Below are 72,089 nucleotides of genomic sequence, written 5' to 3' on the forward strand. Positions count from 1 at the left end.
TAAATATTGCTGTAATTCATAAACAGTCAATGTAATCCTTTTAAATGCTTTGAATTAGTCTGCACTTTTTTGGTGGATGCACTACAAAATAAGTCTTTATACAACAAATTATGGACACAACTGTAATGGTGGAAGTTATATTTAGACTCTAAGAGTTTCTAATAATTAATTCTAATAAAAATTTGCCTGAACATGATAAAGGAACAAACCTAGATACATTTTCTGTATACATTAAAATATTTGTAAAAAAATAGCTGTCTGCTAAATGTGTGGAGCAAAAACTGCAGTCTATTAGCACCAACATTGTAATTTAACTTGACAATGAGTGAAATTAAATAAATAACAGCTGCTGTGCTTTAGTACAGCAGTAGACTAAATATGTATTAATTACCTTTTACACTTTTTGCTGCTCCAGTCTAACCTCAGTTGATCAGAAGCAAAAATTCCTTGGACTGTTTAATGACTTTATATCTTTATTTGTGCCACCGTCACACAGTGTTTTAGCATTTCCTGTTACTCTGTTGTCACTAACACTGTTTGACAGAAGCTCTGTAATCTGCACAAAGGCTATTAAATGACAAATCCACTTGTCATATCACTATTTTTTATACAGCTTTAAACCAGTTAGCTCTTATTGTGTCCTGGTCTTGTATGTCATATCATGACTGGCTACATTTGGTCCAAATCTCGACAAAAGACATAGCAAAGAAGAAAACACAGAGATCATGTGGGCTTGTTAAAATTAATTTAAATGTAATCAGAGCCGACATAAATCCCTTAATTTCACTTCATATTTAATTTTAGAATTCATTTATTCAACAAATTCATTTTTTTTTTTTTTAAATCAACTGCTTAATATGAGGGTGACAAATTTAAATTTATGCAATACAAATACAATCTCTGCTGGCACTAATCTCTTTCCATATTATTTATCTTGGGGAACTTGATTGAGCATGCATGCTCTGTTCCAGCAGCTCCCAGATTCACACACATACATACACATATACACACACACACATGGCTGGGGGCTCCCCAGTATAACCACAGAGTCATACTAGTGAACACCAAGCAGCTCCACTGGAGCAGTGTGGGGTTGAGGCAATGTCAACACTAGCAATTTAAATACTCATTAATTTTCCTCACATCTACTCTGCAGTCGCAGTGTTTTTGTTACTATGCTACGATGGTCACCCTTTATTTTCAGATTGTCACGTGATATCTTATTCAAGCAACACCTCTCCATTATTAAATCCTAATGTAAGACCTGATAGAATAACACGCCAAAGAAAATTAAGTAGCCTTTACAGATTTAAGAAAAAGAAAAAAACAGCTTTGCTCAGTGTCATGTAAAGTTGTAAATGAAATGTTTTTCTTATGCAGACTGAGTTCTTTATTCTCAAGCTTAAAGGTAAAACAGTAGCCTAGTGTGGTGTGCAACATTTTTATGTTTACCGCTTGAAGTTAGATTTAAAGGCTTTCTGTTAAGTCTTGCTATCAGCCCTGTATTGTATTAATACAGAAAGGTGAAATAAATCGAATTCTTATATACTGTTCATATTTCATGCCTTAACAGAATAGCCCAGGGTCAGTTTTGACTTGGGCCAAGAATTCCCTCATTATAAGTTTCTATAAGGAATTGTATACTACAGATCTTTTCAGAATGTATAAATAACCATCGTTAATACATGGATTATCATTTTTAATTAACGTTTCAGAGACAGGGGGGAGTATATTTATGAAGGTTTTACAACACTCATTTTTGGAGAAAAAACATCAACGTGCTGTTTTACCTGAGACATGGAAACATAACAGCAATAATGACTTCAATGTTTTGAAATTGAAAATGGCAAAAAACAAAAACCTTTTGGAACTGCTGGGACCATTAAAATTTGTTATCTCCTCCAGATCCCCCTGTTCTCTGTTTTAAGCTTACTTAGATAGAATAAATTGATTCTGATTTGGCTTTAGGGTACTTTGTTACATTGCAATGTGCTGAGATTTAAATCGTACTTTTCTAGTCTTCCTTACAACTCAAAGCTTTTTTAAAGGTTCAGTGTGTAAAACTTCACTACTAGCTGTCAGTAGATCGCAGATTGCAGTCAGCTGAGCTCTGTTTTCTTACCCTTTCCAATTCAAGTCCATAACCCTATCTAGGCTGCTGTAGGACAAACAACCCCAGCTGCCGTTCATCTGTAGTGAGTATAAGCTGTCAGTCTGCCGTTTACCTCAGCTGTCAATATGTGTCCATGAGTGTGAGGCTATAAACCTTTGTGAAACGAGTCTGATACGTGTTAAAGGGTCAGTGAAGCTCACTTCTTTCTGATGACGGTCATATTGAGTTGAGTTGTTGAAGATATCCTGAACTTTTCTGTAAGCGCTGCAGTTTTTGCAACTGTTAGTTGCTGTTAATCTGCATTAACAGAGCAAAGCAGCTATCTGAACGCTACCCCAACAGAGGTCGATTATCTTGTTAATAATTTCACCTCCTCACTACGTACGACTCTGGATACTGTAGCTCCTGTGAAAACTAAGGCCTCAAATCAGAAGTACCTGACTCCGTGGTATAATTCTGAAACACGTACCCTAAAGCAGATGACTCGTAATCTGGAGAGGAAATGGCGTGTCACAAATCTAGAGGATCATCATTTAGCCTGGAGAAATAGTTTGCTGCTTTATAAGAAAGCCCTCCGCAAAGCCAGAACATCTTACTATTCATCACTGATTGAAGAAAATAAGAACAACCCTAGGTTTCTCTTCAGCACTGTAGCCAGGCTGACAAAAAGTCAGAGCTCTTTTGAGCCAACCATCCCTTTAACGTTAACTAGTAATGACTTCATGAACTTCTTCACAAATAAAATTTTTATCATTAGAGAAAAAATTACCAATAATCATCCCACAGATGTAATATTATCTACAGCTACTCTTAGTACCATTGATATTAAGTTAGACTCTTTTTCTCCAATTGATCTTTCTGAGTTAACTTCAATAATTACTTCCTCCAAACCATCAACGTGTCTTTTAGACCCCATTCCTACAAAACTGCTCAAAGAAGTCCTGCCATTAATTAATTCTTCGATCTTAAATATGATCAACCTATCTCTAATAATCGGCTATGTACCACAGGCCTTCAAGCTGGCTGTAGTTAAACCTTTACTCAAAAAGCCATCTCTAGACCCAGCAGTCTTAGCTAATTATAGGCCAATCTCCAACCTTCCTTTCATATCAAAAATCCTTGAAAGAGTAGTTGTCAAACAGCTAACAGATCATCTGCAGAGGAATGGTTTATTTGAAGAGTTTCAGTCAGGTTTCAGAGCTCAGCACAGCACAGAAACAGCTTTAGTGAAGGTTACAAATGATCTTCTTATGGCCTCTGACAGTGGACTCATCTCTGTGCTTGTCCTGCTAGACCTCAGTGCAGCGTTCGATACTGTTGATCATAATATCCTATTAGAGCGATTAGAACATGCTGTAGGTATTACAAGTACTGCGCTGCAGTGGTTTGTATCATATCTATCTAATAGACTCCAATTCGTGCATGTAAATGGAGAGTCCTCTTCACACACTGAGGTTAATTATGGAGTTCCACAGGGTTCAGTGCTAGGACCAATTCTGTTTACATTATACATGCTTCCCTTAGGCAGTATCATTAGAAGACATAGCATACATTTTCACTGCTATGCAGATGACACCCAGCTCTATCTGTCCATGAAGCCAGATAACACACACCAATTAGTTAAACTGCAGGAATGTCTTAAAGACATAAAGACCTGGATGGCCGCTAACTTTCTGCTTCTTAATTCAGATAAAACTGAGGTTATTGTACTCGGCCCTGAAAATCTTAGAAATATGGTATCTAATCAGATTCTTACTCTGGATGGCATTACCTTGGCCTCCAGTAACGCGGTGAGGAACCTTGGAGTCATTTTTGACCAGGACATGTCCTTCAACGCACATATTAAACAAATATGTAAGACTGCTTTCTTCCATTTGCGCAACATCTCTAAAATTAGAAATATCCTGTCTCAGAGTGACGCTGAAAAACTAGTTCATGCATTTATTACTTCCAGGCTGGACTACTGTAATTCATTATTATCAGGATGTCCAAAAAACTCACTGAAAAGCCTTCAGCTAATCCAAAATGCTGCAGCAAGAGTACTGACAGGGACTAGAAAGAGAGAGCATATTTCTCCTGTTTTGGCTTCCCTTCATTGGCTTCCTGTTAAATCCAGAATTGAATTCAAAATCCTGCTCCTCACATACAAGGTCTTAAATAATCAGGCCCCATCTTATCTTAATGACCTTGTAGTACCATATCACCCTATTAGAGCGCTCCGCTCTCGCTCTGCAGGCCTACTTGTTGTTCCTAGAGTATTTAAAAGTAGAATGGGAGGGAGAGCCTTCAGTTTTCAGGCCCCTCTTCTGTGGAACCAGCTTCCAGTTTGGATTCGGGAGACAGACACTATCTCTACTTTTAAGATTAGGCTTAAAACTTTCCTTTTTTCTAAAGCATATAGTTAGGGCTGGACCAGGTGACCCTGAATCCTCCCTTTGTTATGCTGCAATAGATGTAGGCTGCCGGGGGATTCCCATGATGCATTGAGTTTTTCCTTTCCAGTCACCTTTCTCACTCACTATGTATTAATAGACCTCTCTGCATTGAATCATATCTGTTATTAACCTCTGTCTCTCTTCCACAGCATGTCTTTATCCTGTCTTCCTTCTCTCACCCCAACCGGTCGCAGCAGATGGCCGCCCCTCCCTGAGCCTGGTTCTGCCGGAGGTTTCTTCCTGTTAAAAGGGAGTTTTTCCTTCCCACTGTCGCCAAAGTGCTTGCTCATAGGGGGTCATATGATTGTTGGGTTTTTCTCTGTATCTATGAAGCGCCTTGAGGCGACTTTTGTTGTGATTTGGCGCTATATAAATAAAATTGAATTGAATTGAATTGAATTAGTGAAACTTCCTTTGAAGTGGCTCTGACATTGTTGGACTCAAACGGTTCATCAGTGGGATTTTTAGGACCCTTCAGCCTAACATTAGCTGACGTAGCATTAGCTTATAACCAGCTATTGTTGTTTAGCAGGCTTGTTGTTAGCTGCAATGGGAGAATTGCATCTAATCTGCTGACAATAAATAATTACAACAATAAATAACTGCGACAATGTCAGAAATAAGCGAGCATGCTTATGCACATTTTTGTGTGTTAGAGCCCTAACTACCGTTGACCAGACATTTATACAGTGGTCCCTCGTTTATCGCGGGAGTTATGTTCTAAGAATAACCCGCGGTAGGTGAAATCTGCGAAGTAGCCATCTTTCTTTTTTACAATTATTATAGATGTTTTAACCCTTGTGTGGTGTTCGTATTTTTGTTACTCAGCCAGTGTTCATGGGTCTGGTGGACCCGCTAGAGTTTTGGCTTTCCAAATTAACACTATCAAACAATTTTATGTTAAATTACTCAACAGATGTTTACTTCATCCCAATTACAAGACATATGAACAGCAAACATGGTTAATTTTTTCCCTTTACCTTTGTTAGATCACATTTATGAATTAATGTGCTTCTCGTTTTTCTTTTATATAAAATGTTATAAATAAATCAGTTATAATCAAGTGGAGTGAGTGGAAAGACACAACACATTTACACGTGAAAAAATAATTAATTGTTTAATTTTTCTTTTGAAAAAAACTGAACACGGGTCTCACAGACCCGAACACCATACAAGGGTTAAGGCTGTAAAAGTTCAAACCTTGGTAGAAAAATAAGTCCAGTATTATAGAACGAAACCAAAGATCAAACCCTTTTTTCAGGTCCAGAACATGAGAATAGAGCAGCTGCGAGAGAATTCAGAATCAGAATCAGAATACTTTATTGATCCCTGGGGGAAATTATTTTTTGTTACAGTGCTCCATTTTAAACCAACATTAAGACAAGACAGACAATACGCTAACTAAGAATAGTACAATATATACATATATATACATACATACATACATAAGTCACTTATAAATAAATATTTGGAAAAGAAACATGTGTAGCTGTAGCAGCAAACAGTGTGTTAAGTGGATGCGTTGTACAGGGAGATGGCCACAGGCAGGAATGATTTCCTGTGTCGTTCAGTGGTGCTTTTGGGTAATCTCAGTCTCTCACTGAACGAGCTCCTGTGGCTGACCAACATGTCATGGAGTGGGTGGGAGGTGTTATCCAACATTGTCTTTATCTTGGACAGCATCCGCCTCTCCGACACCACCTTGAGGGAGTCCAGCTCCATCCCCACAACATTGCTGGCCTTACGGATCAGTTTATTAAGTCTGTTGGCATCTGCGACCCTCAGCTTGCTCCCCCAGCATGCAACAGCATAGAGGATCGCACTGGCCACAACAGACTCATAGAAAATCCTCAGCATTTTCTGGCAGATGTTGAAGGACCTCAGTCGCCTCAATAAATAGAGACGACTCTGGCCCTTCCTGTAAAGTGCTGTGGTGTTTTTAGCCCAGTCCAGTTTATTGTCAATGTGTACTCCAAGGTATTTATAGTCCTCCACAATGTCAACACTGACCCCCTGAATTGAAACAGGGGTCAAGTGTTTCCTGGTCTTCCTGAAGTCCACGATCAGTTCCTTGGTCTTTGCCACGTTGAGCTGCAGATGATTCTGCTCACACCACGTGACAAAGGAGTCGACCACAGCCCGGTACTCTGTCTCATCATCCCTGCTGATGCATCCAACCACCGCAGAGTCATCAGAAAACTTCTGAAGATGGCAGGTCTCTGTGCAGTGGCTGAAGTCTGTGGTGTAGAGGGTGAAGAGGAAGGGGGAGAGGACAGTCCCCTGTGGTGCCCCTGTGTTGCTAATCACCTTGTCAGACACACACTGTGGGAGACGTACATATTGTGGTCTTCCTGTCAGGTAATCAACAATCCAGGACACCAGAGAAGCATCCACCTGCATCGCTGCTAACTTATCACCCAGGAGGGTCGGCCTGATGGTGTTGAAAGCACTGGAAAAGTCAAAAAACATGACCCTCACAGTGCTCGCCGGCTGGTCCAGATGGGTGTAGACACGATTGAGCAGGTAGATGATGGCGTCCTCTGTTCCGAGACGAGGCTGATAAGCGAACTGAAGGGGATCCAGATGTGGTCTTACTATGGGTCGCAGCTGGTCCAGGATGAGCTTTTCCAGGGTCTTCATGATGTGGGAGGTCAGTGCCACGGGCCTGTAATCCTGGGGGCCACTGGGACGAGGCGTCTTTGGTACAGGGACGAGGCATGATGTCTTCCACATCACCGGGACCCTCTGCAGACTCAGACTCAGCATAAACAGTTTATGAAAGACTCCACACAGCTGGGGGGCACAGGTCTTGAGGACAAGGGGACTCACTCCGTCTGGTCCAGCAGACTTGCCTGAGTGAAGTCTCCTCATTTGCATCTCAACCTGGTATTGAGTGAAGGTGATGGGTGGGGGAGGGGTGTCAGGAATCTCACAGGAGGCAACATGTGAAGAGAGAGGCTGGCACAGTGGTGTGGCTCTGGATTCCAGGCTGACTGCAGGTGAGGTTGTGGGGGTGGGAGCAGACACTGTGGTGTCGAATCTATTGAAAAACAGATTCAACTCATTGGCTCTATTCTCACCTCCCTCAGTTCCCCTGCTGTTGGTTGGCCTGAATCCAGTGATGGTCTTCATGCCCCTCCACACCTCTCTCATGCTGTTCTGCTGGAGTTTCCACTCCAGCTTCCTCCTGTAATTGTCCTTAGCCTCTCTGATCTTGTCCTTTAGTAACACCTGGATCTTCCTCACCTCCTCTTTGTTGCCCCCTCTGAAAGCCCTCTTCTTGTTGTTGAGGAGGGCTTTGATGTCCTTAGTCACCCACGGCTTGTTATTTGGGTAACAATGAACAGTCTGAGCTGGAACAATGGAGTCGGTGCAGAAAGTTATGTAGCCTGTGATACACTCAGTAAGCCCATTGATGTCCTCGGCGTGAGGCTCACAGAGTGTTTCCCAGTCGGTCACCTCGAAACAGCCCTGTAGTTCCGCTATTGCCTCCTCTGACCACCTCCTGACAGTCCTGGTGGTCACAGGTTCCCTCCTCACAATTGGCACATAGCGGGGGGTGAGGTGAATCAGGTTATGATCTGACCTACCAAGTGGGGGGAGGGAGGAGGAGCTGTATGCATCCTTGACGTTAGCATACAGTAAGTCTAAAGTTTTCTCTCCCCTGGTGGGACAGTCCACATATTGTTTGAATTCAACATTAATGAGTCAATGGTACAGAAGTGGAGGAAGCAAGAAGAATGAGTTGAGTAAAGTTTGACTTATCTGACTGTTTTGATTTGCTTTTAATATGCCTTGTAATGCGGTGCGCCTTATGGTCCAAAAAATACGGTAACTTCTACCTTCCTTTAGCATATCCAGAAGTCCAACTTTTTGTGTGATGATTAGCATCTTCCTCTGCCTTTTGGGTGCTACCGCAGGTGCCTTTGACGGTGTAAAACGTTTCGTCGACATTGTTGTGTTTGTTGGGGAGAAAACTTACAAACATACAGTACAGCACTTCAGAGTCACACTGCTAGCGATCAAGGATTTATGTAAATTTGACAAGCTGAACACATTCTGTACTGTACAGGAGACATTTCATGGAGGAGATTGATTGAAATTGGCTACAGCCAATCAGGATGCAGAACACAAAAAAGCATGCAAAATTGCACACACAAAAAAAAAATCAGCGAAACAGCGAGGCTGCGAAAGGTGAACCGTGTTATAGCGAGGCACCACTGTACACCACTTTTCTATTTGGCTCTATTAAAACTCAAGCACTTTGTCTACTTCATATCCACAGCCAGGATAGAATCACTAATTACCAGAAGGTGGCCAGAAGACCAGAAAGTGCCTGTCTCTGGGGGAACCTGGGCAATTGTAATGGGAACACAGTTCTCGCAACAAAGACATGATCCTGCCTTAACTGTGTCACCACTGTCCTGTACAAGATACAAACGGACATGGCATGCACAGTTTAAAAGTTTTGACTCACACTGGTTTATCAAAAAAGCCATTTGAATTAATATGCCTCAAACCAGTAGCTCCTCTATAACAGTACAATTTAAAAAAAATGTTTTCATTTTCTGTATTTTGGGTCACTTTTTCAGGCTAAGAGAATGACAAAAAATATATATATTACAATGATTTCATTGTACCTATTGCTAGATAGGTAGAAAGAAGTAGTATAATTTCCAAAAGATTGGATTCCATTTGTCCTTTTAACTGCACTGCAAAAGAAAACAGTTTGTTTTTCTAAAGTATACACTGAATAAAGTATTAAAGCAATAATGTGTTTAATATACCAGGAAGAAAATGCCTGACCTTTTCATCATCAAACATTATATTAAAGCACGAAAAGTAAATAGTCTAAAATTACTGTGAAATCAAGCCCATTTTCTTCATCTTTTCTTGAATCTGCATGCTTCAAACAGATGTGCAACTTCAAGCTTGTCAGTGTGTCTTCTGAGCAAAGCCAACCCTGCATCTGTGCGATGTTTCCTGCATCACAGATCTTGTTGACAGCAGTTGTAACGAGGATGTTCTCTTCTCACGTCACAGTGCTGATGTCAGACGAATGTGCTGAAAGCGACTAACCTTTAAAAGGTCATAAACCTCACACTGAAGGTGAAGATGCTTTTATTCTGGCTTCAGTTTTTTAGGGTTGGTTAGCTAAAAAAGAGCTAAATGAGTTCATGATAACGGCTCTACATTTGAAACAAATACAGTTTCTGGATCTTATCCAAGTACCACACATAAACCCACTGCATGTGTCATTTTTCTATAGATTTCTTACTGGGAAAAGAATGACTGAGAGCCACATTAAATATAGTGGATCATAGTAGTTTCGATTACAGCACTAGTGTGAAATGTGCAGGACGTCGCTGTGCAAACAAAGAAGACAAAGAAGTAGAATACAGAAAAAAACCCCACTACATAATAAATATGTTGTATAACTGTGGAGCGCAGCTTTCAGCAGCACACTAATGAGCCCATTGGGGGAGAAGAAGTGTGGAAGAGAAATGGTTTAGTGCTGACGTTTATTCGACAGCAGCCTCGCTGAGATGATTATTCCATTCATTACAGAGATGAGGAACAGAACCTTGTTATCAGTGTCGCCACACTGATCGCACTTATTTGTTTTTATAATGAACTTTTGACTACAATCATGCGGAATTGTGTCCAAAAGGTGCACGTGTGAAATCGGAGCGCATTAGAGTTGGTCAAAAATTGTACGGTGAAATTAGAGTATATTCATCTTCACTAGGCGTGCTGCTTAGGTCAGTGACATTAAGGTAAAGGGGATTTTCAAAATCTAGTAGTGGTAAACACAGCTTAGACTTCAAGCCAAAATGAAATCGCTATACCAGAGATGAACAGGTTAAACTAAGAAAGTAAGATTGCAAAGTTTGTAAAAAATGTGCTGTGGACTGACATATGTCTTAGCTTATCACACTAAACAGCTTTCCCTCAACTCTCCAAGGGGAAGGACAAATAAATATGAGATATATCTGACAATGGCTAACCATAAGAGACTTGAACGTGTGTGTTTTTTTCTGTGTTTATACCACTAAAACCATCTTGACTTTATTTGAATTCTAGTGGATATCCCCCAGATTTCCAGAGATACAAATACACTAGGATGACTTCCAGGAGGATGTGAATAAAATTATGCTCAATACGTCTAACAGATTTCAGCCTGATTTAATGCCGCAGCCATAAAAACACAGTTTCTTGGGTCTGGATGCTTAACTCAGTGTCAGCATTTTATACTGTTGCTTTGTTTAAACGCTGTAACAAGCAGATACAGAATATGTGAAATACTGTTGTACACAGGGTGAATGATTTTTTTAGTCTTTGGAATATTTTTATTTTTATTTAAAAAGGGATTTATTTATTTTTTTACTGTGAATAATGATTTTCACAGCTTAAAAATACATAAAGAAATATACCAGTAGCATCTCACTCGACTGCCCTCAGTTCATTTTGTTCTTTCCAGGGTTTGATATAAGATATCATCATGTGTTCTCTAATACCTCTCTCCTACTGCTGGTTTGTATTACATTGTCAGGGTTAGTGACCTGCACTGTTTGAAAAGCATTCTTTGCACCTGTCCAACTGATACAGACTGAAAGAGAAAAGCAAAGCAAACTTTGAATAAAATGCTCCAAACGTCCTTGAACTGAATGTGGACTGCCATGGTTAAGGGTTCTTTTAATGCCAGTGTTTGACGACCGTAAAAAAGCTCTGGATGAAAGCATCAGCTAAACGAAACAGCATTTGGTCATAGTCACACAGTTGGAAAGTCATCTTTTTGGACTTTTGGCATTTTGTGGCTCAAGTGTCACTGCTGCATATAATGAAGTTGGACCACTTGCAGAACCATGAAGACGAAGGCTTTTCCTGTCACCCTCAAAGTACAGCTGGAGGCAAAGAAGTCCACTTTTTTAATAAGACACTCCTCTCTCCTCCTCCCGATGTGCACAGACCGTTTCGTTTGTAATGAAGCCCATGCCTCTCACACCTTAATGGATTGGGGACTCGTGAACCGTGACCAGCACAAGGAGTTAAAGGTCGCAGGTAGCCTAGCTCTCACAAAGTCATCCTGTAATAAAAAAAGGATCACAGGTTAGGTCTCAGGAGGAGGCACGCTATTCAGAGTCCCCTTGAGAAACACTCCATACTAGTTAAATCATTCAAAGTCATTCTGGTTAATGGCCTCAGCCAAACACCTCCGACTCGAGACATTCAGTGTTTAATTAAAAACAAATCTGCCTCTCGTTTTTGATTATTACTAGACTTTCTAAAATCTTCAAATAAAAGATGCTATTAGTGACATCAGGTATGCAACGGGTTTTCCTATGGGCCACATAATTTGCTGTTTAAAGAGTTTATAGTGCTGTTTATCCCTAACCTTTCTCTTCCGTTTGCAGACAATCATGATCCTTGATCTTCAGTCCAATAACGCTTTGCAGATGTTTATGCAGTAAGTATCTAGAACAGCATGCGTGCACATCAAAGGAAGATCCACACTTCTATGTTTCTGAACAGGTAGAAGATCATAAATCTTACCAACAAGATCACTGACGGAGAAAAACGCTTTCTAATATCTGGAGCAAGATAGCACACACGGATGGAAGATTTTAAAAGTATTTCAGAATAACCGTTGTAACAATTTATTTATGGCGTGACATATATACACACATTCAGTCTCCAGTGCTGGAAACAAAGTGTCAAAAATGTCCACTTGTCCAGTTTTTTTGACTATTTTTTGGACTATATATACATAGTTGACCTTGCTTTTGATAGCCATCAACAAGCTTCTGGCAAAATTACCATGACATTCATAGCCATGTTGAGTGTATGTAAACTTCCAACCACAACCTCATGTTGAGGTTAATCCTAAAATTTTGTTCGTTGTTATTCATTTCGTGGCTGAATTTGTTTTTCTTTGTTTTGTGCTTTTGTTTGTTCCTTATGTCCAAACAATCTATCCACCCCTCTAACATTTCCAATAAAGGCTGCAGTCCTGATGTTTGTCAGGTGCCTTTAACGTTTTCAGCTTCGGCTCATAGATTTTTTCTCAAACTCTCTAAGTACACATCTTTACAGGGGTAACTAGCTAAAGTGAGCAGACAGCAAGCAATCTGTATGCTGTCATCTTTTGCATTTGCACCGGTCAATAGGCCTGTATGTGCATTTAAAAGCAATACTGCCACTAAGCAGATGGCTATACAGCTCTGCAGTATTCAGCTGTATACATGCTCAGGTGCAATGATGATGCATAATTTATTTTTCTGCATCATCTGTTTGTACACCCATAGGTGACAGCAAGTATGTCCTCATTAGTAAAATATACTCCCCCAACCTTACCGCGTCTGCCCACCCCACCTGATCTCCACCACCACACACCCACACACCTCAGACATCCACAGACACCCTTGAGAAGATGAGGTGGTCAGTTTCCTGTTTCATTTGCCTCTGGTCATGCAAGGCTGCACCAGTGTCTCTACCTGTCTCGCTGCACTAAATCAAAGATGAAGCTGAGCGCCCAGCCGTGGCGGTGACTCCATTTATGATCTTCTATAGGATCTCGGTCATTGAAAGGAACAAAATGTATGGCCACTAAGACTTACAGATCCTTGCAGAGGTCAAAGGATTTGGCTTCCTTTGTGAATCACATTCACAACTGCCAGTCGCTTCTTTCCATCTCACTGAATTGTATCATTGAAAACCTCATTAAGCAGCAACACTAGAGAGCTTAGTGTTTATTCTGCTCCACCTCCTCTAGGTTTGTTATCAAGCTGTGACAGTTTCCATTTGCAGGTGTTAGATACTGTTTCGGCTTCCTCTCTTCTCTACCTCTCTTCTCTGTTTCTCATTGCAAACATGACAGAGAGTGTCACCAGCCGCTGATTTGCAATTTCGTGCAACCATAGCAAACGGCTGATGTTAAAAAGAGCGAGTTAGCTTGATGGCTCGAACTGCATTGCAGCAAAATCAATTTCAAGAAGTGCCCTAAATCACCAAAAAGACAGTTGTGTGGGAGAGTTTTACCATTTGCATGAAAGCCATTCCAGATTCCTAAAATAACATCAGAAAGATTTTAATGCAAATCTGAGGCACTGTCAGGTTACTCCGTGTTCATGTACACCCCGATGGGCAGAGCGTGACACTACCGGTTTTCATGGTTAAAAACGAAATTCTCTGTGCAGCTCAGTAAGAACCAGGAGAACCACACACAGTGCAATTATTCAAATCAACAAGTTACTAAAGGACACTACGTTTATGGATTTGGACAAGAAAAAAAAGCTGGTTCAGCCAACGTGCAGACCCCCAAAAAGCTTTTTATAAGAGAAAATTTTGTCAGGCTAGAACATTTTGCTGTTACCAAATGTTAAGAACCAATTGATATTTTGAGTAGTCCTACTTACTATTCAATGAATGCCATTTATTTCATTTGTTAAGTGCAAAAAAAAAGGCAAACATTACACTGAGAGTTGTTGGTTTGTCACTAGGTACAGCAAAACTCTTAATTCATAGGATGGCACCATAAACAGGTTGGACAGTTTACTGGGTTAGAAAATGTGCCTAAAATCTGAATTCTGTCTAAAGACCACCAAAAAGACTTCTTCTGGTCTTTCTGAGTCGATGACACAACAGCTTTCTCTCTTGACGGCTGAGTTTATGGGCTCACTCACTCATGTTGGGCCATATTGATTACAAAAATTAAGTGTGTTTTGGAAATCTTAGCCATGTTTCAAAATGAAGGATCATCTGTGGAATGAAGCTGATTTGCTGATCACAAGTCATTAGCCATCAGCCACAGTCAGACCTGCCCTTCTTTGCCACATCTGTTTATTTTTGCAACCAAGATGGTGACGATGTAAATGCTGAAGATGAAACTTCTGAAACCATTTATACTGTGCACGAAGTGCCTCATGAACTGAATGAAAGAGAATTAAGTATATGTGTACAAGTTATACTTTAAGGATTTTCCGGCAATAGCACTGAAGACTTGTAAGAAATAAGTACAATATAAGAAATAATCTTTAAAGCTTAACCAAAAGCAGCTGAAAATGTCTGACTATCCTCTCAGCTCTGCCCTCACACAGCCCAGACCAAGAGAAAAAAAAAGTTGTTCACAGAGTGAATTTGGTGTCCAGCAGGGCGTCATTTCACTCCTGAAAAAAAAAAAAAATCTATAAACTTGTGTTGCAGTAAAGTGCTCCAGTTGGAAGTATGTTACAAGGATTTGATTATGTTGGCCGGTTCAGAGGCACACAACCACACACATCCTCACACACTTAGACACACCTGTGGTGAGAGGGGAGGCCCAGTGCTCACTACTCACCCTCATTGTTTGGGGTCATAAATATTCATTTAGCATCTATCAGCCTTTAGGGATTAATCCCAGTAAGGTGGATAAAATTCAGAACACAAAGCTACACGACCAGCATGTTAAGTCCATTATATACTGTAAAGTACCAGGTATTGCCCACAGGAGACTAATGGCTTTTTATCAAGGATCCCTGGAGGGCTGCAGACCCGCACCTCCAGCAGCACAGCTTCCATTAACGCAAGGCAGGTTTAGTTCAAGAGCACATTTTCCAAAAATGCACCTGCTTTAAAAGTAAAATGAGTGACATTAGTGACACAAACAACCCACACGTTTGCTCTTTTATTTTCATAGAGAGCTACCTTTAAGACTGTGATTCTGGTTGAAACAGAAGCATTCTCTCTGTTGTGGCTCTAATTGACATAGTTGACACGGTTGCTGTTTTTTTATGTCTTGACGATAACGCCGTTAAATGTCACAGCAAAAAGGAACTAAAGAAAATGTGTCGGACTATTAGGATCCAAAACTGGCAGCGTTGAAAAGGGAAATTATGTCCAACAGCATCCGGGCTCTAGTTTACAACATGCCGCCTTAATACAAGGTCATTCAAATTGACGTCCTTGTTAAAGCACAAGTACAAACAGACTCCACATTAAACAGCTGCTTTCAAGTGAGCCCCATTTACATTTCAATCTAGTTCATTAAGCGCATACACTGTAATCTGCAGCGTGCTTTAACAGAACAGATCGGTATTAACTGTACTGCCAGCGCTTCAGAATAAAAGGTTTAGTGTTTATATTCTTCTGCCCAAGCAAAACTCACAACACAACACTGCTGCAGTCGGGCCACGGCTAAGGTAAGGCACCTTGATCAGTAAAGTCAAGAAAAACGTATTTTTCCAGCAATAGAAGAAAAGGACTCTGTGTAGTTTACAGCAGTTGAAATGACATTTGAAAAAAGTCGCTCTGCCGTCAGCATAGTTTTATTTTAGTCCGACTTAAAGCAGCGTATGCTCAGTAATGAACAACCTACACTTTTGTGCACACGAGCTCTTTACTGGCTGTAAAATAACATTTTACACTTCAATTTTATTCTCATATCAATTCCACCCCGGCTGGTGGAACTGTCTGCAGAGGCATCTCATACTTAACGCAGTTAATATCTCAGGCTGGAAAACACATTTACAATTTTGTTTGTCTTCAGCACTTGGCTAATATAGTTGATTTAGATTTTTAGATTTGTCATCGCATGCAGCTTTGGCTTTGTACTTCCCCCTCTATCTGCCTGCTTTTTTATTGTTTTATCTATGGTATTGCTTTAGAGGGGCTTTTTTAAGTGTTGGTTGCCTCTTAAGTATTGTTGTGTAAGTGTGTTATGATGTTGATTATGGATTGCTGTTGCTATCTGTGGTAAAGTATTATCTTTTTGCTCTATGCGTTTTCATATTATTATCTCTGTTGTAGCACAGTTTTGTTCGCTTGATATTATATTTTTTGTCACAGCATTTTATTTTCTGAAATATTGGTACTGATTGGTCATTTTTGTATAAATTCATTAATAAATGCTTTTATTTTTATTGTATTTTACTTTCTGCAGCGGTATTGTCTGTTTTCTGAGATTCACAGTGTTTTTAAAATCCCAAATCAAAAATTGCCAGAGAAAAGAAAACCTGTCACCTCAGCACACATCAGACAACACGCTACATCTACATCATTACAAGGAAAATTTAAAAGGGTATGTCAAACCTATGGTGGCACACTGTCATCATCAAAACAGCATTCCACTTTCCTTACAAGCGCTACGCTTCCCTCGCCACCATAACTAAGAGGGTCCTCTGTTTTGTTCTCGGTGGTGTGAGCCCAGCACCAGCAGTGTCCAATCTATCCACCACTTTCCCTCCTACCTCTGACGGCACCTTTCCGCCTTGATTGTGCTGGCTGCAGTGTCGTAATTATGTCCCATAGTTTTGTTTAACACCCCCCTGCCCCCTATCTCTCCAAAAAAAACAAAAAACAAACAGAGGTAGGAAGACTTTGGGAAACGTTATTTATTCAACTAAGCAGAATTTCCTCTGCTTTATTTCATTGAGGTTTGTGGTAAAGGAGTTTATGATCAACTCAATGACTGCAAAGTTCCCAAAATCCTGTGGCTGCAAAACAAGCTCAAATCAGCACTCCTCCACCACCGTGTTTGACAGTTGGTATGTGGATTTGTGTGTGAAATGTTTGTACGTGTGATTTATGCACTGTTAGTAAAGCCCCTTTTCCATTAGTACCTACTCTGATGGACTCAGCATGGATCGCCACGACTAGGCTTGGATCGACTGGTTTTCCATTACATTCCAGTCCTAATGTCCGTGGTTGTTGTCATGGCAACCCTGCAGAGCATCCTGTGACGAAATGTGACATGAATGTGAGGGGATATACCTGCTGCTCAGTCTTTGGCTTTTCATCAGCGTCAGGGAGCACGGTGTTGTTTTTTGTAGCCATTTGCCTCGCTGGTTTGATTCTCACGACTCATCGAGTGATGCTGACCAACCAATCGGAGGCCCGCAGTGTGACGACATCACATTTTAGTACATGCTCGGATTGCTTGGAAACCTAGCTGAGCAGGTACTAAAAAAAACAGCTGTTACCACATACTTTGACCTAATGGAAAAGCCCGAAAATCATGGCGAACAGTGCTGAGGAGGTACTAATTGAAAAGATGCTAAAATGACAATTTGCAGTTTTACAAATTTAAGCTGTGGTGCCATGTTATTTTTAGAGACTAGAGTCTTTCTCCTGAACATCTTTCAAACAAGCCTTTTTCTACCTTTGATATTTATCATGCTAACTGAGGCCTGTAGAATCTGACTTGTAACATTTGCTTATTTTTTCCAGTTTCTCTGAGCAATGCACAGCCTGACCTTGGGGTAAATTTGCTAGGATGTCCACTCTTGGTAAGACTGGCATCTGTGTTGAATGTTTTTCACTTGTGAATAATCTTTCTCCCTGTAGAATAACGGACTTCGAATTGTTTGAAAATGACTTTTTGACCTTTCCCAGACTGATGGGCAGCAACAATCGCCGATGTCTTTCCTCCTTGGCGTTGTGTTAACGCACATCTGAAGGCTCCAGACCTGCAAACAGCCAAAACATCTGCTTTTATAGAGGTGATGATCAGTTAATCAAGTACATTTGATTAGCAGCTGGCAGGGACTTACCTTCTTCTTTCTGATGGAAACACTAAGGGTGTACTTGGTTTTTCACATACTGCTTCTGCATTTTTACTTAGTTTTTGTTAAATAATGACACGTGTAATGGTTGTATATTACTGTTAATCTGAGGTTTTATTTACCTTATTTTAAGACCTGCGCAGGTTCAAATTCTGATACATCTTAGAACTGACAAAGAGTAAGTGTTCTTTTTTTACCACAAATGCAGGTCTTAGTATGCAAGACTAGTGTTGCATGAGTAAAAGCCAGAGCAAAACTTTAAATATAGCTTTAAAAATAGCTCATTCCTCATTTTAAAAAGAAGCTAATTTATTTGACTCGTCCTTTTGTTCAGAACCACATGAATTGGTGTAATATTAGAAAATGTCTTCAAAAACTACCATCAGCTAAAATCACATTCTTTTCGTTCATGTGTGGATGATAACAGCTTACATTACAGTATTTTTACTGAAGTTCCTTTTTTCTAACCACTTACTTGAATCAAACACGGCACAATGAGCCATGAAGTCCACCAATTAACACCTGAAAAGAAAAATTATGCATTTTTCAGATCACTTTGTCACTCAAGGTCCTCTCTTAAAAAGCTACATTGCTGTGAAAATGTATTTTTCCCCTTCCTGATTTCTTAGCATTTTGCATATTTGTTACATCTAAATGATTCAAATCATCAAGCAAATTTGTAATATTAGACAATGATAACAGGAGAAAATATAAAATATAGTTTTTAAATTAAATTTGTTTGATGATGTAAATAATTTAAGTGTGAAAAATACATAAAAACTAAGAAACCAAGAAGGGGGGAAATACTTTTTCACAGTTTAATAAGAAAAGATCATTTAGAAGAATTAGAACATGATTTATTGAGATAGCGAAGAACCCATCATGACAGAATGGAGTCCCAGTGGTGATAGGATTTAGGATAGGACCCCCCTGGAGTGTAGATGGGTGGAGGATTTTGGGGGATGGAGCTCCAAATGAGGTGTCTGTGAGATCAAGGTGGGGAGGAGGTGGATTGCAAGGGAGAATGACTGAGAGCAAAGATTTGAACTACACAAAGTCAAGGCTGATTGACCCAAAGAAGGTTGGCAAGAAGTTGATTGAACTAGAGTAAGGGCAACAGTACAGTCGGTGACCACAACCGCCTGCGAATTGAAAATTTGAAAAATGAAACCCTCTCTTAAAATGCTTAAAAGTGCTTGTTTTAATAGTTCAAACATCAAAAATACCTTAAACTATCATCCTGAAACACCATTTCAAAGCCATCTTACAACATTACCCTTAAAATATATGGCTTACATACACTCGAACACTCGTGTGGATAGAATGAGAATATGTAGCGAACATTTTAGATGCTCTACGAAAAAATCTGCGAATAGGCGAATTTTCCGCAAATAATTTGGAGTTACATTCCACAGAAAAAACTGCAAGTAGGTAAACCCGTGAATACCGAACCCCAAATAGGCGGGGGTCGACTGTATTGAGACGGACAGCATTGGGAAAGAGGAAGTGATTTAGCGAACAGAACAGAAAACTAACGCCCAGGAAAGCAGGCAGATGACTGATTAAAGATGTTCCTAACTGAACTGACACATAAGCTTCATCACTTCATGGCACAAGAAGCATTTCGACCTTCACTTTCCCCCTCATTTTCTGAGAAAAAAGCATTTTGGCTAACATCAAAAAGAACAAAAGTCTTAAAATGGAAAGAAATTTAGCGGAGACAAACTATCACAGTCTGTCTGTGACGGGTAAGAACTTAACTGTAGAAGGATAGGGAATGATATCGTTTGCTCATGTCCACCTGTTTCTTGCTACTGAGTCACAGGAGATAATTGAGTTTTTAGCTGCGTTCTGGGTCTATCTTTTTTAATTTGCACATCTACGATCAAGTTGAGTGGAAAGGTGCCCCCAAAGGATGTCAACTGAGCATAATTATTTTCCTCTCTAATTAGCAAGGCATCAGAATCACAGCTAACTGAATAAACTTCTATACTGCTGGAGTGATGGCAACTGCTTTAAATGCATTACAGCTGTGCATTACAGCTGTACATCCTTGTATACATTTAAAGCTGAATAATGAATTATGTTCCAGCTAGATCTGCAGAAAAAAACCCTTCAGGTTTTATAAATAAATGAATTCCAGTTTTAATCTAGATATTTACAACATGTTTATTTGGTTGTTTTAAACTTAGCAGCAATAAAACCATCCATCTGTTACCGTCTCTGAAATGTAACCAGGCTCGGTCTCCACAGCTATGCAAGCAGCCCTCTAAAGCTGCTCTCTAACTTGCTTCTTATATCAGCAGTTGAATTATGAGAGTGGTGCATACTGTAATGAATAACCATTTTATTACATCTCTAAGAACTTTAATAGCTATTGACAAAAACTGCGGTTAGCTCACTCCGCCCTCGGCCAACAATTACCAGACAAATTAGACTCCGTGGTACTGAGCAGCACAGATGTTTGTTGTCTATTAAAAAGCACAGATGATTCTTATTGGAAAAATGTCACAGAAATTGAGGGAAAGCCTCATTATCAGCTTGGTTTATTTGTTTTCAGCTCACTCCCATTACGTGAAAACAGCATTTTTGATGATCCAAGGATTCTGCCTTGGTTCTGCTGCCGGCAGAATGGTGTCCTTGGTATTGTCATGGGATGCGGCGTATTTGGCCTTCATGCTCTATGAAACTCGCTCCCCACCCAACCTGCATGAAACTTTCCTCTCCAAACCCACTAATGAGGCTGAGCCTGGAGTCAATCAGCTGTAAGGGTTTAAATATGCTTCTGTGGGGTTGCAAGCAAACCTGTGCTGCCTGCTGGTTTAACATTCTCCACATTTTTGTGCACCCACAAGTCTCTTTTCATTTTATTCGAGCTAAGGCAACCATAAGTGGCAGGAATGCATGTCAAGCTCTCGCTGATACCTCAAAAAATGGAGCTTTCACAGTACGTGGCGCTCATACCTAAAAATATTTCCTTGACATCTTAAGAAAAAAAATTGTCTAATTTCTTTTAAAAGTAAAACCACACTGCAATTAAATGAAATATTGGACTCTAGCACAATGAGCTCCTGAATTCTGACTTTGAACCGTCAGTGTGCCTTAATTGGAAGTCATTATGGCTTTGACCCCCTCATTTCACAGCATTCACATTTATTATTCTTTGCCAGTATGTGTACAAAATCTTTCTACCTGCAGATATGCAATGCCCTGAAGGTAGCTGGGAATTTCATGGTGTCTAAACTACACAGCTGACACTCCTGTTTCAATGGTCCACCATTCTCCCTATAAACGGAGCGCCATTATGCTCAATAAACCAAATACTTTACGATCCATCATCGCCCTGTTTCTATTTTTGCCCTCTGTTGCCAAACATCCACGAGCATCATTCCAGCGATAACTGTGCAAGTGAATCAGCAAGCAGAACAGCAGTTAGTGTTGCCTTTTAATGTATGGCGAGGTCGCGGAGGTCCTGGATATGTCGAGGTGTTCATAGCAGTGTGGGGGAGAGAGAGGTGACAGAGTCACTGCACTTTATATCAGAGGAATAATTCATGCAGCACAAAAAAATAAAATAACAATCTGTGACATCTGCCTCTGCTTGTGATTACTGTCGATATTCTCAGCGGTGCCACCTCCACTGAGCAGACTGGCGTCTCTCTCAAAACACATCTCGGAGACGTAAGAATAAGAGCATTTGATTGATATTCTCAGTGTGGTGGTGCTTACTGCAAAATTGCAAGTCTAAACAAAAACGGGGTCTATTGAAATTCTGATTCAGGCTTGCCCTAGTTTTCCCTCATATACATTTATATTGTTTGGGGCGGGGCTTGGGAATGGGGACTTATCGTAAAAAGATATTATCTTATAAACAAGTACGCACGAGGCAAGTGCCTTTCTCTGTTCTCTGGCGCTATGATATCTTCGGATGCTAACAGAGACAGGTAATCTAGATAATTCTGCACTGCAATCAGCTTCTTTTTGTTTGCACTGCTGACAGCAGCATCACTGGTGAAGAACTTCCTCTCTACATGGCAGAGATAAACTGATAATTTTTTTTTTTTTTGCAAAAACCTGTGATAGGGAAATCTGTGTGATAATGCAGGAAAAATGACACTGCGGGTAATTCCTTGTGCTGGATTCATTTTAGGGGGGAAATTGTGGCGTTATCGCGGGCAAAGCGGAGGATGGCTGAACATTGTGTTCACTTTTTTAACTGCATATCTGCACAGACTTAATTCTACTGATGTGATTTCGCAAAAGGTGGCAAAATTAATTGAGAAGCTCAGCAGGTGGTGGTGCATAACAGGCTTATGAGTTCATGTCTTGAGATTGAATGTGACTCATGATGTGTAGTGAAGATAAATTAAATATCGGGAAAATATTATTCTTGTACGAAAAGATTTTTCTTCCTTTCTCCTCGCACTTAAAAGGCTTTAAAATGCCGCTAACTGATTCGTCATAGAGACAGTTCAACTGTGGGATATGCTGTGTCCTAATGTTCTTATCAGTTTAATTCAAAATCAGGCACACAATTAGCCTCAGATGAATGTCAAACCACCCATGTTCAACCAGGTGTGAACATGTAAGAGCCAATCATCTGCACTGCTCGTTCCTGAAGGCAGCAATATACTGCAAATGGACTCAAGCTTGCACAAAATTAAACTGCTGGTGAACTGGTTTCAAAGAGTGCTTTGAGCAAATATCTATGTGCTCAGTGTGACTGATGTCCGCTCCTTTTGAGACACTCGATGAATTTATTTACCAGATAGAGCTGCTTGGAAATTGCAACTATGTGATGGGAGGAGACAAATAGCATGTCTTGTGATACTAATGTCGAATTCATAATTAAAACTGTTGACCATTAGGTCGATGTTAAACACAGGTAAAAAAAAAAAAAGAGACCTTAACAGTTAGAATTATGTATTTCTTTATATCCACTGATCATGTTTTTTAACCACTTATATAGTTGAGTGTCACGTCCATCACTGGCCTAGTTCTTCCTGTAATAACCGACAACGTTGAAACAGCTGACCTGTAGTTATAATATCTGAAAGTGCTCTGATGGAAGTGCAACCCTCTGCAGCTGGTCTCTTTTGAATATTTCGAAAGACATTCACCCCGACATTATTACACACATAAACTCTACAACATATCATCTTGGATTGCATCTCTCATTTTCACACCCTGTGCTTGTGCATCCTCATGCCGTATAACAAAATTTGGGCAAACTTAATATTAATCTTGGAATTTCCCAATTAATTTGGGAATTAATTGCTACCTTATCATGGTGGAGGTGGTTTGTGTGTCCCAGGGACCCCAGGGGCTATGTTGTTCCTGGTAGGATTTCCCATGGCAAATTGGTCCTGGGTGAGGGACCAGACAATGAGCGATTCAGCAGACCTCTATGAGTGAAAGATAGGGTTATCCTGGGCAGGGTGCCTGGGTGCCTGAGGATGAGCGTCTGGTGACATGGCCTTAGTCCATGGGGCCCGGCTGGGCACAGCCTGAAAAACGAACATGGGCCCATCCTCCTGCAGGCGCTGTAGGGGCAATGTGTGCTGGGCGGCAACCAGGAGCGGAGGCCTTGGCAGACTTATCCCTGGCTACGAAGCACTAGCAACTGGGACATGGAATGTCACCTCTTTTGTGCAAGTGGAGGGGAGCCAGTTAAGGTGGTTCGGGCATCTGGCAAGGATGCCTCCTTATCAGATGCCCACTGAGGTATGTCCCACCAGGATGTGGCCCCAGGACAGACCCAGGACACACTGGAGAGATTATATCTGTCAGCTGGTCTGGGAACGCCTTGGTTTTCCCCTGGACAAGCTGGAGGAGGTGGCCGGGGAAAGGGAGGTCTGGGCTTCTCTGCTTAGGCTGATGCCCTCGTGACCCGGCCAAGAATAAGTGGCAGAAGATGGATGGATGGATGGATTTGAAACTGCAAAATTACGGACTAGCTTAACTACTCTTAACATGCTGTTTATGCATTCACAATATGGGGCAGGTCAATATCATAGACCCATAATAATTGTCTATACTGAATTCTAAACTACAGCTCTATTAGAATGTTTAAATAACCCATCTGGCATTCATGAATGGGTGATTAAACCCAAATTAAGTATTTCAGACAGCTAGGAAAAGTGTATTTTTAGGATTTACCAGAGTTCATTTTAGAGAAAAACATCTATTATCACACAACATAAGTCTTGTTTTGCATAAGGTATGAAAACATACCAGACATTATAATTTAAATATATTTTACTCAAAGCAAAAATGACCAGGAGGAACACAAAACATGAAACGCTATTTCTTGCAAACTAGCCTGTGCATTCAAATCAGTGACAGGAAACCTTGCATGTGTGGGGCTTGTGAAGTCGCAGGTGCCTTTATAATGTCAGGACCCTCAAACTCCCATTTGGATCTTTGTTTTAATCTCAGTTAGCTAGGAATAAATAGATTTAGGTAAACTGCAGGTGCAAATGTAACATTCTTGCATTCTTGTAGCATTTTTTTAATACTAATAACTAAAAGCTCTTTTAACGATGACCCACATTTTAACCAAAAATTCATGCAACACTTTATTCTGTGCAGTTCATCTACAGAGTCACTGTGATATAAAAAAAATAACACAGACACAAGATTCCCTAAAAACACGATTTAACTTGATTTGATATAAAATCCACCTGAACAGATATGGGTCAAATTTGTCCCAAGCAGCCTCACTGTACACAAGTGTCTAGCACCTGTATAACAGTGTGAATTTTTGTGTATTTCTGGTCACTTTAGGAAAGGTCATCAAATTTCAGTCTTAAAAGAATTACATTTAAAATATTTTTTACTGCTGTCAAATGACACAATGGTGAGATGTAATGAGACACTTTGTCCACTGCCATTTTAAAGGTCAAGAACAGACTTTGTAAAATCAACTTTAATACTAACCTGGCAAAATAACAAAAAAACATTCACAACGACTGGGTAAACTCCCCCCACTGATGAAGAACATGTCACATGCTCCATTACTACATAATGCTACATGTTGTTATTGTCTGGTGGGCAAACATCTCAAGCCAGGAATGCGAGACCGAGCAATCGACTCAGGAAGGGTAGTTGTTACTGAATGTTTACTAAGGATGGCCCTGCCAGAGAATACCATTTCAGTGTCCTTATGCATTAGGATACAATAACAAAAGACGTGTTGTGGTTTTACTGCACTTCAGTAAAGCACTAATAATGTTACTGTATGTTGATGTGCATAAATGCGTGACCAGTGACCTGGCGATCACAGCGTTTAAGTCAAAAGCAGGGTTGGACTCTGTGGCTGTGCCTGCCTTGTAATTTACAAGTTATGTATTTTTAACACTGCTTTCGTATTACAGGCCAATCACCTGGCCAGGTCACAAGGAATTCTGCTGGTGCTCGCAATAACCATTCTACGCCCACTGGAATGTTACTGGATAGTTTTACTGCCACAGCACAAACAGAGCAGAGATAAAATAGTTCACAATTCTGTTTTTCAGCTAGCGATATTCCTCCAACACACAACATATTTGAGTTGAGTAATTATATATTCAGAGACAATGAGCAAAGCATTTGCAAAAATTCAACAAATTTTGGCAGTTTTGTTTGAACTCATGTTGTTCTAGACACTGTGTTTCATTACCCACTTGCAATGCTCTTGAGCTTCATTCCCTTATACACTATAGTATTACATATATAATGTTGCTTAACTTTGTTGTGAGTGCATGACACTTTTCTGAAATAGACAACCAGTGCCACAGCATCGCCTGCATTGGTAAACAAAGCTATTACATGTATATTAAATAGAGAGTGGCATTTGTAGATTTTGATATAAATAGATTATTGGTTTCAAAAGCAAACGTTGAAATGGAATATAAATATTGAAATAAACACACACACTTACCAGTCACTTTATTAGGTACACCTTTTCAGCTGCTCATTAATGCAAGTATCTAATCAGCCAATTACATGACAGCAACTCAGGGAATTTAGGTGTGGTCAAGATGACCCTTTGAAGTTTTATTTTAAATAACTTTGGCCATTGTTTAAACACTATAACCTTTGGGATGTGGTGTAACAAGAGGCTTGCTTCATGGATCTGAATCTAAATAATCTGAAGCAACTGTTTGATGCTATCATGGACCAAACTCTTCTAGGAATGTTGCTAAGGCTTAAGGTAGAATAAGGTAAAGTGGCTGGTAAGCGTATATATACCTGCATAATGTTATTTTTCTTTAGCAAGGCACCATAGCCTTGCATGGCCCAGTGTGGTGGAGAAGCACACTTGTAGGCATGCATCTAATTGCATGTATTTTTGCTAATCACGGGTGTGTGCAATTATTTTGCCTCTGATCAAGTCATGGCTAAATAAATGGTTTTCATAAATAATCTTATCAATGCCACCGACGGGACTATGAGTGTTTGTGTGAGATGGAGTAAGTGGAACTGAAAAGAACAAATTAAATTTAATCCAGCTGGCATCAAGGCCGTGAAAGAATCGTAGGCTTTAGACACTTGTCCTTGGATTTTTATGAGCTTCTTTAAGAGCAATCAGTCAAACTCTGACCACCACTTGCGTATTTTTCTGCAAATAATCTCTCCATATGTGCTTCTGTTGAAACAGGTGCGATAGGTTGATTTCAATGGAATGCCTTTTTTTTTTTTTTTTTTTTACATCATCTTAGAGCTCGGTACAACAAAAAAATCTTAGAGCTCGGTTCTGCAGATCAAGGATAAAAAAAAGATATCCAATGTCTAGCCAATCTAGAGATAAAGAGGGAATTTAACGGTCTGCAGGAAATACTAATAAAGCTCATCTTTATACAACTGCACTATAAGAAGGTTTGATGTAGGACTGCTGCTCCAGGTGACTGCAACAGGGTAGCATTACCACATTTAAAAAGAATTGCAGAAAATAACAATCTAAATCAGTGTTCGAAAGTGTTACCATGGTTTCACAGTTGGGAAACTTGCTTTTATTAGGAACAACGCCTGACATCGGTTTCATTTGTTTTTCTATCTACTCTACTGCTATGGTTAATTGTAGCTGCCACTGCTATCATTCTAAACTGAATTTGTGCAATACGAAAGTGGAAAGCTAACAAATGTAAGCATGTATACTGGTATGACTACTGCTGAATGGATCTGCATCTGGCCAATCGTGTCTCAGCTGAGGCCAAGCGTTCACAGCAGCTGTCTGGGATGGGAGGGGTTGGGTAGAGCAAACAGCTGACTGGAGCAATGTAGCAGACAGGTGCAGAGATAATTTGAAAACAATTGTCTTCCTTACAGAGACTAAACAAACATGCCCGTCTGCCTCTGCCATTAAGGTGTCAGATATGTTTAGCGGTGAAGGTGCTCCGGCTCGAGCCCACGATGCAGGTAGATTCAATCGAAACGCCCCAAACTGAAGCTCCTCATGAGCAGCCTCATGTTCCCTGTCTCTCTTCATTCGTAATCACGCTCAACCAAGATGTATGGCTACATTTGAACAAACTGGTGTTGTTGGGGCAAAACCAGACACCGGCAGAAATGATCCTCATTTTTCCATCGCACCTGCTTTGAGGAACTCGATCTCGCTTTTACACTGGTTCCTCAGCCAAAAATACAACAAAAATAACAAACTCACTCACCATTTAATTTACTGTGTTTGAAGGAAAATTGTATGTCTCAAAAAAAAAAAAAAATCTTGCAATTTCCAATCTCCAAATAAATCAGTGTTATCCCTCCCATATCTCACATATACATCACTGCCTTGCTTTCATGTTGATCATCAAGGCACACAAATGAAAAGGGAATACAAACATTTGTTTGTATCCTATTTTAAAAGTAGCAAACTTTACATTAGTAATGAATTGATTAAGTGAAATTTGAAATGGAATCAATCTGTGTATCCGTCCACTCTGTTTAAAACCTGGATACAAGGATGTACACATGGTTTGAAGTGTAACTACATCACTCTGCTTTTGTCCAAAGGTCACTTGGAGACAAATGATTGCCAGCTGTGTCACCACTGGTGTCACAGTGATTAGTGGGAGAAATAACAAAAGAACACAACATGGAACATAAGGGCCTGAAGGTAAAGAGATACCTTCCTCTGTCTTAAGAGGCAATGCTGACCTACCTCCATGTGAAGGGTTGTTTCAAGGCCTCCGACAACCCTCATATTGCTTAATGTTACTTGACAGTTGTTCCATAAAAATATACACTTACACTTTACAACTTAAAAACTGCTTACAGGCTTTGGAAAGCATTGCGTTTATGACAGAAATAATAAAGTCTTCAGTGGATTTAAATGGAGCTTCCTGAAATGTGACAAAGCACATAAAGTGCTCCCTGGAGTTAAAAAGTCAAATAAAATTAACTCAAGGTCATCATCGGAAAAAACCCACAAAATATTTACACACCAGATACCTCATATAGTGAACTGCAGTTAGCACTGTAGCACCATGTTTATTTTCACACAGGAAGTGCTGTTGGAGTCGTTGGATCAAGCTGGGTTCTGCTATAGTGGATAGTCGACCATTAGATTTTATGACAAACTTTGAAATTATTTCCAATACCACACATTTTTTCATTCCAATTCAGCTAAACTACCACAGATGATATTCAATCCCAGCCTTGTCTATCGCAAAAGTGTTTTCAGTAACATGGAAACATTTTGAAGAACAAAAAGTTTTATAGCGTTTTACCTTCACTGAATACAACAAAAAGAAAAATGTGTGTTTGTCCAATAATGCTGATATTTTATCCATAAATGAATCACGTGGCAAGGCTCTGTATATGATTGTGAACTATTGCCTCCACCAAAGGCAATAGTCTGAATGCCATTCTAGTTTACAAATGATTCAGACTGTGCATCAGGCTGTAAGAATTTCACTCTTTTGGTAACGAATGCTTTTAATGAACATATTTCAGGCAACAACAGCAGCAGGAAAACCCAGACCTCAACACAAGTAAAAATTAATTATTTAGTCATGTGTCTGAGTTGGCAACAGAACAGCTGTGCTGGATGTGCGGCTTTCAGTAATGAGTCCAGAGAAAGATTCCACAAAATTTTACTGTGTATGAAAGAAATGTCTGACCTCGAGAACTCTTACACTGATAGATCTGTAATGTTCGGAGTCTTCTGGGAGGCACTGATTTTGCGATGTAAATGTTCTAGATGTATCTTTCCATTGTCCTTCAACCTGATTTACCTGCTTTATGTCTGCTTTTACATTTAGTAGAACAGCTATGAACTTTGCATAAAGTTGCATAAAGGGCTAAAAGAAGCAAATGCAGAATGCAAGATGACAGAAAATTTCTCTCTAATGGCTGATGTAGCTACAGTCTCTCACTGGAGCTAAACAGGGGATTGCAGCGACAGAATATAATTAGCATCATTATATCGTTGCCTCTGAAAAGAATGCTGGTTGTAGGTGAAGTTCGGACTTGGAGTTAGGGTTGGATGATTGGGGTTGAAAAGTTAACTCAAGTAATAGAGACAGACAATCAGTTTAGACAAATATATATGTATCATTTTCTTTTTTTACTTTGTGGAACACAGAGAACTCTTAGGAGTTTGTGTCTGGTGTTCCAGACAGATCACAGCTTTTGATAAAGCTCATTACTGCAGAGTAGCTCTATTACTTTTAGTTCAGGCACCAACATCTTAAAAGTATATCTGCATATATATCCAGGGGTTACAGTGGGATTTAGCAGGTGGGGAACCCTATGGTCTGGTGTAGCAGTGCACTATGTGAAGAATTACTCAGAAATAAGTCACATTAATAGCTTGTTTTGTCAGCTATACACTGAAAAAAATATGTTGTTGGATTTACTTAATTCAATGGTGGACATTTGTTGCACACAGATGTTTTGCTTTGGCAGCAACTTAAACAATTGAATTAAATTAACACAATTTATTCATGTTCAATAAACTTGTGCAATTTGTGTTGATAAAATGTGACTTAAACATGTTTTGATGAAGTAATTTGAGCTCTTGGAATATTTTAATCCTTCACAATTTTCTCACGTTATCCCAACACGATTCAATAACTTTTACCCAATACTACTTGGTCACTTAAATACTACATGTTATCTTCAAATTACATTTTGCTATTATATTCTAGTATCAAATACACAATTTTCAAATGGAGGCCTTATAACAGATTGTATTGTTCTCTTCCAAGATGGTTGCTGGCATCCACCAGTAACCTTTCAAAACAACATGTCTAATTTCACTGCAGTAGGTAAAGAATTAAACTGACATTACTCCTCTACTGAATCTATATAAATCAACAGTTAAATAATGTCAGTTCTTCCGTGTTCTCTGGAATCAATCACAGCAAAGAAATTGGACTGTTTCTTTTGAAAAATGTTGGGAAAGAACAATACAAAACATTCTATTTAAGGCCTCTAACGTCAAGATTCAGTTAAACAACAATTATGACTAAACAATTTGAGGTAATGTTAGTTTCCATTAACATTAAATTAGGTTACTGAATTGGCAAACACCTTCCTATTAACACTACCCATTTTACCCCAATAACTAAAGAAATTAGCACTTGCAGGTCAAAACCTTTATTCAAGAGACGCAAAAATAACATTGATACAGTGACTGTCAAAAATTACAGCACTGATCATACTGTGACATCTTGGTTCAAAACAGCACACTTAGAAATATTCAACGTTCTTTACTTCAACTGAATGAAACTGAAAATACCATTTCACACGGCCCATATGGGATATTTAGACTGTATAACTGTTCACGCTACATCTCTTCACTAGTAAAAGAAAGAAAAAATACAAAGAGAAATTTAAAAATGCTGCCAAACAGACAAACAGAACTTGTACAGAGCAAAAGGAAAAACAAACAACAACAAAAAACGGCTCGTCCTCATGGCAGTTGCAGAGTATATAAAAATGAACCCTGCGATCCGTTCCTGGAATTGAGCTTCAAAAATGCAGCAGAACAAGTGTGAGATTTAAATGTCCTCTCACCTAGAGCTGGTCACCTCACATGCATAACAGTGAGCTTCGTTGCAGGAGCAGTTTTGTCTTAGTTGTGAGCTTTTCTTGAGAGCTGAGTTGCATCCAACTCCATTACCACCCATTGAATCACCTCAAAAGTGTAGCAGAGTTGTGATGGGTAACTCATGTTGAAGGAATAAAAAAGGTCCAAACAGCATGGCTACTGCAAAGGTCACGTTATCCAGATCTTGAAGAACAACATCAGAAAAGTCATTGCCTGCCGCATCCTCTGGAGACAGATGTTCATTGTGGTTTTCTCAATCTGTGCAGTGGCCTCAGTCAAGTCCTGGTTAAACACAAAACATTTCTTTAAGATTCCTTTTTAAACTCATCTCTTTTTAATCTACCAGTTCTAATGTTAGAGTAATTTAAACCAATGCAAGCAACATAGTAAATAGCTATAGCCAAAGAGTGGCCTGCCATGCTGCCATTCATGGTCTAACAGAGTTTCTAAGAGAGGGTGAAAAACATAATAATTTCAAATGCTTTACATTAGTTTTTGTTAGAAAGACACCGGCCCATCAGAAATCCAGGTTATGTCACTCAGAAAATGTTAGAATTTAGACTTTCAGCCCCACAATTTGGTTAGCTGTTGGTCAGTTGGTCATTTTTTCAAACAAAAGCTAATATAAATATTGGTGGGATTTTCCTTTGTTCATTAGAATGACAAATTTAAAGTTTTTTCACACTGATGTGACCCCTAATACAGGGGTGGGGATGGGGCCTCAAGGGCCGGCGGCCGAGTTCACTACCAGGCCTCATGTGAACTTCAAATTATTAAAGAGGACTACTGGTCCTAACCAGTCCAATGAGGATCAAGTGGATAACTAAATGCATTTTTAAATGTTGCAAAGCCACAATCTACTCATAAAACACTCACCATGAACTCCTGCACCAAGATGTTGCAATTGTCTTTCACACAGATGCGGAGCACTTTGATGAGGGACTCCGAGCATTAATGTCATCCTTGACTATTATAACAAAGAAAACAGAGATTTGTGAACTTTTCAGTAGCACAGAAGAAAATGATCCCAGACAAAAACTCTTGACTTTTTAAACCAGTCAACATGCAACACCAGCATCTACAAAGCAATATCAAAAGTTCCTGTTTGACATCAACTTTATGGATATATAGTTTCCAGAACATTTATTTTTAAAAAAAGATAATTTTTTCTCAGTGGGCCAGTAAATGCATGACGAAAATTATGGCATCCTTTTAGTGGAATCATTACTCACAGGTAATAGTTGACTGTTTCAATGGATGTAGCATAAAAATCTTTTACTGACCTAATGCAATACATATACACTTTGTAGTTAAAGAATTTTAAAGTTCTTACTGTCATAATGGCAGCTACATCCATTAGCTTTGTGCCCTGTTCCCCCGATCACTTTGCAAACACTTTCAGCAGACTGTCAGAGAGAAACTCAGCTCTGTCAGAAACCTTGACTGTAAAGGCATGGTTGGGATGCACTGGAATGCTGCATTTTATCTGAAATGACATAAAATTATTTTGAAATAACAGCAGGCACTGTGCTTGGTTAATCAGTAATGTTTTGTTGAATAAAAACTGTGTTTCCAGATCTTATGGGATTAAAAAAAATCCAAAGATGTTTGTTTTTGATTTGCAACCCAAGAACCCACAAGTTACAACCTCATTTTAGTTCAAGTGTGCATTAATGCGAGTCCAGTAATCACCTTTCTGGCAATACATACAGGTATAAGTTAAACCTATGGCAGATTTTGGATCTCTCAGTTGTATTAATAGGGTGAGTATGCATGCACCTAATAATTATAAAAAACCTATTATAATTAAGTTAGAGAAACGAAAATAGAATATACTTTCTTACCATAACACCTTGAACCCACAATCCATCAGCTGACTCCTGGTGAAATGCAGAATAGAGGTCATCTCTCAATGTGCAGCAAAAAAAAACCAAAAACAAAAACAAAAGGACAGCAGGTGAGGGCAGGAGGGGTAGGGATGTAAGCTAGCATAATGCCGCTGATGATATTAGCTAAAGCTGTTCAATGTCCAAAATCTCACTAACACCACGGTGCAGTAAATACACAATGTAACTGAAGAGTCAGTTGACAAATCTATTCACACAGAAAACCAAATTATGTTATGAGTGCCTCGTAATTAGGTTTAATGTGATATTACGGCTCTTGTGCCAAAGACAAATTCAAATGAAAAAGCGCCAATTCTTTGACAACAGATAAAACAGCAAATAAGCTAACGGCTCTTTTTTAGCATGTTACATGGCGACACTCTAGACGTTTAACTACATTTGGCTGAAATATGGTAAAAATGAATTCAAAAAATCAAGACATACCAAAAACGTAGAGTTGGCTGCTCGACTTGACTGAGATGGATGCCTTTTTTAAACCACGATCCAAAGCCCGCGAGATGAAATCACGCGTGGTTTCACGAGATTTAACGTTGCTATCTTATTGACTTACTTCACCTGAACATGATATGAACAATTTAATACACCCTTTCTGCATATCATGTAGTTTTTACACTATATAGTTACATTTAACTTTAAAACATGAGGCAATTGTGTTAAATGCATGCAAGATGCTTACATAAATCCAAGAGATGGCCAGTCCCTTTTTTTCAGTGTATATACTTGTATGTGTGTGTGTGTGTGTGTGTGTGTGTGTGTGTGTGTGTGTGTGTGTGTGTGTGTGTACGCGCGCGCGCGTGCTGGGAGAGGCATAACCAAGTGGCTGGGATTCTCCCCAAGGACAAAGTGGGACATGCCACCAAAAGTGGTTGAGAACAACAGGGCTAAGATCCTGTGGGACAGAGAAGCAGCTGCCAAAGAACCAACCAGACAGAGTGGTGGTTCACAAGGAACAGAATACAAGAAAAGAACATCACAGTGTGATAGATGTTGCAGTCCCTGGAGACAGCAACATCAGGAAGAAGGTGCACAAGGAAATTGTACTAGGGAGCTGAAGGAACCACTGGAGCAGATGTGGAAGATAAAGTCCAAAGTGGTCCCTAGTGGTACTAGGAGCATTTCACTGCTACCCTTGATGTAAGCTAACATTGCTTGCACTGTACCAGTCCAACAAGATCAGCCCTTAATTTTGAAAATAAACTCTCCTATTTCTCTCCTGTCATCTCTTTCATAAATCTTTCTCCAGCTCTCACTGTTGTACATTAAGGTATTTTCCCTTCTCCTATGAAATACAGCAGCTCTAGCATGACGTGGCTATGTGCAGTCTGTGTAGTTTGTCACACACTTTCTGACCTCTTGCCCTCATTTCTTTGCTAGGAAAAATGGGAAACGCCTGCAGAAATATGTTCAAACATGTGGAAACATACATGGAAATACAGTATATAAGGCAAAAACAGTTTAAAAAGTCAATATTTAGTATGGCCATCTTTATTCTTCCACACAGCCTGAACGCCCTTTTTTGTCATTTCTTTAAGTAGTCTTCAGGAATAGTTCTCCAGGCTTCTTGAAGGACATTCAAACCTCTTCTTTGGATGTTGGCTATCTTTTGTTCTTTTCTCTGTCACGATGATCTCACTGCTTCAATAATGTTGAGGTCTGGGCTCTGGGGAGGCCAATCCATGACTGCTCCATTATGTGTTTTTCTATTCAGGTGTGCTTTTACTGTATTGGCAGTGTGTTTAGAATCATTTTCATGCTGAAAATTGAAGCTGTTGCCAATCAGATGCTTTCCACATGCTATTGGAGGATGGATCAAATTTTGGTAATACTTTTCTGGGTGTTGCTACTGATTTTAAACATACTTCAGCTTTTACATGCTTTCTAATGAGCCTTTGATAAACAATAGATGGATCAATTGAAGCGCCAGATGCATCTCTCAGGTCCTGCTGGAGTTTTTGCTCTTTCCTAAGAACATGATTTTCAGATACAGTTCATCCTCTTTCAGTGTTTTTTTTTTTCAAGCCTGCTGCTTCTTCCTTTAGCCTGCATTTGTCCAATTTCCTTTATTTATTTATTTATTTTTTTGAGGATACTATGCACACCATGCTGACAAAGTTCTCGGCTAATATCTCCTTGGAAATCACCTTTTTGGTGTAAAAATACCACTTTATGCATGTCAGACTATGTTATCTTTGTCATGTTTCATAAATTTGGTCACAATTTTGGTCACAAATTATGCATTTTTGCAACTAAAGGAAAAAAAGTGCCTAAAGATAAAATTTTAAATTGGTTCTTTGTGAAGTTGAACTTTTTGCATAGTTTAATTTGATGACTTGGTTTCTTTTGATGCTTGACTGATTCACAGGTCAGAGCTAAATGGCTTAAAAAGGAAAGAAATCATTCATTTGAAAAGGATAAGGTACAAAAACTGGACTGACAATGACTGAAAAAACAGCCAGTGTCCAAAGAAAAACTCTGAAAGGTCTCCAGAAAGCCTGGAGGCCTCAAGATGATTAAAAAATTACAAGAAAGTCTGGCTCCTTGGAAGCAGAATATGAAGAAATGAGGGCTGATCCAAGATCTGTGCACAGTATTGTGTATGTTGCATGTGTACAGATTCTGCACAGAGACATGGTAACAACAACAGAAAAATAAGAACCTGTTTCCAATGTCATGACTTTTGAATGAATCCTATGACCCTCTCTTATCACTCTCAAGCTTCCTTTCTCTTCCTATTTTGTCTCTAAACAGAATCTTATGAAGCAGAAATGTCACAAAAAATTTCCTTAAAACAGCAAGCCTAGTATTCCCTGGGACTTTCTTCAAGGGTTGAGTGAAAAGTCACCCAAATGAAGAATGGCAGCGATATCAAGCCAGAGGACAGCTTCTTCACTCTCCTTGTTTTTCTGAGCTCGATAAATCAGCTCAAGGTTCCTCAGTGATCCTCTGCGTGGCAGTGGAGAGGGATTTATCATTCTCAGATAAAGGTTGAGTCCTCGTCAACGTTCACTCTCACCCTCGGCTGGGAATTTATGAGAACCGGTGGCATTGTGTGTGCAGTCTAGCTAGTTGCACAGCAGAGTGCAAAGGGTTACACAAGACAATCTATTAGCAGTGCTCTCGCTATTAATTTCAACCCCAAGGATGTCGTCTACACACATGAAAAATTGTGTTTTTCACAGCTATTTGCAGCAGTGCAAATACAACGTGAAGCAGTTTCACAACAGTACAGTTCATCTTTCAAAGACAAGTACAATTAAAATCTATTTAATAGAAACAAATGGCGCCATTGCATTGTGAAACAATGTGATTTGATTGGTATTTTTAAATGAATTTGCAAAAAGCACTTTACGGAGTAAAAGTTATCAAGGAGTTACTGCTGTGGAATAAAAAATGTTATTTTCCTCACTTACCACAGAGCTCAAAACCATAGTCTAACACTGTCCCCTATGCCTCACCTTATCTGCTGTTACCTCTTTTCTGCAGTGTAAATACAATAAATGCTGGCTACACATCTGAAAAAGAAGCAAATAAACAAAAAAGAACATTAAATGAACCTATAGCTGTTGTCAGAACTTTACATTCACTCGTTATGACCGTGAAGGTCATGTTAATTATGAAAGTTTTATTAGGGATTTTCCTGGCGACTAATTCCTTAGTCAAATAAACAAGGAACAACAATTAGACAAACTGACTAGTCTTACAGTCAGATTTAAGTTAAATTTCAGAACCATCAGTTCTTTGCCAGTCCGTCATCTACCTATGGTGGTAACCAGGCCCTACACTCTGTTTGTGCCTCGCAATCAGTTGTTGTACTTACCATGTTTCCCTGTGTCCGTATTTTCTTCATCGTGCCTTCACTACCATCCTGCAGTCTACAACCTACGCACTGGTCTCCTGACAATAATCTCAAGCAGCTCCACTGTTCCACTTCTGGAAACTGGATATTCACCGTTTTCACCTGCCCGTCCTCCTGCCTGCCGTCTTCTCTGGAACATCAGTAACTCAAGGCAAGGCAAGGCAAGTTTATTTGTATAGCACAATTCAACAACAAGGTGATTCAAAGTGCTTTACAGAGACATTAGAAACAAGAACAAATAAAAAGCATGATTTAAAATTGATTAAAACAAGCAAATAAACTAACTAACTAATTAACAAACAAACAAACAAACAAACAAACAAACAAACAAACAACAGTATATAAAATCAAAACGGATAAAATCAGAACAGTAGATAAAATCAGTAGTTAAATGTAAGTTTTGAAATTTAAGCTTAAAGTGTGGATTTGGTGCTTTATTCAAATGCAGCTGAGAACAGGTGAGTCTTCAACCTGGATTTAAATAAACTGAGTGTTTCAGCTGATCTGAGGCTTTCTGGGAGTTTGTTCCAGATATAAGGAGCATAAAAGCTGAATGCAGCTTCTCCGTGTCTGGTTCTGACTCTGGGAACTGATAAAAGACCGGATCCAGATGACCTGAGGGATCTGGATGGTTCATACTGGGTCAGGAGGTCATTGATGTATTTTGGTCCTAAACCATTCAGAGCTTTATAGGCCAGCATCAGAACTTTAAAGTCTATCCTCTGACGGTTGGAAACCCACTCACCTGTTGAACGCTCACTCAGCATCCCCCCCACCAAACTTGAATGACTTCCACCTGCAGGTAAGCCCTTCAACCCAACATTCCTCTCAGTGTTCTGGTGCTCACTCCTCATTCGTCTTTAACCTCCTCAGACACAGGATGTGCGGAAGTGCTTCAGGAAGGTGAACGGACGCAAAGCTACTGGTCCGGACGGGTGTCCTCAAGTCAGCTGGCTGGAGTGTTTACACACATCTTCAGTCTTTCACTCTCTCTGTCTGTAGTCCCAGCCTGCTTCAAAATGGCCACTGTCGTTTCTGTAGCCAAATCCTCCACCATCTCCTTATTGAACGACTGGCGACCTGTAGCCCTGACCCCCATCGTAAGCAAATGCTTCGAGAAGCTGGTCAGGGACATCTGCTCTTCACTACCCAACTCACTGGACTCAATTCGCATACCGCCACAACAGGTCCACTGATGATGCCATAGCCCTGACACTACATACTGCCCTCTCACACCTGGAGAAGACAGACACATATGTGAGGATGCTGTTTGTAGATCACAGCTCAGCATTCAATACCATCGTTCCCTCGAAGCTGGACAGGAAACTGCAGGATCTAGGACTGAGCAGCTCCCTCTGCAGCTGGATCCTTAACTTCCTGTCTGACAGACGCCAAGTTGTCAGACTGGGCAGCATCACCTCATCCCCCATCACACTGAACACTGGTGCTCCACAGGGGTGTGTACTGAGCCCTCTCCTGTACTCACTCTACACCTACGACTGCACGGCCACTAGCAACTCCAAGATCATTGTGAAGTTCGCGGACGACACTACAGTGGTGGGTCGTATCATCAAAGGTGATGAGACGGCTTACAGGGAGGAGGTCAGCGCCCTGACCCACTGGTGTCAAGACAACCATCTTACCCTCAACGTCGCAAAGACAAAGGAGTTGATAGTGGACTTCCGGAGGTGCAGAGAAGTACACACCCCCATCACCATCAACGGCGCTGCTGTGGAGAGAGTGAGCAGCTTCCGGTTCCTTGGTGTACATCTGGCTGAGGATCTTACGTGGTCAGTACACATAAACAAAACAGTGAAGAAGGCGCAGCAGCGCCTCTTCTTTCTCAGGAGACTGAAAAGATTCGGCATGAGCCCCCGCATCCTCAGGACCTTCTATCGCTGTGCCATTGAGAGCATCCTCACTGGATGCATCACCACCTGGTATGGCAACAGCACCGCTTACAACCGCAAAGCTCTCCAGTGAGTAGTGCGGTGTTCTGAACGGATAATTGGAGGTGAGCTTCCGTCCCTCCAAGACATCTACAGGAAGCGGTGCCTGAGGAAAGCGGGGAGGATCATCAAGGACTCCAGTCACCCCAGCCATAAACTGTTCAGACTACTTCCATCAGGAAGGAGGTTCTGCAGCATCCGGTCCCGAACTAGCAGACTGAGAGACAGCTTTTTCCACCAGGCCATCAGACTGCTGAGCACTTCATAAACACCTCACCTTCTCTTACCGGAACTTCAACATTATGCACTCCATACTGTATATAAATGCCACTTGTTTTGCACATGTCCAACTACCAACCTCTGTATATTTTATTTTATTATTTATTCTATTTAATTTTTAAAATACATACACACACACGCGTAGATATCCATATTTAGTATACACATTCAGTAATGCGCATATACTCTTATATTGTACATATATTTATTCATATAACTCTCAGATTTACCCATTCTTATATTTTGCTTGTTCTTATGTTATTGTATTTTTGCACACCCCTGTTGCTTGTGAAGCTCGCACACAAGAATTTCCCTCGCATGTACTGTACCAGTGTACCTGCACATGTGATGTGACAATAAAAGTGATTTGATTTGATTTAACCACCTCTCCCTCTGTTGCAGTGCGTCACGCCAAGTGATTCCCTGCTCAGGGCTCCCTTGTTATTTTCCTCCAGTGTTTACAGTAACATCTGTAAATCTAATCACTGTCTTGTTTTGGTGTCTTTGGGTCCACCTTCATGTACCACTCTCTGGGCTTTCTGACAAAAAGTGAATCATGCTGCTTAGCTTTGAGCCACCTCGCATTGTGAACAATGCATTGCTTTGCATTGTCGTGTTGGAATTGCATCCAAGTTTCAATCATCTAGCTGTTGATTTGAGGTAAGGTTGAAGAATCCTTCTTCATGTATCCTTCCCCTTCTGCTATAATGTAATGTATTGCACTGTTACCAGCAGCAAAACAGCCCTAGAGCATGATGCTACCACCACCATACTTGATAGTAGGTACAGCGTTTGAGTCTCACCTTACACCTCCAAACATACCATAGCTTAACCTTTGTCTCCTCTGACAAAGTTTAAAAACTAAAGGCATTTGGTGCATGTTGGTAGCTGTAAATCTGAGTCGAGCTTGAAGGTGTAAAGTTTCAAACTTCTTGGACAGCACCCTCTTTGTTTATGCTAATGTCCTACCTAATTTACTCTCATCTGAGGACAGTTGGGATCTTCTTTTAAACCAGATCCAAACAATTAAACTGAACTGATGATCTTAGAAACTGCATTTGTTTAGAAATGGCCACAAGAAACCTTTTCAACTTGTGCAAATCTACATTTCTCCTTTGTAGATCTTCATGGAGTTCATTGGTCTTTCCCATCGTTCCGTGTATTGGTCAATCCAATGTTTGAACTTCTGACCACAACTGTAAGTCACACATCGGATGATGATGCTTATTCATGTTGGAAATGTTTAAAGGTACCCACTGTGGGGGTTTTTTTTTTAACAAAATAACAATGATCAGTGGAAATCAAAAGTAAACCTACATTCAAAAATACCCCAAAAATCAAGTATTTAGCATTTTGAGCAACAGTTAATATCACTATATCATCTGCCAGTGCTATTACTGGAATACAATGATATACATAAAATGTACATTCATTATTATAAAGCTGAACTAAATAGTTTCAATGTAAACTAAGACAATCAATTAATATAATAAAAATTTAAGATAGGAGATGATTAGACAAAGCTGAACCAAGTCCAGTCCAACAGGGGCCAGGTAGTGTTAACAGATAAAATAGATATGTATATAGGAGTCACATATTCAGTTCTTCGCAGCCATTGTCATTTATATATCTAATAATTTTTTTGTTTGTTTGTTTTTCTGTGGAAATCACTTGCATGCTTAGATTAATAATGAAGGGATTTGAGTTTTGAGTCTACTGCTAAATTAAACACACTATTACTGGCAGATAAAAATGCACTTGCAGCAGTTGTGTTATTATGTTTAAAGACCTTTAATAAACACCTTAATATTAATATTTAATATTTCTCCTCTAAAATCCCAAATCCCTGTATCATAGACCTCTGCTGCTGTCCTAAAATGTTTGCAAAAAACCTGCAGTGCCCACATGTTATATGATTTTTTTTCTGTTTGTTGTTTGTCTGTTTTGATACAATAACACAGTATAATTAACTGATTTTAAAGAATTATAACAATAACTTTCACTGGGTTAAAGTTTGAGTGCCAGCAGCTGGCTGGGAAGTTGATTATTAACAGCAATGCTGTGTGCAGGCTTTATCTTTTAAGTAAACATAAACTGGCTGCCTGTGGTGTATTTTAGAAAAGGGGCATGGGTACACAAACTTTTTTCTTTTCTTTTTTTGCAGTGCGATGAGGTAATCACCCCCAAAACTGCAGTACACTCATACAAAATTTTTGCTGGCATGAAAGTCAAGGACATAATTAAAGCATTACTCAAGATTCTGCAAAGAAGCGGCTTTGATGATCACTTGTGCTTTTTCGATGTTGTGCTTATTTTATGATTAATGTAGTCTTGGAAATAAAACATTCCCCAAAATACATCTGTACTTTTGGCATTAAAGCCCTCATTTAAAAAACATTTGATTATTCATTATGGGTTTTTTTGTCTTTCTAATAATGATCATTTGCCACAGACCATCACCCGCTCCCATGTCCTCGACTTCATAACATGCGCTCCTGAATTCTTGAAAGAAATGCATTCCATGCTCATTAGTTGATATCCTGAGGCACAGCTGTCTATATTTTAGCCCGTGAAGCGTTTGTTGTTGACCTCCGGGTGCTTTAGCCACCCCTGTCTTTTTATTCACTTACCATTCTTCTCCTCCATCTCACATGCTCACTTCATCCCTTGATGCCTGTCGATTGCCTGTGGCCACACAGTGGATCTTTTTGTAGCTCTAATAAATTTCTATTTATGGTGCTGTGTTTTGAATGTTTAAAGTTGTATCCTTATTGGGTAAAACGCTGGTAAGGGAAACAGAGTGAATTCATTAGGTTTGTTCTCTCAGGATTCCCAGATCTGCTTTTGCTCGCACGTAACTTGTGTTACTGTAGCTGTCATCACTGTTTTCCTCGGGTTTGGTCAGCTATTGTTTAATTTTCCCTGCTGCTCCTGTTGTTATGACAGCAGAGTCTTTATTTTCAGCTGAGTCAGGTTACTCTCTGCCTCACTGAGTCATATCTGCTTAGTCACTATAGGGCCGGAGACCCTCAATTCATGTCTTATGATCAAAGAGGCTTGACCATCAGCAAAACAGCAACTTTGGTCAACTCCAGCAGGCTGACATAAGGTCGAGAGATCTCTTTAAACTTGTACTGACACCTCTGTGAGTGAGAATTGAGCGAGGATACAGTAGTGAAGCTAAATGCATAAAATCTGCTTCCTCGTCTTCTTTGTGGGAATATCAAAACTCTGCCACAGCTCTGGTTCTCTAAGGTTTTGCTTTGTCTGCTTTTCATTCTGTTAATTAACTTTAGTTTTAATGCTATAGGGCAATTCAGTCAAATTTCAATTCAAGTGTGATGTGAGATCTCAGAGGTGAAATAAAATCTGCTTGCTCGACGGGTACAGCTAAACACATAATCTTGTGCTTTTTTTTTAACGGATTTTTGTTCATATTAACACCTCACCTATATTAATGTAATGTAATAACCTCAAGGGATCTAACATAAATGATGCCTGAGCTAAAAAAGTGCATTGTGACCTTTAAGCTGTTGTAAAAAGGATCACTTTGAAATGAGATTCAGTGATGAGCGAGCTCTCATTTACTCTTACCGTTCTTTCTTTACCTTGAAATACCTTTAAACATTTCACTGCACAGCAACTAACTAGCTAGAAACATTTACCTAACTATCCAGTCCGTTGCCATGTTTGAGTCACTTGACTCTATCACTTGACACGAAGGCTGGTGTACTTTCATTACTCCGTGAAAGCTGATGTAAGTAGACCTCGGTGCTAACAACGTTTTTCAAAAGCTATTAGGAGTTAGGCATTCCAATTAAAAGAGATGAGATTGGAAGTACTGGTTGTAGACATTTCCCTATATCAGAAATAAATTCATACAAACTGTGGTTATCGTTAAGTCTGCTCTTGTTGAGAAACATTGACTGCAGTCTGGAGAAATTCAGGAATGCTGCACCACTCTCCCTGGATGACCTGACTTTCTCGAAAGAGCACAGTCTGCAGTCTTGAGAGTTTGACAGAACCCAAGAGTAACTGTAAGTGTAACACAAAGTAACAGCCTTAGAAATCTCTAAAACTTGCAGAAGTCTTCACATCTGCCTACAATAAACAAGTTGCAACCAAACAAGGAGAAATTCAGCTTAGGTGATGATGCACAGGCAAATATGCGAGGTCACAGCAACAGGCTAACATGTTGTTAGCTTGTTGTTAGCATAGAGCATTCTTAAATTACCCTCACCTAGCTGAACATGGACATTTTAAAGAAGCAAATGAAAAGAATATATTTTTTTTAAGTAGCTTTTTGTATACGGTGTGTATGTTATAGTTCTTTTTACTATGTTATAGTAGAAAATTTGCGGCAGGTCACACTTAAAAACAAAACTGGAAATGCCTTTACGTGACAATGCATCTCACCATGTTACAGAGTAACACAAAAGTCATCAAACGAGTGCTGCAAGAAATGAATTTCTCATAGTCCTGTTTCCCTGGTCAGAAATTTTAAACCAGCAACTTTCAAGCAACAAGCCCATTGTTCTCACCTTCAGGTTACTTCTGCCCTCATTTAATGACCCAGTGCTATTTGTAGCTCTGTTCATACCCACTGTCAGCCACAGTAAATGGGAATATATTGGCCTGGGGATGATGAGGGCATATAAAGGAGATAGCGAGATAGGAGACAGAGGATAAGGTGGTGTGGGAAGGGCAGACCTGACTCAGCTGAACGGACCAACAGTGACACAGACTCCAGCGACTGGGTCAAGAATCTCCACCTCTCCCCAAACAATGCAGTCGGAGCTTATTAATTCACAAAAGCGAACAAGGAAAGCGCCATATGACTCACAAATTATCATAATATGTAAATTGATCTCAAGTAATTCTGGTAGGCCAAAGGAGTGCAGCATTTTAAACCAGCTTTACTTTAGTTACTAACATTAGCTCAGTACGGCATTCCCCCCAGCTCATGATAATAATAATGACAATAAATAATTCCTCCCCATTAGATTCAGAAACGTTCTTCCTCTGGCAATTCTAAAACAGGTAACAGACTCAGCTGTTAATCCGTTAAACGTTAGGAAGAGGTGCTTACATACATATTCATGCATATAAATGCACTGCTGCACCCTAACCTGACAGTGGAGCTTATTAAATTCAGTTCTTTAAAGCCGTCATGACATTCAGGAGTCTAAATTCTGTCCTAACCTTGTTAGCTTGCGTAAATAACAAGGATGTTAGGGAATCCTAACGCCGCGCTCCTCGTCAGAACAGGCAAAATGAAGATATTTTTGACATTTTCACATACTGGCTCCTCTCGGTAGAGTAGAAAATGGTGCTGAAATGGTAATGCTCTGATAATATAATAATATTACAAAATGTTATCAACAGCTGAAACACAACACAAATGAAGAACCAAGCACTCATCCAGAAACTGAACTTCACAGACTCTCCTCTCACTCCTGAAGATGAGGTCTCTGAGTTTCAAGGAGCTGTATGAGTCACACATGCTTAAACTTAATGGAAGACATTAAAGAGAGACTGTGTGTCCCACTAGTTTGTTTTGTGTAAGCCATGTTATCAGGCAGCGCACACAAAGACCCTGATTCTGAACCTAATAAACCATAATAACATGCTTTGTAATGAGGAGGAACTTCCTGAGGGCACTTCATAAATTATGCAAATCTGCAGACCAATAAAGCCCCAACGTTTAATTGAGATAGTGTGAGGTCAAGCGCAACTAGGGAAGTTTGCGCCCCCATTTCACTTTGATCCCCCAGATACCGCAGTTGAGCTTCTTCGCTGGCTCTAAAGCAACTAATGATAAAGATATTGTGGTTAAATTTGATGAAATGTGCTGGGGTGAGTCCAAAGCAAAGCGCTTTACACAAATAAATCTTTACGTGCAAGGCTGGAGGAACTGCTCACAGCGAAGTAATTACATTCACCGAGACTTCTGCCGCATTCTTTTGCTCCACAAGGTCAAAAGGCTTTGCAAAGCCTACGGGGGATCTTCAGATTGCAATTGTACACTTCCAAATCTCCACATTCATCAGGGCACTGAAATCCAAACTGAGTCAATGAGTATGTGAGTTGTCCTCCCAAACTAGAAAATACAAGCAGTGGTTTATTTCGACATACACTTTGCACAGCACTGTGGCTTTTAGGAACTCTTAGGTTGAGCCAATGCTCAAAAGCATTTATGTAACTAGAAATAAGAGGAGAAAGAAAACCTTGAGGGCATACTAGTGAATTAGGAGGTTCAAATTAGAGGCCTTTAAATTAGACTTACAATTTGCATACTGAGAACATTCGCAATCTAGTTATTTTGTGCTGGACTCACTGTTATCTCTGATCACATGACACGCTATTTCTTTTTTTTCTTCATCAATGACTCAGAGTATTTATGTCAATATTTAGGTTAGGTTATTTGGTGGAGCACCATTTCTTTGCTACTCTTAGATCTGTTTGGATCAGCTGCATTTGCACTATATTCTGCAGTAGCTTCCTAGTAGTTCAACTTCACCTGTGCTTATTCTACTACCGCTTTGGGGGCCGGCCTGCCTCCCTAAAGGTAAGTGGAAGCAGTTCAGAGTACTTTTACAACATAACTGCTCAGCAGCTTTGAAAGTAAGTGTGCCATAGTTCAGCTTCTTTCAGTGTGAAGTCAGTGGTTTACAACGCTATGCTTTTAGTGAAACACTGTCCAACACAGTGTTGGTCTTTGTGTACCTTTTAGAGCAGGTTTTATAATAACATTAGATTAGTCTATATTCTTAGAGGTGCAGCTCTGAATGGGCAAAATCTTGTGGTTAGGACGGAGGGAAGTCTTTTTTCTATACATGGCACCACCTTTCCACTCTCTGGTAAATCTTCCTAAAGGTGTTTTGCAGTCAGATGGTGGTTTTAATTTAAATGTTTGTTTTTGTCTTCCAAGCTTTAGCTTAACCTCCACCTTTCCTGTTAATTACTATTGTTACAAGGTGGTATAGTGGTGTGGTAGTGGTGCCGCTTCATGGCAAAAGCCAGTCCTGGGTTGAATATTCTTCTTTGCGGACTTTGCCTGTTCTTCCTATGCCTGCGTGGGTACTGCAGCATCCTCCCAAAGACATGCTAGTTAGGTTAACTGTTGATTTTAAATTGTCCATAGTTATGAATGTGATCGTGAATGGCTATCTGTCGATAGGAAGCTGGTAAGGTTAAGGAAGCTGTTTAACGGAACCTACTGGGTGTTAATTATTTTCATTTCCTTCCAGTTTAGGATCGCAGGTGGTTGGAGCCTATCCTAACCTACCATACAGCGAGAGGCAGGGTACACCCTTGACAGGCCTGTTGCGGGGGTAAAACAGAGAGACCCACAATCACTCACATTCACACCAGTGTCCAATTTAGACTCACCAGTTAATCCAACTCTACTAACTGCATGTGTTTGGACTATAAGAAGAAAAAAAAGTACGTGGAGAGAACCCATGCAGACACTGGGGGAATATTCACACAGAAAGGCCCTTGAACCCAGGACCCTCTTGCTGTGAGGCAAAAGTGCAACCCACTGCTCCACTGTGATGCAGTGGGTACTAATAGTTAATCAATATTTCTTACTGACAATAACAAACTAGAGAATGTCACCAGGCTTGTGATTTAAAAACATATTTGGTGACATTGTGACAAAAACATCTAAATCACGTTGGGCTAGTTCTTGCTATTGTACTCCCCAGAGACACATGTTTTCTTAAAAATCCCTTTTGTGCAGGCTTTGTAAACTCTGTCTGAACTTCTACGAACCTCTAACATACAGAGTGCCTTTCTTTTCTTTCTTTTTTTTTGCAGCGAGGCATCCTCAGGCATCCTTGCTTTGTTGGGATCAATAAAAAAAGGAAAAAGAGGCTCCCAGTGAAGCCCTCGCTTTGAAAATGCCAAATCAAGACACATCTGCAATCATGGTATCTACAAATGAAATACAATAGTTGTCCCAGTAGCTCAAGAATCATTACAGTTTGTAATTTGCAGACTATAATTGCATTTTGCAGGGGGGGTTTGCTTTCATTACTCCTGTTAAAGCCACATTTGACATGCCTGTGAAACAGAAAGGGATTTGTACAACTTCACAATGAAAAGGATATTAACTATTCAGTGGATTTGATGGCTGTTACGCTATAATGAGCCCAATTTTAGTAGGCAAATTGACAGCCGAAGCATTACATTTGTCCCAGTCCGGTGTCATTCCTACAGCCAATTCTCAGGACATCTGTAACACAGTGTTGCATAATGTGACACCTTGTTGAGCACTGAATTACCTTACTAAGAATCTCACAAGCAGCATTACTGATTCTGCTTTCATAAGATATTCAGCTGCACTACCCACATCTTCGCTTCGGCTTAAAAAATAATCAGCTGTTTATTTATTGAGACTTACAAAAAATAAATAAACAAATGCCAAGCAGTCCTACGTTCAGGGTCCGCCTGAAGTCAGCCGAATTGTAGTTTACATTAAAGCTGATCTAGGAAACAGGATATCTCTGACAGATATCCACAGCAGCGACCTCTCAGCAAAATTCCCTGCTGCCGAGTCTGAAAATCGCTGACTTACAGTACATTTAACTGTTATTTAGCATGGTAGGTTGACTCAGAACACATTCTAATTTACAACATTATGGCCTAAGGGAGAAACACGTTTACAGACACATACTCACAGCTACGGGCTGTGTAGCACGATAGAAGCATTATAATGTTAGCGGCCAAGCACGAACTCACTATAGTGTCATTTCAGGGCTTTTTGAAACAAAACAATTGTTCATGAGTAGCCGATCAATATTATTTGATATTTTCCTTTCCTTAAATTAAAGAAAATTTCACATTTACTCATGTGTGTAAGACCACAGTTTGATGTCAAACTTTTTCCTTCTTTACCTGAACCACAGTCCTTGTCTCAGAGCATAAAACATTTATTGAAGCCAGAGCCTTGAATTTTTTTAAAAACTATTATCACTTGTAGGTAAAGAAGTGCCTGCTCAGACATCATTTCTTCAGTTTGACAGTCTGTATGTTGCAGTGGAGGCTTCTACCTAAGAATGACTTCATGGCTTTCTTCACTGTACCTTGAGGTAAACGTGTTTCCTTAAACAGAAAAATGGGCGTGGTAATATGCAGATTGCAGTGTTTACAATGTCGACGACAGAAATGTGTCATGTGCACAGTTTGTGACTCAAATTTTTACACTGGCTCTTCTTTTTGTGAAAAACGTGGATGTTGTGATTCAAAAACATAAACTAAGATTTACAAATGTTTACATTGTGTAATTTGGAGAATTCACAAATGGGTGCACACACAAATGCAAAGTAATGTGAGGACATGTATAACATGTAAGACATGTTTTGTTTTTGGTTTTTTTTAATGAACTTACATGTTAAAACCAGATATAGTAATTGTTTACAGGCAACTTTTTAAGTTTGGTATTTTAGTATCAGAACTAATCTCTTGTATTTTTGCTTTGTATTTAGCTGATAGCAGAAAGCTGTTAACCTGTTGTTGAATTCAGATGACAAAATGCTGATAGTTCAGGAACAGCAGGCACTCTCTTAATAAGACTGTACAAAACTGTACTGCTGAGTAAAATTTGAGAAGGATGAGCACTGATACCAACTGTTTATTAGTCCTCAAGCAAACATTAATGTTGGTCTGTTGATACCAAACAATTGTAAGATGGCAATTGTCAGATGTAGTTATCCCAAATTAGCTGGATTATATCTATATTCAAAGTGGACAAGAGATTATTTAGCATATACTCGCTTCAGAGGATGAGCCACAGGGGTGTATGACCATGGTTTTCTTTCATCTGCACGCTCTGTTTTCCAAACAGAAGAATGGCCACCATATATTTAAATCATATATTAAACTTCATGTGCTACTGTATCATCTATATACAATGAAGTTGAAATAACAAAGGAATGTTCTGGAAACTCAGATGTCCCAGTTTTCAACTAGCAGCTGAACACAGGTTACATCTGTGGAGCTTTGTGAAGATACTCAAAACTCCACATCTACATGTGATGTGATGTGAACTGTGCATTTCAGGCAATTTGTGCACCTTTATTCATATTTCTGTTAGTGAGCAAAAAAGTTTTAGGCATTTGTACATAAAGGAACCTTTATGAAAGTGAAAACGATTAAATTTGTTGAACTGAAAAATCTGTTTGTAAATGATTATTGTTCATGGCAAGATCCTGTCATGGAAATCACTGCATGGCCTTCAAGGACACTTCCAGTCAACACAGTTTGCCGTGCCATCCGTATGCAAGTTTAAGCTCTGTTGTGCAAAGAAAAAACAATGTGTGAATATGGAAAAGTGGAAAACAGACAAATCAAAAATTTCATGAAACAAAAAATATGATAAAGAAGACCCATGAATGTTGAGCAGCTGTAACACAGAAAAACGGGACAACATTCCCCCCCCTAAAAAATGTCCAGCAGCTCGTCTCCTGTGTGCCCAGAGATTTACAGATCATTGTTAAAAGAAGAGGGGATACTCCACAGTGGTCAAAAAGACACTGTCCTAACATTTTTTTAGACAGGTGGCTGCTATCAAATATAAAATTAGCCAATACTTTTCTTAAAATGCTTTCCAAGTTATTTTTCTATTGTGAATAAAATATGAAATACTAGATTTGCTAATCATCATGTTCTGATCTTATATAGAGTTTACATATCTTCCCATTGCTTTTGGAATTGGGTTTGCATGTTAGTGCAGATGCACAATATAACTCTGCCAAACAATGCAGAGAAGCATGTGAGGTTTTAATCATAATAGCTCATCCATGTTTTCTTCCTTTGCACTTCCTTGTACAAACTGTAAAGTCCAGAAAGTTGGTGTTTCCTACTGTACCTGCAAACAAGAAACTGGTAAATGGATTAGTACTTACATAGCACTTCTCTAATCAATTAAAACTGCTTGTAGTAAGAAAACGCATTCAATGTGCTTTCTTACTACAAGCCTCATTCAACCACTCACACGTGTGTTTTTTTTCTTTTCTACACTAAACACCTTAACCTAACATTCACTCACCCACTGCTGTGGATATCATTGGGGGCAACTCTGGGGTTCAGTATCAAACCACAGACCTTCTGATTAGCAGACGTATAAAGCAACAGACTTCTTTCTTTTACTATCTACAAATTCCCTATAGCAGTAAGGACATATAAGGACATGTAAGGACATGGGCGACCGTGGCTCAGGGGGTTGGGAAGCGTATCTGTAACTGGAAGGTCGCCGGTTCGATCCCCGGGCTCTCTGTCCTGGTCGTTGTGTCCTTGGGCAAGACACTTTACCCTACTTGCCTACTGGTGTTGGCCAGAGGGGCCGATGGCGCGATATGGCAGCCTCGCTTCTGTCAGTCTGCCCCAGAGCAGCTGTGGCTACAACCGTAGCTTGCCTCCACCAGTGTGTGAATGTGAGAGTGAATGAATAGTGGCATTGTAAAGCGCTTTGGGTGCCTTGAAAAGCGCTATATAAATCCAATCCATCATTATATGACATATAAATGAGTGAGTGTAACTTTTCCCCCTATAATAAATAAAACTTTTTGAACCAGTTTTTTTGTCTTCTTCTTGTTGAACTGACACTACAGTATGTCAGAAAATGTCATGATATGAGACGTTTTTGATCAGATTCCCACTATGACATGCTGTCTTGCATAATCAGATGCTTACCCTCTGTTACCTGTAACATCTTCCGTTACTTCCTGTGCATAGGAGACAAAGATTCATGGAAATGTTTCGCTGGCAAACCAAAAAGCCTGACTGTTCTCAGATCCATTAGGCACCTCATTAGGCACAAACAGCCATGGGTTGCCTCAGCTTCACAAATGCTGCAGAGGCAAATTCATACATTTATGACAGTAAACAAGAATGTTTGCATCCCACTATTGTTCTTGAAAAATATTAGTACTGGATTAGGTACAGTCCTACTTCATCACAGCTTCGACCAAGCCAGCATTATGCTGGGTCAACAAACTGATTTAAATACTTGTCACTGATTATTTGATGCATTAGGTTGTTGGATGGGTGCCAGTGGCTTTATACACTTGTTTAAGTTATACAGAGCTTGATGTACTTAGACATAAACATACTGTAAAGTGGCCATGCTAAATGTTTAAAACACAACCACAGTTTTATTGGAATTTATGTTTTATTACCTTCATCAAAGAGGTTAACGTTTTTGGTAATGTTTGTGTGCATCTTTTAGAGTGGAGTCATATGTTAAGGTGGACTGTTAACAATCTTTTATAATTTGCCTTCAAGGTCAGCTTAATGACAAATAACAAAAGCCTGCAGTTTGCACTTCTTTTTACTGCACCACGAGCCTCTTAAGGTATGTTTGAAAAGACCAAAGAAAACAAAATGAATATATAATGATGACTATATGAATGAATATATAAAAACCACAATACCATTCCTTCAAAAGTAAATATTGTCCATAGAGTGAGCTTCCTTGTTGGAGGTTTGCACTCTCGGATTCCTTCTTGTCCTTTCTTTGGCATTTCCTTGGTATTGCTAAGAGTCAAGCTGCCAAATCATTGCTGTGTTAAAAGAAAAGCGCAAAAATGTAACAACTAAAAAAAGGTTAGTTCAAAAAGAATGTTCAGTCATCTGTCATGACACAGCAAATCATTTAGTGCCCAGAAACTCAGCAAGGTCAGCAGCTCGCGTATGAACTGGGAAGTCAAAGGTCCAATCTGGATGTGGACCAAAGTCTCCATGCTGATAAACCTGTGAGTAATGCCAGTGCCACCCAGCCAACAACCTAATGCATCAAGTGATCCATCACAATAGACACCTTGTGTGTAACCGCAAGATGCATACAGCACCTGACAAACAGTGAGATCGGAGTGGGATGAGCACTTCGTCCTCTTCTGTAGTCTTAAGTGGTCTGCTGCCAAATTAATATTTGTGAAAATAGACCTGTATTTACTAGAACTTTGTTACTATAGACGTCACAGAGGAGCCATACACTTTCTATACACTAATGCGCTGTGAGAAATTTCACATAAATGGATCTACCTGTAAACCAGTTGGTATTGTAGTATGAGATTCCAAAAGAATCCCCTCCTGACTGCCAATTACAGAACTTTCCAGATTTTATCTAATGGTTCATTCAGGCATACAATGCTCAGGGAAATACATTTGAACTTCATGCATCATAATGGAAGAATCCAACACAAGTGTTCCAATGGGGCAAGGTGAAAAAATTGAAAACAGATGCAAATCATCTGTTAAAATGCAACAGACATAGCTGTGCAGAATCCAACTGGGTATTTGCACTTTATTCTTTTCAGTGATGCAGTTTGCAGCAATAACCCCCACGCTTCAAACCAGCCTCCACAGTGTTAAATCTGCCTTGGTTTTCTGCATTGGCGAAACCTTGACTGTCTTGATGTGGTAACATCCCTCAGTTTGAATCTCCAGTCTGAAACAAGTGCAAGTATTTAACCTGCCTTTATCCACGTCTGTTATTCTATCATTAAACCTGCTGTCTGCTTTGAATTTTTCTCCTTGGCTGTGTATTTAAAAAGCTGGTAGCCCAAGCTTAGCGAGATATGGTCTGATAGCCTATTGAGAAGCACTTATAAGCACAAAGTTATAAACTGTGTGCTCTTCTCGAATCAGAATTTTGAGAATTTTTGCACAGGAGCATTTTTTTTGCCTATAAAGCTATAAAGTCCCAATTTCATTGCAAACATGAAAATCAGGGTACCTACACCAACCCCCTACCTAGGGATGGGTATCGTTTAGGTTTTATCCGATACCGGTGCCAAATCGGTACTTTTGAAACGGTGCCGGTGCTTAAACGGTGCTCGAACCGGTGCTTAAAGAATGGAGAACACAAACTTTGTCCAAAAACCTCTCATGTTCAGCTGTTTTTTTGTAAAAAGATAACAATGTTAGCCTTTTCTGCAGCTATGGGGCATATATGGTATCACTCTTGGCTGGAAGCAGTGCTTAAACAATGGAAAAAACACAAACTTTGTCCAAAAACCTCTCATGTTCAGCTGTTTCCCACTTTTTCTTTGGTCATTTTAGCCTTTTTTTCCAGGGTGAAGGGAGTATCTGCCATCAAACAAGAGGACAGCCGCATGTAGCTATGATGATGTTTGCTAGTTCACCTTACATGCATTAATGTAATAACGTGGTTAGCCTACTCAACGTAAATTACACACGAACAACATTAAGCTACTCACGCAGAGAAGAACGGCTGCTGCTGCATCATCATCCTCATCATTTCTGCTACACTGGCAGGGCTAGGGGCCAGGACTCTATTCTTCGGGTTTTTGGGGGATGTTGCTCCGGGTCCGATAACTGGCAACCCACCCGACGTGCACGGTGTGAGGTCTCGCAGCAAGCTATCAAATACGGCGCATTTCTGGGCTTTTAAAAAAAACGCTATGCGTCGCCAGGTGTTTCATCGGATTCGAGGTGTTACCTCCTTTGACAGTATCACAGTATCAGCTTAAAGCACTTGTTGCTGCTGAGTTTGCATATTTTGCTGTGAAGTACAGCCAGACTTTTGACCGCTTCGCCTTGGACATTTTTAATCTGTAGCTCTGCTCTAAAAGAACGTACGTACCTGGCCCCGCCTACTATCCTCGGAAACGTAAAATGATTGGCTAGAAGTGTATCACAGCTCAGGAAAAAAAAGCACCGAAATAAAGCACCGAAATGTGCGCTGCTTTTCGGTCTGGTTACTACCGTTTATGTCAGAACCGGTGCCATCATGGCACCGGACACCGGTACCCATCCCTACCCCTACCCCCCCAAAAAATAGCATTGCATTTGTCACAGCCAGACCCCAACCCAGGGCTCTAGACTAACTTTTTGCCATGGGCGTACCGGTACGCCTAACTTTTTAAAGTTAGGCGTACCGGCACAAATGTTAGGCGCACACAAATTTTATAATAATTTATATAATATAATGTGTTTTTCTGGATACACTGTGCTTTTTAAGCATTCAAAGATTGATGACACTGTGTCAGAGCACTGGCTATGAATTTCAGAAGGATCAGGCCTTAACTTAACAGAAAAGTTAGCAATAGTTCTTTTCCTATTACAGCTACATCCACTTCTGTTGTGCCTAGGCTGCTCACTAGGGCTGGGTATCATCACTGATTTCTATAATCCATTCGATTCCGGTTTTCAAAGTCCCGATTCGATTCAACTTAGCCTCAGACAGTCAGAAATATTATAATTCTGATCATTTATCAGTACTGACTTCATCAGAATTGTGAACATCACAGCAGATGCCTTTGTGTGAAAGTAACTGAGAATAAAACACAGAAAAACATGAAGGAGATTTTCCTTGTCTGGCTTTTTATAGCAGATAACCTTAAAAATATTCTACAATGTTCTGCATATAAAGTCTAAATTTCTTCAGTATTCAACAACAGAAAAAATAGGCTTTCTTGTCCGAGGTCATTTAAGTGAAAAAGAAAAGAAAAAGACAGCAGCCACAGCGCTGTAAACAACGGTAGACTGGTGGGCAATAAGCGAATTAATAATACAGAAAACAGAGATTGGAGACAGGAAACTGTTCTTGAAGTACAGAGAGAGATAGAGAGAGAGCTAGCTGTGCATGAAGTGTGATTTTAATAGTCGTGGAAGCAAAACAGCAAAATTCATGATGACATTGATCAAATGTGAAGCGCAGTTTGCTGCTTCTTTTGCTGCTGGCTCTGTGAATTTTGGTTGGAGAGAGACAAAACCTGCAGCTCAGAATCAGCGCAAAAAGACGTAATCACAGCGCGGACCGGACGCATCAGAATCGCTAAGCTCCGACAGCGTGTCCGTCTACGGGCCGTCGGGTGAGAAAGCCGAGAAAGACAAAGTTGATTCTGATGCGTTGATCCGTTCTGTGTTTACGTCTTTGTGTGAATCCGTGTACCTGCTCTCATACCTGCTGTTTGGTTGTTGTTGAAATGGTTTTGTGAGCTTTAATCTGAGAATCTGGCGTTTCTGGCAAAACACAGTTATATTTAAAAGTCGATTCAGGATTTAATGAATTGATATCGCTTTATTCAAGCTACTCACCTCCCACTTCCACCTGCACTTTCAACTGGACCATGGCCAATCAGAGAGGTCCCGCCCCTTACTATCTCTGATTGGTTTAGTCCACGATAGGGGCATAATGTGTGTCTGTTGTTGACCACAGTGAAGGTTGCAGATTTTTTTTTTTTTTTTGCTACCCGAAACGTCGGTCGCACAGATGCAACCAAATATTTTTTTTAGTCGCACCACTGAAAAATTTGGTCGCATTTGCAACCAAATTGGTCGCACTCTAGAGCCCTGCAACCTCTTTCAGGGTGCCAGATCAAGACTGCGATGTTCATAGTTTCTGGGCAAGGCAGAGCCAGGGAAGATGAATAAATCAATCAGATGTCACAAACATCAGTGGAACACCAACGCATTCATTCAGCAGCAGTCAGCTCCATTTCCACACAGAACGTTTGCTTTGGAGATTCAGGAACACAAAGAGTGGCAGTGTGGTGATGCACATGAAGCCATGCATTTTTAAAAATGCAGCAGCCCTGTTTTGCAACGGATGACAAGAAATTTCTTCACCTATTCTCCTGCAGATTTTATGATATTTTAAATAAGGTTTGGGGGAAAAAAACATACAAGAGGAAATGTACTCAGCAACACTCCTGAAATCTTTTTCTCCAAGTTACTTCGACACTAAAAAGCATTAATTATAAACAGGACTGGCAAGATGGCGCCTGTGTTTGGCTGTGCCGCTGCCTTCGTCCGTGTGTTTGTTTACTTTATATGTTATGCAAATGTTCTTGCTTCAGTCTTGTCCGGTGTCATCTCCCTTCGGATTTATGATCGCCAGGCGTTACTGGCGATCAAATCTGCTATGGATAACTTTCAGAGTCAACAATACGACGTTGTTTTCCCACCGCCGCTTGAGCGCGACGCAGCACCCGGTTTACCTCCACTCTTGCTGGTCAGCTCAATTTTGCTTCAGAGGCCTCGTCGGAGGAAGCGGGGGAAGAGAGCTGGCTTTCTTGTCCTGCTCCGTCGTCTTTGGAAAGAGGCAGATCTTCGGGGGCTTTATTCTTGGGCTGCTAGCGGTAAGATCTGCCTGAGACTTGTCGGAGCTGGATTAATCCCCACAACCCACTGTGTTTACCACCCAGGCTTCCACCTAAAAGCATGGAAAGGAATGCCTCATCGCGGCAGGAACCCTGTTTTGCTGCGCAGCTTACCGCATAGTACTAAATCTGTTCCTGGAAACTCTACCCCTGTCCCGGTGGGTCGCAGCGTTAAATGGATGTTAATTAATGCCCGCTTAATTGCCAACAAGTCTTATATCTTAAATGACTTGTTCTGTACGGAGAAGCTAGATTTCATGTTTATCTCTGAGACGTGGCAGCATGAGAATGAAGACTCACATCTTTTAGAGCTGTGTCCCGCTGACTGTTCATTTCTCTGTGCACCTCGAATGACTGGACGAGGAGGCGGGAACAGCGGTAATTTTCAAAAAGACATTTTTATGCCAGATGATCTCCTCAAGCTGTTACAACTCTTTTGAGATGATTATGATAAAAATTGGACGAGAACAGCCCATATACGGCATTTTAATTTATCGTCCACCTGGGTCTGCTGCACCTTTTCTGTCAGACCTACAAAATTTTTTAACTTCCATGATTAAACTGGGCAAGGTCATCATTGTTGGTGACTTCAACATTCATGCAGAGGACTCACCAAATAGTACCACTAAGGAGTTCCTGAGCATTATGGACTCTTTCAATTTTGTTCAACATGTATCAGGTCCTACTCACACAGCTGGGCATGCTCTGGACTTGGTCTTCACCTGTGGTGTTTCCCTTGACCACATGAACTTAAATGATGTTTCTTTTAGCGACCATAAGTCAGTCTTTTTTAATGTATCGTTCAATTCAGAGTCTCTTCCCCAAAGTTTTATTAGGTGCAGGCGCTTTATTGATGACTCTGTCATTTTAAAGTTTTCTTCTCTTTTTAATTTTAAACCTTCTTCTGACGATGTCGACATCCTTATTAATTCTTTTAATGAACACTGTCTTGCCATTCTTAATCAGGTTGCTCCTTTCAAAAGTAGTCATTGCACTGTTAGTTCCTGCACACCATGGTTAAATAATCAAACCCGTGGTGTTCGACGCTCCTGTTGAAAAGCAGAGTGTCTCTGAAAGTCCACTGGGCTGGTTGTCCATCGGGAACACTTCAAAGAACTTCTTCACTTATATGAGTCAGTCAAAGAGGCCAGATCCTCTTACTTCAATAATCTCATAAATTGTCATAAAACTAACCCAAGAATTCTATTTGATACTATCAACAGTATTGTTTCTCCTCCAACTCAGCATGCTGTGTTGCTTTCTGACGAAGACTGTAGCACTTTCCTCTAGTGATGTGTCGGTCACGAACGAAATGGCTCTTAGAGCCGGATCTTTGACGTGAACGACACGAGCCGGCTCCTTATCGCGAGCCACGGGGTTTTTTCTTTTTCTCTCACCCTCTCTCTCGCACTTTTTTTCCGCTTCACTCCGCATGCAAGCCTTGTGCTTTACGCTGGGAAGAGGTGGGAGGGGCGGTAGTTACACTCAGTAGCACAGGAACAGAGCGGGAGGGAGAGAGAGAGAAAGAGCCAGGGACAACAACGTCACATTAGAAAGGTCTAGTAATCGTGTCTAGTAATTTTCAGTGGCAGAGAAAAGGACATTAAAGAAACTGATGGACATTATGGACAATGCCAGACATCCTCTGCACACGGCCATTAACAACCAGAAGAGTCTGTTCAGTGACAGGTTGCTTCTCCCAAAGACAAGAACTAACAGACTTAAAAACTCCTTTGTCCCACACGCCATCAGACTGTTTAACTCCTCCCTGGAGGGGAGAGGGAGGGGAAACAGGAGGACAAAGGAGGGGGGAACAACTAAGCTGTAGTGCCTCTTCACCTCACTGTGCAATACCTTTTGTGCAATACTTTTGTAAATAGTCAACGGTGCAATAGACTCAATACTTGAAATGTGCAATTCACTTGTATTTTTATTTTTATTCCTATTTATTCTATTTATCCCCTTCGTATATTTTATTTATATTGTCTCTGTATTTATATATATGTGTGTGTGTGTGTATATATATATATATATATATATATATATATATATATAATATTCTGTAACTCTGTAACTTCTGTCGGTGCTGTGCTTTTTTGGAAATCGAATTTCCCAGAGGAACCCACCCGAGGGATTAATAAAGTTCTATCTAATCTAATCTAATCTAATCTAATCTAATCATCCACAACTATTTTCAGTTGCAGAGGATTCAGCAATAAAGGTTTCAGAAAGTTTATTCATGCAGGCCCATATGACAGAGAATGTGCATGTCCTTTTTGTTTTCATATTTTAATTTATATTTAATTGTGTTGTGGTTTGCAGCGTTTTGTGTTGTTTCACTTTAAAATTTTTAAAGGAAAAAGCTGAAAATTTAAATAATTAAAAGTTGAAATGTGAATAGATGGTTTTTGTATTATATGATTTATTTATTACATTTTATGTGGAGTGAATAAATAAAAGTATATTTACGGTGGCCCCTACAGACAAAGCGCGTTACAAACTCCAAAACACGTAAAAACTCAGAAGCACATAAAAACTCAAAACACGTACAAAACACAACAGAAGTGCTCCAGGATGCTAGGGGGCAGTGTTGAGCTTTTGTTACCTAGTGGCTACACAAGCCAGCAAGTACCAACAACTGGATTTGGTGTGTGGTAGTAACAGGTAAATTAACATTTTTTTTTATTATTTGAATATATATGAGTGCTTGTGTATAAATACACAAACAACACACATATGCTTTCAATTGTGTAATTTAAGTGATCTAGGTAGCTCTGCTTTGGAAGTTCAGTTCATGCTAGAAAAGTGTTTTGGAGTTTGTATGTGTTTTGTCTCTAGGGGCCACTGTAAATATTTATATATATATATTTTTTTATATATAGGTGTACATATACACCTATATATAAAACCAGTTTTTTTACATTAGTAATTCATTTTGTGCATAATTTTATATTATTGTTAATAACAAATTAATTAAAGCAACAAAACAACCTGAAGAGCTGGCTCTTTTTAGTGAGCCGAACCGAAAGAGCCGGAAATCCCATCACTACTTTCCTCAATTACTTTGTAAATAAGGTGATGGACTTGAGATCCAAAATCCCCTCAAGTGCCTCCCCTTATGAAGATGCCCCTTGTTGTCCCGGGTCATTTACTTCTTTTTCTCCAATCACACTCAATGACTTAATTGCAGTAATAGGTAAAATGAAATCCTCATCATGCTCCTTAGATATATTACCTCCCTCTGTCCTGTCTGGGACTCTCACCAGCATTGGTCCCACACTATCCATCATCAACAATTCACTGAGGCAAGGCTGTGTTCCGTCCTATTTTAAACATGCTGAGGTAACCCCTCTGTTAAAAAAACAGAATCTAGATCCTACCTCCCCTAGTAGTTATCGTCCTATTTCAAGATTGCCATTTATAAGTAAATTACTAGAAAAATTTGTAGAAAATCAGTTCAGATACTTACTATGCCGATTTACTATGCAGATTTTTGACCCTTTTCAGTCTGGCTTTCAAAAGCAGCACTCTATGGAGACCGCTCTCTTAAGGGTCTATAATAATCTACTAATGGCATCTGATGCAGGAAATTGTTCCGTGATCATTTTTGCTAGATCTTAGCGCAGCCTTCGATACCATCGACCACAAAATCCTACTCAACAGGCTGAAGGTTCTGGCTGGTATATCTGGCACCGCCTTAGACTGGTTTTCTTCCTACTTATCAGACAGGACCTTTTCTGTTAGGACTGATAGGTTCTTTAACACTGCTGCCCTAACCTGCGGGGTTCCACAGGGTTCAGTATTGGGTCCATTATTATTTTCTTTTTATATGCTTCCTTTAGCTGGCATTATTTAGTCTTTTAGTGACCTGTCTTATCATTTCTATGCCGATGACATTCAGCTGTATATGTCCTGGATGTCAGCTGGATAGGCTGTCCACCCTAGTCCAGGCTTTAACTCAAATCTCTGATTGGCTTTCTTACAATTACCTTGCTTTAAACATGAACAAGACAGAGACCATGATCATTGCTCCTCCTGATCTATATTCTAAAATCAGTCAGGTTCTTGCCCCTTTCTGTTCTTCTGCTAAGCCAAATATTCAAAATCTTGGAGTAATATTTGACTCTTCTTTGGGCCTTGACTCACACCTAAAATCTCTGTCTCGTTCCTGTTTCTTTCATTTAAGGAATATTTCTAAATTGCGACATGTGGTCTCCTTAGCTGAACTGGAAAAAATTGTCCATGCATTTGTGTCATCGCGTTTAGATTATTGTAATTCCCTGTTTACCAGCTTGGATAAATCATCTCTTTCTCGCCTCCAAGCTATACAAAACGCAGCAGCCAGACTACTAACACGCTCTAGCAAGCGAGCTCACATCACTCCTATTTTATGTTCTTTACATTGGCTCCCGATAGATTTTAGAATTCATTTTAAAATTATTGTTTTAACGTACAGAGCACTAAATGGCCAAGCCCCAGATTATTTATCCAAGCTTCTCACTCGCCGTCTCCGTTCACAGACTCAGAGTTTGTTGGTTGCTCCCAGAACACGTCTGAAGACGAAAGGGGACAGAGCCTTTCAGTCTGTGGCACCAAGGCTGTGGAACAGTCTACCTCTACAACTACGTTTGGTTGACTCTGTGGAATCCTTTAAAAAACAGTTAAAAACTTTACTGTTTAAACAATCTTTCTGTTGACCAATGCGTTTTACATTTTTATATTTTTAATTTACATTTAAACTCTATATTGTGTATACTGTGCATTTTGCTATTTATCGTACTGTTTATTTTAATCTCTGTGTGCAGCGCTTTGTGACTACCTGTCTATGAAAAGCGCTTAATAAATAAACTTTACTTACTTTACTTACTTACTAAACACAGACTAAAAGTAGAATTTTTTTATTTAACTGAATGTAAGATCCAATCACTTCTCTCATACTGTAACTTTGTGTGGTACACATTGCATTGACATTTATTTTCAATTCCAATTATGCATTTGCAAGAAATGCAAGTAGACATGACCTGTTTTAACAGTACATGTCTACTTGCATCAGAAAAACATACCATAAGTAATAACTTTCACATCTACCTGTTGTGTAGACACTGACTTGCCCGCCTCGAGCTGGAGCTAATATAAGAGTGAGGTACACACAAAAGCAAACATGCTATATACCTGTATAAAAGGAACAGCCAGAGCAAATACAGTGTGTTGTACTGGAAATATAATAATACTTCTATTGTGTTTTCTACTATACATACATAATAAGGAACTGCTGGTGATTAAGGTATCTAGCAAGTTACATATTTCAACCATCTGTTTAATAATGCAGCGCAACATCTGCGAATGCTGAGTGCATGCCGGGGCTGATGTTGTTTTCGCACACCTTTATATGACTGTTTGAGGATACCTAATTCCAAGACCTGGTATTAGATTTGATGTTTTTTTGGGTTAACTACTGACTGAAAATGGCTAATGGTAGGATAGGGGGGCTGGGGATTCGATATGCCAATGAATGTTCTCACAAGGATGCACAGTTTAACCAACCACTTGTGTGTGTGTGTGTGCGTGTGTCTGTGCAAGAGAGTGGGAGATGGGTCAAGGGTGGTCTGACTCATCAAAAGCATAGGGCCTTGGACTTTATGCCATTGGCACACTCTTGTTAATATTCATAACACTGCATTTGAGCCATCTTTATCAGTGTTTCATTTTATGAACCTTTTAATGTCAAATGAGTAAAAAAAAAATTCTCCAGAGGAATCAAAATAAATACATACACAATACATTTTTAAGTAATAAATTGCACAAAAATGTTGGATATAGCAAAAAAAAAAAAGATAAAAAATGTACATGTGCAAATTTGTATTTAATTTATTTCTTTAATTTTAAAGAAAATATAAACATATATAAGCACCCCAGTGTCAAAAACTTTGGCTTTTCTGTCAGTTATTTCATGGTTCAGGCTTTACAGGGTTAAAATGTTCAAAGATAAGTATGGTGGCTCATTGATGCAATGACTGGTGCAATCTCACTGTAAGACGGTCTCAAGTTTTGAAACCCACAGCTCTCAATTAAGGTCAGTGAGGGAATATGATTTTGATTTACTACAGGAAAAAAAAATACCCCAGTGGTTTGAAACCTGATATCACGTTACTGTTCAAATCATGAATGCGAAAGTCAACAAATGTTCACTCTTGCATGTCTTTCAAGGTTTGATCAAGCCATGTACAAATCATGCTGATGTTTTGAGTTACTCGTTTTACCATGTAGTAGCAGGTCTGTAGTAGAAAGTTTATTTTCATCCATCCATCCAAAAATGTTGCTGTCACATTATTTATATAGGAATACAATCACAACACAACCAGTTGACAACTAGTTGAGTTGAGAGCCCAACTGCAAAGAGACACAGTGACGGATTTTCCGAGTTAGAAGAAGAGTCCTGTTTATACTCTAGTCTCACTGAGCCATTAAGCAAACGCATATATTTTCTATACATAGTGTATAACATGAATATGTTTGTTGTGAAAAAGATAGTTGCAGTTTAGTTCATTCTTTAAGTGTGTTTTGGATTAAATAGACCAGAATCTTCATGCATTATTCCTTATTGCTTTCAGAAAACAGCATGAAAGCACCCTCCACACCGTGCATTCAAACGATCTGATTCATGTCTTTGGTTTGGTGGCTGTTAGCTGACAATCACTGCACCATAATTACTAGGCCAGATGTGTTTGTGCTTTCCAAGCTTCCTATTAGATATTCAAAAACAAATGATCGCCTGCACGACCATAACTATGAAAGCAGATTCTGATCTGCTTCCTCAAGGGTCCTGGAGGTCCAGCCATGATTTAGCTTTAATTCTGTGACCTTGAGTAGCCATCCAGCTTTGGGTTATGTCAAAGCTGTAAACCCACAGAATTATGCTTACAAGTCTACGAGAAGTTTTCAGTAGCACTGGTCATTAGGGATGGGTATTAATTTTCACCATTCCGATTCCATTTTCGATTCTGTTTAACGATTCGATTATTTATCGATTCTCTTATTGATTCTTATTTTTAAAAAAGGAGAACCCACAGGTTGATTAGCTTTGAACTTTGTTTTATATCTTATCTTTGAACAGACAGAAATGTAGGAGTAACATGACCTTACAAACCCAACAGTGAGATCTTAAGATGCCACGAGGACCCCAGAAAAAAAAAGGTTGTAAATGTAAAATAATAATAAAATAAATATTCTGTTGTAGCAATAACAAAGTATAACATAAATTATTCAGTGGCAATTACACAAGAATGTCCAGCAACATTTACACTCTCCTTTTTAAAAGTATATATGAGCTGGGCACTCAAAAATAAAACTATATCAGCCAGCAAAAAATACAATCAACTCAAGTCCAATGGAACAGTGCACTGTGCAATTCTGCATCCATCAACTATAGAGAATTAAAAATTATTTTGCAGAAATGTAAGCATATCTGCTTTTTCAGGAAGGATACGTGATCTTTCTGGACTTATGGTCTCTCCAGCTGTGGAGAACACCCTCTCAGACGGGGTGGAGGATGCCTGCACACACAGAAACCTTTCAGCCAGTGCTGACAGCCCCCTCTCTTGCTCCACCACCATAGGGCAGCGTTATCCTTGCAGGGGTTGGGGGTTTGGCTTCTATACAGCTGGATCTCCTGATCCACTCTGTGGCCCAGGGAAAGAACGGGATGCCGTTGTTGGAAGGACTGCAGCTTGTTGTCCTCTTCTTCAAAGAATTCCTCCAAGGCCGTTTTTCTTTGCTTTACTGGTGGCGCCTGAAATTAAATTGACATGATAAAAAAATAAGCAAAAAATGAACAATCAATGACATTTAAATTATCATCACAATGAACTAAACTTACATAGTCTTCTTCATCCTCATCTTCGAACAACTCTCCCTGTGTGTCTCCTTGCTCCAGGTGCTTGAGTAGAAAGTGACAAATAAACAAGCAAATCGAACTAAGTACCACAGCTCCATAGATGAAAGGTCTCACTCTCACAATGGAAATGTGCAACAATGAAAAACACTGTCATATTGAAATACCTCATCTGCTCCTGCCTCTGCCTTTGCTGCAATTGCTGCTTCCCTGATCCTGTGCCAGACTTCATCCTTCTCCACTTTGGATTTAAATCGGGGGTCCAAGATGGTGGCCTCCTCCAGGAAGCTCTTGATATCAGCGTCCTTACATTTTTAAGAGGGAGGAAAATGTGACATCATGACTGTCATTTTATTTATGATAAATAAATCATCAATTGTACCTGGTATCGTTTGGAAAGATCTTTCCAAATGTTCTCCTTTATGCTCCTTGTGAAGGCAGAGTCATCTTCTTGTACGGTGTAGTGTTACTGTAGCTTTTGCAGGATGGGCAAAATCTCACCACAGGTCGGACTTTTGTCACTGGACACTGCTAGTGTGGAGGTGTAGTGCTTCCGCATGAGTACCACAAACTCCTCTGCTTTTCTTAAGTCATCATTGCCCATTTTAGCCAGTCTGCAAAATCAACAAAACAAAAATACAACAGATATGTTGCATAAAACAAACAAAAATAAAACCTGAGTCCAAGTTAAGCCATATTATCATTATTTTTCAATACTACTCACCTTTCCTTTTCCATGGACTTTCTTATTTGTGGATCGATGGCTGCAGCCTGGATGGCAGGAAACTGCTCGCAGAATCTGTCCATCATCAAATACAAGGAGTTCCATCTGGTCTTTACATCTAGGAGCAGCATATGCTTGGGCAGCTCTGAGGGGTAACGCGTTCACAACTTAAATGCTAATGTAATATTCCTTATCTTAGTTTATAAATTTAATTTGATCATGATCTAATGATTATAATATACACAATCTTAAAAAACTATTACTATGCTTACTGAGCAACTCTTGCTTCTCCTTCAGGACCACTTTTGTCATGTGGGACCTCTTCATCCTTAAACTTTGACATTTCCTGACTTAGCCTACAATTAAACATTCACTTACCGAAACTCGGGGGCATCTACTGTGGCAAAAGGGTGCAAGCCTTTTACAACAAACTTAGTCACTGCTCGGTGACATTCGTCTATCCTGGCCTGTGTCATTTTACTTTTCCCTGCCTCTGTGAAAGGAGAAGCCACCTGTAGACTGCAGCGAGAACTGCCAGCATCTGAGCCAGACAGACTCTGTCTTTCTCTGTCGTCATGGTCATCTAAATGCAGCGCACAGTAATGGCAGGTTTTGTAATAAGGCAAAACGTGCTAACATAATATGCAATGCTAGTTGATTAGTTACCTGCAGTATTAACGGGAGAGGACGTGCAAACGCTAACGCTGCTGCTGGGTTGAGCTTTGCTAGTCCGGAGCGGATCAAAAACACGACATTCATTTAAAGCAATCACGTGTTTTTTGAGCAAATGCTTTTGCATATTCGTAGTGTTTCCTCTCTTTGATGAAATCTCTACTTTGCAAGTATTGCACGTTGCCCTGTTGTCATCCTTTCTCATAAAGGGTAACCAAACTTTTGAGCATTTGTGCCGCTTAGGCGCCGTGTTTCCTACTGAGTAAAAGACGCTATGCAACGTGGTGATGTCATTCGAGGCGTCTGGAATCGATAAGGGAATCGTTTGTAAAAATGGCAAACAATTCCAAGGAATTGAAACAGTGGGAACCGGTTCTCAACAAGAACCGGTTTTCGATACCCATCCCTACGGGTCATCCTTATATTGCTTGGTGTGCCTGAAATCTAGAAATTGTTAAAAACTGTCGGTAACTAATATTCTGTGATTGGTCTTATTTAAAATGACTTGGTTTTTTTTGTTAGTGTGGAAATGGCCTGATCATGGACTTAAATGGAATGGAGCGGAGTTCACAATGTCATTATAGTAGAAAATACATGTAGGTCATCATAGCTGAAGCAAATAGCAAACAGGTATCAGCTGCTCAATTGTTGAGTTTAATAACGACTGAAGTAAAAAAGGTTTTCCATCCCTCTCTCAGCATGTGGTGACATGTCAAAACCTTTGTTTTTATTAAACATGAGTGAACGCTAAACTTCATTTGGTTAATTCATATCAAAACTTACTGTTATGTTGGTAATGTTATAAAAAAATTGAAGCTAATGTGATAGCCAACATTTTATGTAAGACTGGAACATGTTATCTGGAATTTCACAATCATTTAAGTATTGGATTCAGACTGCTATTATGACAAGATGGCAAATGATTCTCAGGAACTGGAAGGCGCAGAGAGAGCCTCCTTATCAACACTGGGTGATTGAATTCTAGTGATGGGTCGTTCGCGAACGAAATGGCTCTTAGGCTACGTTCACACTGCAGGTCTTAATGCTCAATTCCGATTTTTTGATCAAATCCGATTTTTTTGTCTGCTTGTTCACACTACAAATAAAATGCGAATGCAAACGCGCTCTAGTGTGAACGCTCAAAGCGACCCGCATGCGCAAAAGAAGACGTCACACACAACGCACCCCGTTTATACCCAGAGCAAACAATATTGTTTGGCTGATGGCCCTTAATATAAAGACTTCCGACTTTACGTTTCCCAATTTTTGCTTTAAGTTATTTACATAATAATGTAAATAACCTAATAATGATCCTTATTGCTGTTTTAGAGGAGCAGTGCTTCAAAGGATAGCTGCAGATTTCTGTCAGAATCTGCAGATTATACAGTACACAAAATATACGTGAAAATAAAATGTTCACGTTTCCCCAACGTTGTCTTCCCAACAGATTCACTAACATCTACACTGGATGGCCAGAGAAGCGTTCGCGATGTTTTCTCGGGCGCTTCTCCAGAGCTGATAATTGGCGTCTGTCTTGTGTCAGTGACGTAAAAGACGGATTTAATGCGACATGACCGTTCAAACAGCACTCACTTTCTAAAACATCGGATATGTATCGGATTCAGTACCACATACGAAAGTGACCCAGATCGGATTTGAAAATATCGGATTTGTGTCGTTCACACTGTCATACCATGATCGGATATGGGTCGCATAGGGTCCAAAAAATCGGATTTGATGCGCTTTCGCCTGCAGTGTGAACGTAGCCTTAGAGCCGGATCTTTGACGTGAACGACGTGAGCCGGCTCCTTATCACGAGCCGATAAGGAGCTTCTTTTTTTCTGCTTCACTCTGCATGCGAGCCTTGTGCTTTATGCTGGGCAGAGGGGGGAGGGGCGGTAGTTACACTCAGTAGCACAGGAACAGAGCCAGAGGGAGAGAGAGAGAGAAAGAGAGCCAGGGACAACAACGTCACATTAGAAAGGTATAGTAATCATCCACAACTATTTTTGGTTGTGGATGAAGGATTCAGAAAGTTTATTCATGCAGGCTAATATGACAGAGAATGTGCATGTTCTTTTTGTTTTCATATTATAATTTATATTTAATTGTGTTGTGGCTTACAGTGTTTTGTGTTGTTTCACTTTAAATTTGTAAAAGAAAAAAGCTGAAAATTTAAATAGTTAAAAGTTGAAATGTGAATAGTTGATTTTTGTATTATATGATTTATTTATTACATTTTATGTGAAGTGAATAAATAAAAGTATATTTACGGTGGCCCCTAGAGACAAAGCACATACAAACTTCAAATCACATACGAACTCTGAAGCATGTACAAACTCCAAAACACGTAAAAACACGTACAAACTCCAAAACACGTAAAAACTCCAAAACACGTAGAAACACGTACAAACTCCAAAGCACGTAAAAACTCAGAAGCACATAAAAACTCAAAACACGTACAAAAGACAACAGAAGTGCTCCAGGATGCTAGGCGCAGTGTTGAGCTTTTGTTATCTTGTGGCTACACAAGCCAGCAAGTACCAACGACCGGATTTGGTGTGTGGTAGTAACAGGTAAATGAACTTTTTTTTTAAATTATTTGAATATATATGAGTGCCTGTGTATAAATACACAACCAACACACACATGCTTTCAATTGTGTAATTTAAGTGATCTAGTAGCTCTGCTTTGGAAGTTCAGTTCATGCTAGAAATGTGTTTTGTAGTTTGTACGTGCTTTGTGCTTTATATATAAACATATATAAATAAAATCACTTTTTTTTTACGTTAGTAATTCCTTTTGTGCATAATTTTATATTATTGTTAATAATAAATTAATTAAAGCAACAAAACAACCTGAAGAGCCGGTTCGGAGCCGAAAGAGCCGGCTCTTTTTAGTGAGCCGAACCAAAATCCCATCACTATTGAATTCAGAAAAGTAGCAGCACATGAAAAAAATGTCACATGATGCAGGATGTGAAAAACATGAGTACTGTTTGATTTTTTTTTTTTCTCTCTTTTTCATTCGTAATTCTTGGTAAAAGCTGTTGGAGTGACTCTACATGGAACCTGACCCCTCCTGTTGTCCATGTTGGGTGGGGAAAAGAGGGCATTTGAGCTATCATCTGTTGTGTGACTGTGGAACAGGAACACAGCTGCTAAATGGCAAGAAGCCATTTGGTGTGCACTTTTTTTCAGACATTTTAGCTGTGTGAAACAGACGGAAATGTCCACTGATTAGCTAACTCTACATGGCTGACCAGGGAAGTGTGAGTATTACGCTAAATGATAACCATTGCTTAGTTTATCGGCTTTTCAGCCTGCTGAGATACATTGGTATGACATACCATGCTACCAAAACGTAGCCTGTACATTCCAGTAAAGACAGAAAAATCTGAGCATGTCGTGTTTAAAATGTAGTGTTGTAGCAATATTTCTGTCTGGGCCACAACAGCAGGTGCCAGTGCATTCACAGCAATTCACAGTGCATTTGAGAGTGAGTTGCTAGCTGGTGTTCAGAACAGTAAAAGGGATCTCTCACGTCTCTCTGTATCCACGCATCTGTGCTCCCGTCACTGTCAGAACTCTTGTTACTTCTTCTGTCAGTAAATGGGTGTTTTCAGAACTCAATGTTGCACCCGTGAGCAAAGCACCACCAAAAGGAAGTTTGTATAAGACTGAAAAATTGTAAAAAGGTTAATGCATTGATCCAAATATCAATAGTATAGATACCAATGCTGGTAATAGTGTCAATACTATTGATTGATAGTAGCATGACTCTGTTTATTTCCCTTTAGTTTGGTATGCAGCCCACTGAATTGTGTGAATATTTGCATTTGCAATACTAACCAATTATTTAATAACAAAATGTAGTTTCCACATTTGCACTGTTGCACAGCACTGCTGCATACGGGTCATGTTTCAGTTGGTGCCAATAAATACCTGTGCTTACTGCATAATCGGTTCACCTGGAAATGAATGCCAACACTTTGCTGCTGATGAGAAAAGGGTGGAAGTTTGTGTGGTATTTTTTGTCCAGTGTAAAACCTGGAGCTTAAATCTACTTCTTAGTCCCTGACAGCTTGAGTGATGCTGTCTATGTCTTGACTCAGTGAGCTGAACCCACCTGGGTAAAAAGGATGAGAGGAAATGTTTAAAAAAAAAAGTATTTGTCACTACCTTGGCTTCATGCACACATGTGCTTCTCAGAGTGGTCGTCTCACTGCAATCCAAAAAAAGTCATATATCGATGCACTCTCCAGGTCACCATTACAGTTTAGGATAAAACAGTCCTTTGAATAACTTTGTTCAACAATTTCTGCGAGTATCAGGACACTGCTCCTTCAACATCAACAACATCCTAAAAATAGCTCTGATTTCCACCAAACATTTACTCACCATATGTGTGAATAATCCGCGGAACTGCTCGGGGTGATAGTTGGAGATATAGAGGCAATTACACAGTAATAGATTCAATCTCAGGCCAAGAGAAACATAATTGGAGAGAGAGCTCTCGCCTACGGGCCAGAATATTGTATACTGTCACTGTGATTATAGACACTTGGCACAGCATGGTGCTGTAGCAATTTAAAATCAGCATATGAATGGCTGACGTTAAATAGAACACTTTAGATCATGGCTTCGATTGCGCCGTAATGTTTGTCTGTGTCAACCCTATTTGTTTTCCTGCACAGCCAGTTGGCTGTGATTAAAAGAAAAGAACAATCTACGCTATGATGTTGTGTTTGTACGAAAATGCAAATGTGATAGACGGGTTGCATAGCCAAAAGAAAATGAGGTATTCAAAGAAAACACTGAGGGCTTTGGTACATTTTAATTTCACATACCAAGCACTTAACTGATGTTGTCCAGTGGCCCTGCGCAAGATAACAAGATTTGCAAATTTGAAATGATTGATTATGCAAACAAGCAGAGACGAAGAAGACTTGATGTTAAGAAAACCGAGGTTTACCTAAAGTTTCAGATAAGGATCCTGAAAATCTGTTATCCAGGAAATGTGATGAAGATTCTACAGAAGTCTACAGAAGCGAGACTGAGGTAAGGTCATGCTACAACCCCGTCTCATAGAAGTTCATGAAATAGTCACCTTTGGTTGCTCACACCAGAAACCCAAGTTTGTCTCATCATCAGTTTTGAATACATTATTCATTAAAGGTATCTCTCTTGGTGATGTTTAAGCAGTGCAATTATTTGTTTGAAAAAACGAAATCATGGTTGGTTGGTGAAAGTACCCAAGGAGAATCCCATGCACTTAAGCTGGGCATACACTGTGCGATTTTTGGCCCATTTTGAACCGATTTTTCAGTCGTGTGACTGTTTTGGGGATTGGCCTGAGTTTTGCCTTAATCGTGTGTCGTGCATTGTGTAGTATACATGGGGTAATAAGAAGCGATTAACACCTCACGACCAGCTCCCAATCATCAATCGTATGGTCGCAAGAAAATCAAACCTGTTTGAAATCTTGTCGCCCCTCGTGAAGGTGTCAACGCAGCCTCTCACACTGCGCACGCGCAAACACAGGAATGGAAGTGAAAAAGATGGAGTAGCACGGCAGTGCAGCGTGTGATCTCGACACAAGCGATGGAGGCACAACTTGTAGAACTTTGGCAAGCTCCTCCGAGCCTTTTCGATGTGGCCTCACAAAATTATCACGACCACAACAACCGTGAAAAGAGTTGGATGGACATTGCTGCTCAATTGCAGCTGCCTGGTCAGTGTTTTTTATTAGCAATTTAGACAAGTTGATGGTGGTGTGTGTGTGTCTGTGTGAGTGAAACACAGAGGGAGAGCGAGAGACAGATTTTGTGTTATAAGCCTCGTGTTATTGATGCACAGTGTGAGCACTCAGGTCACATCAGAGCATCGGGTCGTATAGTGTGAGACCCTGCATCGTGACCTACGAACTTCTAACCCCTGCGATTCAATAATACATAGGGTTGCCAACTCCCTGAAAAATAAATAAGGGACACCTCGTGGCCAGGGCCGGGCGACCCAATTGTCTTCACCCTTCCCAGTGTGGTGAATTTTCTAGCTCTTTTTTTGTGTGTGAAATTATTTTTTTAACCATTTGACTTGAATTTGATTTAAGTAGATGTGTATTCTTTGTGATATGAACACATGTGAAACAAATGATCATTTAGCCATTTATTTTTAGCTCAAAATGACAACATTAACACGATAAAACAGGTCTCCTTCTTAAACAGAAGCCTGTCATGCTTAACTTTTGAGAATATAAGTAAATCTTTCTTTAAAAGAACTCTGTCCTGCTTAACTTAAAATAATAGAAAACAATAGAAAGAAAAACATTCTTGTAACAGTGCACATTTAGTGCATTTAGTACAATTGGCTTCAGTTGAGGTATTATTTCAGCTTTTCTAATGCTAATCAGCTGCTCCTGTTTGTAAACCCGCTTGTTCCCATGATTACGCATCTTAACTCATCATCATTATTCATCTATGTATTACTTTTATGTATTAGTCATCTATTTGTTGTAATCATCTATTCTTGCAGTTGTTTATTACACAAAATAAATTA

The 72,089-nt window shown here is 39.8% G+C and overlaps 1 long non-coding RNA gene and 1 pseudogene across 3 annotated transcripts; both read right to left on the minus strand.

Moving 5' to 3' along the window:
* Positions 1-30,652: 30,652 nt before the first annotated feature.
* Positions 30,653-32,535, minus strand: LOC146685591 (uncharacterized). 2 transcript variants are annotated; one of them, XR_014916877.1, is made up of 3 exons: positions 32,456-32,535; positions 31,999-32,084; positions 30,653-31,404 (listed from the first exon to the last, which is right to left on the minus strand). It is a non-coding gene; the product is annotated as an uncharacterized LOC146685591 (long non-coding RNA). The 2 variants fall into 2 exon arrangements; XR_014916876.1 differs by having other exon boundaries at positions 31,999-32,089.
* Positions 32,536-62,060: 29,525 nt separating this feature from the next.
* Positions 62,061-66,219, minus strand: LOC146685592 (uncharacterized; annotated as a pseudogene). The gene is made up of 5 exons (XR_014916918.1): positions 64,861-66,219; positions 64,519-64,750; positions 64,304-64,441; positions 64,122-64,181; positions 62,061-64,034 (listed from the first exon to the last, which is right to left on the minus strand). The product of XR_014916918.1 is annotated as an uncharacterized LOC146685592 (transcript).
* Positions 66,220-72,089: the final 5,870 nt, after the last annotated feature.

The sequence above is a fragment of the Copadichromis virginalis genome, linkage group LG19 (assembly GCF_057382275.1).
Source record: "Copadichromis virginalis isolate Kocher_CV1m ecotype Utaka linkage group LG19, C_Virginalis_male_GT1.1, whole genome shotgun sequence".
In the NCBI taxonomy this organism is placed as follows: domain Eukaryota; kingdom Metazoa; phylum Chordata; class Actinopteri; order Cichliformes; family Cichlidae; genus Copadichromis; species Copadichromis virginalis.